The sequence below is a fragment of the Ornithorhynchus anatinus genome, chromosome 10 (genome assembly GCF_004115215.2).
Source record: "Ornithorhynchus anatinus isolate Pmale09 chromosome 10, mOrnAna1.pri.v4, whole genome shotgun sequence".
NCBI lineage: Eukaryota > Metazoa > Chordata > Mammalia > Monotremata > Ornithorhynchidae > Ornithorhynchus > Ornithorhynchus anatinus.
In genome coordinates this window covers 36,999,863-37,071,951 of record NC_041737.1, presented here as the reverse complement: position 1 = coordinate 37,071,951, position 72,089 = coordinate 36,999,863, and the positions used below count along the sequence as shown (strand labels likewise).

The following is a 72,089-nucleotide window of genomic DNA, read 5'->3' as shown; positions in this document are numbered from 1 at the left end:
CTGCTCAATAATTACTACTGGTTGATTGCAACAGATCACTTCAATTCTATTTCCTCAGAAGAGCAACTAGTTTGGGCAATACTAATTCATTTCAAAGTTTTTGTCTAAAATATCTCCCATTTCACTATCACCTGAGGTTAGCAGCTATGCTTATCTAAAACTTTCCATTAAACCATTAATAATAATAATAATAATAATAATGATGGGTTTTGTTAAGCGCTTACTATGTGCCAAGCACTGTTCTAAGCACTGGAGTAACCAGGTTGTCCTACGTGGTGCTCACAGTCAATCTCCATTTTAAAGTTGAGGTAACTGAGGCACAGAGAAGTTAAATGGCTTGCTTAAGGTCACCCAGCAGACAAGTGGAGGAGCTGGGATTAGAACCCACGTCCTCTGACTCCCAAGCCCATGCTCTTGTCACTAAGCCATGCTACTTCAATCGGTGTTATTTCTTGAGCACTTACTATGTGCAAAGCATTGTACTAAGGACTGGGGAGGGTACAGTATAATAGAGTTAAACACAGGGAACTTACGTCTTCAACTCCCCCACTAACATAATGTGTCTAAATCTAAGATCTAGGATGAATCTGAGATATAGAAGGACTATCTCAATCTGCCACTTGTCTGCTATGGAAACTTGGGCAAGTTGCATAACTTCTCTGTGCCTCAGTTACCTGAAACTGTAAAATAGGGATTAAGGTGAGCCCTGTGGGGACAGGGACTGTGTCCAACCTTATTATGTTGTATCTACCCCAGTGCTTAGTACAGTACCCTGCACAAACTAAGCATTTAACAAATACCATGAATAATAATAGTAATAATAATATTTAAGTGATTACTAAGTGCTAAACACTGAATGAAGGGCTTAGATACAAGATAATCAAGTCAGGCATAGTCCCTATTCTATATGGAGCTCAGAGTCTAAGTAGAAGGGAGAACTGGTATTGAATCTTGATTTTACACATGAGGAAACTGAGGTAAAGAGAAAATAAATGACTTGATCAACATCACATAGCATCATTTTAGTAACAGGCTGTTGTATTCAACCACATGATTCACTTCTATAATTTTCCCTGGTGCTGCTTTTTTCATTTAATTTTTTTTGTTTATTTGTGGCAGTGAAGCAGTGAAAGTAATTAAAAGAAGGTTGGGGGAAGGAGAAAGGACAGAAGGGAAGGAGAAAGGACAGACAGGAAGCTGAAGAGGAGCCTGGAGCACGTGGAATCTGTAGGAAAATGGGGAAAATTTTTTTAGAGGCTTGGAAGAGAAAAAGAAGGGAAAGTTTTAAAGACTATTTGGAGAGGCAAAGCTGACATGAGCAGGAAAGGATGGGTTTTGGGAGAAGATGAGTTTAGCTAGTCATCAGCTGGTGATACCAGAATGGGATGAGACAATTTTACATTTTACAGTTTTACATTAGGGAGAATTAAATGTTGCTGCATTGTCCATGCCCATATCCATCCCCATCCACATTTCCAGTACAGTGGTCTATGCAGTCAGGAGGCAACCAGTACAGTAGTCTGCTAACAGTAGACTCCAAAAACAATGTTCTGCACAAAAATGGTATCCAGTATATCCCACACAGGTTCCAAGGAGAGTGTTCTGCACACAGAAGGGGGCCAATCTACACAAAACAGTTATCCAATAGAGTTCCTTGCAGCCTGTAGGTGCTCAGTAAATGCTGTTGCTGCTGCTGCTGTTGAATATTCTGCTACTCCTTGCTTCTCCACGGCAAAGGCAAATTCTTGTAGCTTTCATTTGACCCTCCTACCATTCATCAGTGAGTTTGCCCAAGTCTCAGAAAAGTCAGATTTACCTCGCTATGGTCATCCAGAAGTGGTTTTGTAACTTCTTCTCTTGGACTTCCTCTTCTCTCCTTTTATTTTCTAGTAGTGTTCATGTATTTTCTTTAAAAATGAAAAATCTGGCAGAAAGAGAAGCCATGTGACCTAGTCAAAAGAGCATCGGCCTGAGTGTCAGAAGACCTGGGTCCTAATCCTTACTCTTCCACTTGCCATGCTGTGTGAACTTGGGTGAGTCACCTAACTTCTCTGAGCCTCAGTTTTCTCCCTTGTAAAATAGGGATTAAATCCAACTGCCTCTTACATAGACAGTGAGCACCATAACAGGTTAGGGACTAGAAGCAGCGTGGCTCAATGGAAAGAGCCCAGACTTGGGAGTCGGAGGTCATGGGTTCGAATCCCGGCTCTGCCACTTGTCAGCTGTGTGATTGTGGGCAAGTCACTTAACTTCTCTGGGCTTCAGTTACCTCATCTGTAAAATGGGGCTTAACTGTGAGCCTTACGTGGGACAACCTGATTATCCTGTATCTACCCCAGCGCTTAGAACAGTGCTCTGCACATAGTAAGCGCTTAACAAATACCAACATTATTATTATTAATAGGCTTGGGAGTCAGAAAACAGGGGTTCTGATCCTGGCTCCATCACTAGTCTGCTGTGTGACTATGGGCAAGTCACTTCACTTCTCCATGCCTCAGTTACCTCTTCTGTAAAACGGGGATTAGGAGTGTTAGACCCATGTGGTAAAACTTAATAATAATAATAATGTTGGTATTTGTTAAGCGCTTACTATGTGCCGAGCACTGTTCTAAGCGCTGGGGTAGACATAGGGGAATCAGGTTGTCCCACGTGGGGCTCACAGTCTTAATCCCCATTTTACAGATGAGGGAACTGAGGCACAGAGAAGTTAAGTGACTTGCCCACAGTCACACAGCCGACAAGTGGCAGAGCTGGGATTCGAACTCATGAGCCCTGACCTTGTCACCTTGATCACCTTGTATCTACCCCAGCACGTAGAACAGTGCTTGGCATATTGTGAGCGCTTAACAAATACCATCATTATTGTTATTATCTGACCGAATTATCTTGTACCAACCTCGAGTCTAGAACAGTGTTTGGAACTTTGTAAATCCTTATAACAGACACCACAAGTATAATTATCACAGAAAGGGACAGTGGTACTGTTTGGAACAGGAAAAGATTTGGGCACCAAAATTCAAACCTGAAAGCCACATCCTGCCTCTGGCCTGGAACATTCTTCCTCTTCATATCCAACACAAAATTTCACACCTACCTTCAAAGCTTTACTGAAGCCACATCTCCTCCAAGAGGCCTTTTCCGACAAAACCCTCATTTCCTCTTCTCCCGCTCCCTTGCACTGGGATTTGCTCACTCTGTTTATCCCTCCTTCAGCAACATAGCACTTATGTACATATCCATAATTTACACATTTACTTTGATGTCTGTCTCCCCCTGTAGACTGAAGCTTGTTGTGAGCAGGGAACATGTCTATCTCTGTTATCCTGCTAGATTTTATTCTCCCAAGTGTTTAGTACAGTGCTCTGCACACAGTAAGTGCTCAATAAATGTGATTGATTGATTTATCCTCCTGGTTGTGGTTCAGCTTGTGGAAATAACATGTAGTTGACAAGAATTCCTCCTACACTGGGATGGGAAGAACCCCCCAAGCACAGGTCGCCACTTAGCCCCACTGTACCCCAGAGTTCTATACAAAATGCTAGTTTACTTCTGAAGATGATGGATACAGTTTTTTTCTGGTTTCCCACAACTCTGTAAATGGGGCAGGTTAGTTGAGAATCAGCTTGACACAGATCCTCCGCCTGCTGGTCATGACCCTCAGACTGCTGAATTATTCCATAATAAGATCAGTTACCTGCAGAACTTAATACTTGAGAAGCAGCGTGGCTCAGTGGAAAGAGCACGGGCTTTGGAGTCAGGGCTCATGAGTTCGAATCCCAGCTCTGCCACTTGTCGGCTGTGTGACTGTGGGCAAGTCACTTAACTTCTCTGTGCCTCAGTTCCCTCATCTGTAAAATGGAGATTAAGACTGTGAGCCCCACGTGGGACAACCTGATTCCCCTATGTCTACCCCAGCGCTTAGAACAGTGCTCGGCACATAGTAAGCGCTTAACAAATACCAACATAATACTGTTCAGGTCACATACCTGGTGCTGCTCCTGGGAGAATAGTCACTTTCAGACTCCATCTATCAGCCTCTCCTCCATCTGTGCTTGGTGCATAGACTCAGTTGCCCGATGGATTTATTGCCTGATTAATGATGGAGAGGTGACAAGGCTTAATTTCAATTTTCAATAATATCACCAACTTGATGTCCTCACTACCTCCTCCCTTAAATTTACCCTGATTACTCTGATTGTTCGAAATCCAAAATTTCATTTGGATTTGCCCAATAATTACCAGCCACTGCGCACTTTCTATTTCTTATTCATCACTCATTCATTCATTGATTCAACTGTATTTATCGAGATCTTACTGTATGCGAAGCACTGTACTAAGAGCTTGGGGGAGTACAATATAACAATAAACAGACACATTCTCTGCCCATGTGAAATTTGGGGCCATATTATTGCACCTCTGTTGTACCAACTCGCCTAAGTGCTTAGTACAGTGCTCTGTGGACAGTAAGCACTCAATGCATACCATTGATTGATTGATTGACTCAATCTCCATTAACAAAGCTCTGACCTATACAAATTCCGGCCAGACTTTCAAGCATGGCATAAGCATTTGTGGGTCATAAATTCTCTCCCGTATGTGATTAGGATTCTTGCTGGGTAACTTATTTTATCGCATTTCAGAACTGTCCTTTGCATTCAGATTGGTATTCTGCTATTTCACTTTATCTTTTTTTTTCCTTTTACTGGGTGGGACCTACTGAGCTCTCCATTATTACATTCCTTTCCTGATCTATCTCTGTTCAACCATTTCGGCTATTCTCCTGTTCATTCTGATTATTTTATTCTAACATTCAAGACCACAATGAAAGAGTGCCAGAAGCTTGAATTTCAACCACAACAGGGTGACTCCTGGTCCCCAATTCCAAAAAGGGATAATTATGCCCTGTCTCTGGCTTCAGAACTGTTACGATCAAGGTAATACTGAAGAAAGGAATCACTTGATCTGAAATGGCCAAAGAAATCACTGTTTCTGTCACTGTAGCATTCCAAACATTCCTCTTTCCAGATGGGTGGAGGAATCATCAAGGACGCCTGTGAAGATTCTGCATTCCAGTTCAATCTCACGTTAAAAAGTTGCAAACTTTCCCTCAGCTTATTGCATAGCGACAACATTTGAGCTACTGGGAAGCAGCCCAGTGTAGTTGAAAGAGCACGGGCCTAGGAGTCAGAAGGTCACGGGTGTTCTAATCAGACGAAGTAACCGAGGTATAGTGAAGTGATTTGCCCAAGGCCACACAGCAGAAAAGTGACAGAGTGGGATTAGAACCCATGAACTTCTGATTTAAGAAAAGTTCTGGGACACACCCAAAAGAATAGCCCTAAGTGCCCTGTTGAGAAGCAATTGTATGCTGTCTGGATTTAAGCACAGAAAGGAAGACCTGAAAAACATTTTTATGAAAGCAAGAAGTATAATTCGCCATTGTTTGCCTTCACCTTTTCTGAGGATCAGCTCTATTCAGACCAAACCATCTAGAGGGAAGTTGTGTGCCAAACTTTTTTTACAGACCTGCTTCTCAATTCATGTGAAAGATGACAGTTAGGAGGGTAAACAAGTTCCAGTCCGTGATGGAAAGCCAGGTTCTGCTGCGGACCAGCTTTCTGGAGAGCTGGTGACTATATATTTCAAAGAGCTATAAAGAGAGATTCAGGGTGTTGGTGATTGGACTTCCCAGTAAAGATGCTATTTTCTCTAAAGATCTGTCAATTCACCACGATCTGTCACAGATATACTTTTGCTTGTAAGATATTATCACCGAGCATTTTTACTTATGCAGAGTTGTGGCTTAAAACAATTCTGTAGCGATTCTCCATTATTTCCAACTTAGATTTTTATGTCCCCAAGACTACAGATGTCCATCTAGAATTCTGTAAAAGATTTTGAAGTATTGTAGAAGGGGACAGCCTGATTTTGCAATTGCTCTTAATCAATGGCTCATTAGTCAATCAATCAATGGTATTTATTGAGCACTTACTGTGTTCAGAGCACTGGACTAAGCTCTTAGGAAAGTATAATATAACAAATGTGTTAAATGTGTTTCGTGCCTACAACAAGCTCATCTATCACCTACCTCTTGTTCAGATCTACCTCTCCCTCCATTTCAGAATTACTCCATCATCCATGAAGTTATTTTTCTATAGCATTTGGGCTAGTACTCACAATCAGCTTTAACAAGCAGCCGAGGTGTCCTGCTTAAGTATGGGTGGAAAAAGCAAGAATATGGTTGCGTATTTAGAAAGCCAATTGCCGCTGTCCCTGAAGAAAGGGGTGCTCTCCAGCCCCCTTTGGGGATACCCCTCTTTTTTTCACATGTTGTGCCCAGGGTGAAAAATTCAGGGTCAGGAGGATGAGGGATGATTCAGTGTGTGGTTTCCTCGGTTTCCAAAAACTGTCTTAAGGTGTGGCCTACATCTAGTGCTGTCTAGCTCAGGTCCGGAAAGCAGAGATACCCGTGGTAAACTGAGGCTGGCAGTAAACAAAGAGGAACATGTCCCATCAGGGGGCAGACACACTTTTCAAGAACAGATGTTGCATCTTTTCTCCACCCTCTCTGACGGGACGTTTTGTGTTGCCTAAAATCTCCATGGAGAAAACCCTCCTGGCTCTCCGGCTGTATGCTCCAGGATTTCCCCTTTCCATCTTCACGCTGCCCCACTTGGATGAAGCAGTCGTTGAAGGAAAGGTTATGTCTCACACTGTTCCTTCAACCCTGACCCAGACTCCTGTAGAAAGTAAAGTGGGCCTCAATGTATTGATAAATAGATGCTAAATTCAGCTTGTTGGAAGGAGAGGAGAGGATGGCTTTGATGATGACAATGTAAGATAAAGGTGGTTTCTCGGCAAAGCCGTATTTCTTCGGGCTGCAGGGAAGACACTGGTTTGTGCAGAGCTCAGTACCGACATTGTGCTGGGAATCTCCCTGGATCACCTGGAACTCCTCTCTTTCACCCAAGTTGGAGGCTCTGACCCTGTCTACATATGCAGCTTCAGCCATCATTGTAGCCAAAGGGGTTCTGCAAATGCTGGCCACTTGGGGGGCTTATCATGGATTGTGCAGATACTTGATCCACAGATTCAAAAAACCGGCAGAATTCAATGTTGAAACCCTCACTGACTTGCTCAAACTAGTGCAGATTCCTTTTTATACCCTAGCTAAGTCAACCAGCTCAACAATAAAGACCAAACGGCCTGTATTTACAAGAATCAAGGCAGGAATCATAGCTGAAAGAAAAAAAAATAAGTGAGAATTACCAGTCACTAAGTACGAAGATAAATAGACCATGACTGTTAGCCTTTCACTTTGTTACAGTCTTGGAAAACACTCCTCAGAGGGCCCCACTGAAATCTAATGATTAATGAAAAAATGATTGTGGTTAGATAACACTGTGAAAGAATTAAACCCTTCACTGATATGCAGAACAAATTGAAATCATCATCTTGGTCTCTGGGTTCTACACCTACTCAAACATGTTGCATTTAGTACAATAAATGTTTGCTTTAGGCACCAAAAGAAAGCAAGGATGAAATGAATTATCTCATTGAATCACCTAAACATGGGGTGTCGGATATACACCAGAGACTGTCTAGTTCATCCTGTTGTCTACTTCTTACTGGTGTTGCTGGATTGATTCTTAAAGTATGAACCCCAGCTGCAATTGCACAACTGCACTCAATGTCAGATAACATTGAAAACTTAGAAGACACTGCTGATCGTGAAGTTTAATCTTTGGGTACATGTATGGCTGAAAAGGCTGATGCAGGACCCATGGTTCTGAACACAGTGGATATAAACAGAGTCTCCTTTTAATGCTGATGTATTTGCTGTTGGTAGTAACTGTCAACAATTTCACTTATGCCTCCTTGTTTTATGGTCCTTTTAAAGTTTTTGCTCAATAAACACAGCAGAGTGGTCCAGTGGCAAAAGCATGGGCCTGAGAGTCAGAGAACCTGGGTTCTAATCCTGGCTGACAACTTGCAGACTATGTGACCTTGGGCAAACCACTTAAATTTCCTGTGCCTCAGTTTTCTTGACTGCAGAATGGGGATTAAGATTGTGATCCCCATGTGGGACATGGATTATTTCCAACCTGATTAACTTGCATATACCCTGGAGTTAAGTACAGTGCATGGCATTAGCACTTAGCAAATACCATAAAAAAGAGCTTCTTTTTTGATAGGCACCTGTTAGGTTAGTCTGCCTCCACACTTAATCTGATAGTCTTCCCAAGGGATATTTCTCCTTTTCAGTTTAATTTTCTTCTTCCTCTTCTATTGTTGCATCATTGAGAAGTATGCTGCGTCAGTAACACAATGACTTGAGCTCCTCCGGGAATCTTCAGGGTTCCAAAAGATGAGGAAAAGCTTGGGAGATGTTTAAGCAGTGTGATCCCTCTATGTTTGTAGATCTCAGTAGGCATATATAATAATACTTTGACCTTTTTTTGTGCTTCTAATTGTAGTGGGGATCCCTTCAACCTTTGGGGCAAGTTTGATGTCTCCACAAGCTAAGTTTCTGTGCTTTGCTGGGCCTTTGCTTCAGTGGTAGAAATCATGTTTAGTGTAGAACGGTAGAATTCTCAGGATTCTCTCCTTGGTTGGGATGGCCTAGGGGAGAGACCATGGGCCTGGGAGTCAGAAGAACCTGAGTTCTAAAGTTCTAATACCAGGTCCACCATTTATCTGCTGTGTGACCATGAGCAACTTATTTAACTTCTCTGTGCCTCCGTTATCTCATCTGTAAAATGAGGATTAAGACTGTGAGCCCCATGTGGAACATGGACTGTGTCCAAGATGATTAGCTTGTATCTACACCAGTGCTTAATACAGTGCCTGGCACATAGTAAGCACTTAAGAAACACCATTAAAAAAAAAAGATGAGGCACTCTTTAGAGATGTTGTAACATGGTGAATGGGGTCACATGGCATCTTTAATGATAGAGAAGCAACATAACCTTGTAGAAAAGAGCCCAGGCCTGGGAATCAGAGGACCTGGGTTCTTATCCCTGCTCTGCCACTTGCCTGCTGTGTGACCTTGGGCAAGTCACTTCTCTGAACCTCAAATTCCCCATCTGTAAAATGGAGATTAAATCCTACTCCCCGCTACTTAGACTGTGAGTCCCATGTGGGACAGGAGCTGCATCTGACCTGATTATCTTGCATCTACCCCAACGCTTAGTGTAGTGCTTGGCACATTCTATTTATTGAGAGCTTACTCTGTGTAGAAAACTACAAACATTTGTACATAACTGCTGTCGGAGGAGTAGATGGGGTGAATATTTAAATTTTTAAGGAATTGCTTCTGCTTTGGTGTCCCATAATCTTAATCCCCATTTTAACGATGAGGTAAACCCTCATAATCAGTAAACTGAGTTTAGGAGTGCTGAATATGCTCCTAAACTCGGTTTACTGATTATGAGGGTTTACCTCATTGTTAAAATGGGGATTAAGATTGTTAGCACCATGTGAGATATGGACTGTGACTTCCTCAAATTAACACAGCAGAAAAGTCGTGGAGTCAGGATTAGAACCCAGGTCCTTCTGACCCCTAGGCCCATTTTCTATCCACTAGGCCTTGCTGTTTACCAGGACAGCTGCCTTGGTAGACACTGTGGCCTTCACTGGTCATTTTAGCCAGTAGCTTTTGCTGATCTTGTCCACTTCCCAAGACCATGGGAGACTTGGACACCGGAATCCCTCACCACTGATAGCCTAGCAGTCTTCTTCTGGTTGTTTCACAGGAAATCCTGCTACTGCTGCTGCTGCTAATGGTGGTGGTGATGATGAGGATGGTTATGAATCAATCAGTGGTATTTATTAAGCACTACAATGTTCAGAGCACTGTAGTAAGTGGCTAATGATGATGATGATAATGATAATAATAATAATGATGAGCCTTCCCTCTCAATCAGTTGTATTTATTGAGTACTTAATGTGTGCAGAGCACTGTGCTGATATCTTGGGAGACTACAATATAAAAGAGTTGGTAGGCACATACCCTGCCCATAGCAAATTTACAGATTACAGAAGGAGTCTCACTAATATCAGGCATAAGCTCAGGGGCTCAGGAATAGGGGAATAAGAGATGCAAATCCAAGTGGGAGGGTGATGCAGAAGGAAGTGGGAGAAGAGGAAATAAGAGTTTAAGTCAGGGAATACCTCTTGGAGGAGATGTCCTTTTAATAAAACATGAAGGTGGGGAGATTAATCATCTGTTTTATATGAAGAGGGAGTGTGTTTCAGGTCAGAGACAGGACTAGGGAGACAAGTCCGTGGCAAGATAGACGAGATCAAGTTACAGTGAGTAGGTAAGCAGCAGAGGAGTGAAGTGTGTGGACTGGGTTGTAGGAGGGGAAAAGGAGATCGAGTGCTTTAAAATCGATGATGAAGAGTTTCTGTTTGATGTGGAGGTGGAGGGCAACCACCGGAGGTTCTTGAGGAGTGGGGAAACACACTCTGAATTTTTTTGTAGAAAAATGATCCAGGCAGCAGAGTGAAGTATGGACTGGAGTGGGTAGAGGGTGGAGGCAGGAAGGACAGCAAGGAGGCTGATGCAGTAATCAAGGCAAGATAGGATAAGCAGTTTGGATGGAGAGGAAAGGGTGGATTTTAGAGATGTTGTGAAAGTTGAACCTGTATGATTTAGTGACAGATTGAATATGTGAGTTGAATGAGAGAGATGAGTCAAGGAGAATGCCAAAGTCATGGTCTAATAATGGCCCTCCCTGAAGGTGAGGAACGTGTTAGGGTTCTTGAATTTCCCGTTAGCCAACTATGGTCTCTAAAAGGAGATGGAAGAAATGAGATTACATTATCACCCTATTGGGGCATGCGAAACAATTGGCTCTTTGGATTTTGCCCTCCCATCTAATATTGCCATTGTATTGTACTCTCCCAAGTACTTAATACAGTGCTTGATTGATTGATTGCTGTCCTCTCCGTAAATGCCCAGCTCCTTCTTGGGGGTCCTGGTGCTTCCTGGAACTTCTCAATCCTGCTGAATAAACTGCTCCATTCTGAACTCTTAGGTGTCCTCACCAGGAGTGGGTTGAGAAACATCATCACCCTGCTTTCATGAAAGAAATAGAGCCTTTACTTGCGGTCCCAAAATAGCTCTGTCCTTTGTGGCTGGCACTTGTCTACCAGGAAACAAATGCTGAGTAAAGGTTAGCCAGGCAAGACAGGCATGGGAATCAGCTACATTCAGAAGGAATCACTAAAGCTATTAGGGCCTAAAAAGGCTAGACATTGCTCTGACTTTAAATGGAATGAATACCCTATTTTAATAAGGTTCTGACTTCTTTTTCCTAAAGGTGACAACAAACAATTTTCTCTGAGCAGCAGAAAGAAATGTGAGAAGTATGGCCTAGAGGAAAAGCCACAAATCTGAGTCAGTGGATCTAAATTCAAATCCCAGCTCTGTTGATTGCCTCCTGGGTGATTTAACGCCTTTGAGCCTCAGTTTTACTCAAATGGTAAATGGGGATGCAATACCTGTTCTTTCACCTATTTTGACTGTGAGAAAGGGAGTGTGTCTGACCTGATTATGAATCAATCAATTTTCTGAGTGCTTACTGTTCAGAGAGCACTGTACTAAACACTTGTAAAAGTTCAATATCTCAGAGTTGGTAGACATGTTCCCTGCCCACAAGGAGAGAGGTTAGATGGGGAGAATCACATTACAATAAAGCACGAATATGTACATAAGTGCTATGGTTGTCGTTGGAGGGGTAAGTAAAGGGTGCAAATTCAAGTGCAAGTGTGATGCAGAAGGGAGGGGGAGAAAAGGAAATGAGGGCCTAGTTGGGAAAGGCTTCTTGAAGGATAAGTGATTTTAATAAGGCTTTAAAGATGGGAAAAGTGATAGTCTTTTGGATATTAAGAGGGAGGGTGTAGCAGGCCAGAGGCAGAAGGTTGACAAGAAGTTGGTGGTGAGATAGATGGGATTGAGGTTCTGTGAGAAGGTTAACATTAGAGGAGCCAAGTGTGCCAGTTGGGTTGTAGTAGTAAATCAGCAAGGTGAGATAGGAGTGGCCAGAGTGATTGAAAAGTGCTTTAAAGCCTATGACAAGGAGGTTGGTTTGATTCAGAGGTGAAAGGGCCACCACTAGAGAAATCATGGACTGAACGGCTTTGTAGAAAAATGATCCGGATAGCAGAGTGAAGTATAGACTTAAGGTGGGGAGAGACAGGAGTCAAAGGAGTCAGCAAGGAGCCTAATGCAGTAATTAAGGTGGAATAGGATAATGGCTTGGATTAATGTGAGAGCAGTTTGGACGGAGAGGAAAAGGCAGATTTCAGTGTTGTAAAGTTTGTACCATCAGGATTTGAATATATGGGTTGAATGAGAGAGATGTGTCAGGATAACTACAAGGTATGGGCTTGCGAGACAGGAAAGATGGTGGTGCTGTCTACAATGATGGGTAAGTCAGGTGAAGGATAGGGTTAAGGTGGGAAGATAAGGAGTTCTGTTTTGATATGTTACGTTTTAGGGACATCCATGTAGAAATGTCCTGAAGGCAGGAGGAAATGTGAGAGTGCAGAGAAGGAGATCAGGGCTGGAGATGTAGATTTGAGAATCATCCACATAGTTGAAGACATGGGAGCAAGTAAGTTTTCCAAGGGAGCAGATGTAGAGGGAGAACAGAAGGGGACTCAGAACTAAGCCTTGAGGGACTCCCACAGCTAGGGGGTGGGGGGCAGAGGAGAAGCCTGTGAAGAGTCTTTATATTCACCCCACCTTCGCCCCCCAGCACCTATGAATATATTCATAATTCATTTTAATGCATCTCCCCTTCTTAACTCTAAGCTCCTTATGGGCAAGGAATGCGTCTTCCAACTCCATTGTCCACCCCAAGTTCTTGAATAATCAATGAATAAATACAATTGATTGATTGGGGTACTTATAGCATATGCAAATGCAGCAGAGTGGTGGGGTGGGACTGACATCAGTTCAACTGATGACACGGTAGGCATGCTGGGCCCTTTCCTCTGAACCTCCCTGGCAATACTGCCCAAAGCTTTGGGGAGAGAGGGAGGAGAGCTGGTGGATCATGCAGTCTGAAGAATCACAGAAAACAGGAGAGTTTGAGCAGAGGAAATTTGCCTTCCCATCCCAAAGTCTTGGGCATACTGGACTTCCCATCCCCATGCTCTGTGGCTCAGAAAATCAGGTGATGTAGTGGGGGAAAACAGGCAAGAAGCAGGAAGTAACTTAATCCACTTCATCCACATGGGACTCACAGAATAGTTAAGGTGGAAAACAGATACTGATTCATTCATTCATTCAATAGTATTTATTGAGCACTTACTATGAGCACTCTACTAAGTGCTTGGAATGTACAAATCGGCAACAGATACAGTCCCTGCCCTTTGACGGGCTTACAGTCTAAGCGGTTTAATAGTCTAATTCCTATTTCACAGCTGAGGAAACTGAGGTCCAGAGAAGTTAAATGACTTGTCCAAGATCACACAACAGGCATGTGATGGAGCTGGGATTAGAACCAAAGTCCTTTGATTCCCAGGCCCTTGCTCTTTCCACTAGACCACGCTCAGAAAACTCTAACCTACTGTGTTCAGAATAATTACATTGGGTTTATTAGGGAAGCAGCATGGCCTAGTGGATAGAGGACGGGCGTAGGAGATAGAATAATCTGGCTTCTGAATATGGCTCTGACACTTGCCTACTGTGAGACCTTGGGCCAGTCACTTTATTTCTTTATGCCTTAGTTACCTCATTTGTAAAATGGGGATGAAGACTGTAAGCCCCATGTGGGATATGCACCGTGACCAACCTGATTAGCTTGTATCTACCCCAGTGTTTAGTACGATGCCTGTGCTAAACAAATACAATTAAAAAAAAAACCACCCAAAAAACAAAAAACACAGATCCATCTGGTAAGAGCAAAATGAAGGGAATGAAAAAGATGAATAAGTGAAGGAATGAGTAGTGAATTTTAACTGACAAATACCACCCCATCCATACATCCTGCAAGAGCCCAGCTGAGTTTCTGAAGCACCTGCAGTGAAATAAAGCACATCTCTGGCAAAATCAATTAATCAATCAATGGTATTTACTAGAAGCTTACTGTGTGCCTGTTAGACTACAATACAACAGAGTTGTTAGATGTGGTCTCTGCCCTCAAAAAGTTTACAGTCTTCAGGGGAGGCAGGTAAGGATAGATCAGGGTTAGGGGAAAGAGTAGCAAAAGCCCCAAATAAGTGAAAACTAGAATTCCTGTTGTATCCTGTTTTTCAGTACTGATCTCTGCCGCCTGCCTCACTCCCAATCTAGCCTGCTTCAGGGTCCCAGGCACAGGGCAAACATGGAACAATGATCCTACCCCTACTCCCACACCTTCTTTGCATTGAGACTTTTCTGATCTTCCCAGGATTCCAGCCTAGAGCTGTGCTCTACACGAGGAGAAAACAGGGCCCCTATAATTACTTCTATTTTATCATAAAGAAACAAAGACACTGAAAGATTAAGCCATTCGTGCAAAGTTATACCTGAAGTAAGCATTATTGGTGGCAGAAGCAGAAACCTTTAATCAAGAATAGGTTAGAATGTCACTATTGGACATCAGAAACAGATCGTGTGAAATGGCAGATCCTCAGGAGAGAATAATTAAAGAAGCTGATGCTTCCGTTGTCTCTAAGGCTATCCCTCCCTGTTCCGTTATACTGCCGACTAGATAAGCAGTGAGCAGCAAGTTTCAAGCTGATCTTTTGTACCCTGAGACAATCCAGGTGGAGGCTTCCTGAGGAGCTGGTGGAAACAGCTCTCGTGCCTGGCCTCCTAACTCCACCGCCCTGAGCAGAGGGGGCCCAGTGGCCTTTCAGCTCAGCATAAACCAATGACTCAATCAGGTATTTTGAGAAATGCCATTTTGCCTGCCCTGCCCGAGCCCAGATAAATACAGGCCAAGCTGAGAAGAACGGTCAGTGACACGGAGAAGAACGGTCTGTCACACGGGCACAGAGTCTGCTTTTGAGAGACTGGGTGTCAGGCTGGGCAAATGCTTTGTATTTCCCTTCTATCTTTATTCAACCTCGTGTGGAGATTCTGAACATGCTATTTATAAAGACACAGGATCAGACCCTCTTTTCCTCCTTTTTTATAGGGTCCTTCTTGTCTTAGAGTTATGAGGTGTCAAGGTAATGCTTTTTTACTGTCGTTTTACTAATGGACTTGCAGAATTCACCAACCGTGGTCTCTCAGGTGATCCAAATAATCTTACTAATCCAAATCCCTTGTCCTCTAGATTCTAATAATATTTAATGAGTCTCTACTGTACTCAGAGTACTGAACAGAGCACCTTCTTTGTGCAGAAATCTGTATCAGTACTGGAAGCATATGATTAAAATTGAAAAAAGACATGATCTCTGCCCTCAAAGTGGGCAGATGAGGAATTGGGCAGATATAACTTCAGCCAGATTAATCATTACTTCTAAATAGGAAAGGACATCTTCAACTTCTAAATTTCAATCAATCAGTGGTGTACAATGAGTGATTATTGTGGGCAGAGCACTGTACTAAGTAGTTGGGTGAGCAATTTTATTTATTGAGTGCCTACTATGTGTGGAGCACTGTACTAAGCACTTGGAAGAGTACAATATTACAATAAACAGACATTCCCTGTCCAAATGGATTACCTAGACAGGATACCTGCCCTCAAGGAACTTGCAATCTGGCAGAGGAATTCGCAGTCTACAGGAGGATCTGCAATCTTACAAACTTTCCGGCAGAGTTCTACCTATGGCAGGAAACACCTCATAGTTTGACTCTATTTGTAAGAAATCATTGTCTTTCTTTGTTTCTCACTTTAAGTGGGACTATGGGAAAATAGCCACCCCAAGTAAGGCTGCCAGCAAGGGATTAGCTTTAGGGTTAGAGTAGAAGGACTGGTGGAGCATTAAAAGCAGAGTTGACAGAATTTGGGCAAATAGTTTCATATGAACCTCATTTTCACCTCATTCCTTATTGTTTAAATGACTTTAAAGCATTTTATTTCCCTGGCCCTCCAGACTGTAAGCTCGCTGTGGGCAAGGAACATGTCTATCAACTTTGTTGTATACTCCCAAATGTTTAGTACAGTGCTCTGCACACAGTAAGTGCTCAATAAATACCACTGATTGATCAGTTGCTCCCAACATACACTCCCATCGGTGGTCAAATTTTGTTCTCCTTCCCTGTGAGGGAAGGAGGGAGAGAGGCCTCGGAAAAGTTATCTCCACTTTACCAGCAGGGAGACTGAGACCAGAACTTAGGAAGTGATCTTGTCGGGATCTCAGAGCTGGGGCCAGTCAGGGACAAGAACCCAGATCTTCCCACAGGACCTGAGTTCCTCATGTCTACAGGAAAAATGGGTTCGAAAGTCCAGAATCTCCTCAACTCCAGAAGCCCAGGAATGAGGATTGACACTGAAAGCCTTCCTTCCCCCACCAGCCCCTTCACCCACTGCCACCTGAGAGTACCTGTTACCGCACAACCATGGAGACCCCTTAAAGGAGTGTTTCAAAACCTCCCCAACTCCAAGATGTGATTTGGGGACAGATCAGCATGGCTTAGTGGAAAGATCCCAGGCCTGGGAGTCAGAGGACCTATTCTGTCTCTGCCACTTGTCTGCTGTGTGACCTTTGTCAAGTCACTTAACTTATCTGTGCCTCAGTTTTCTAATTTTTAATATGGGGATTAAATCCTATTCACTCCTACTTGACTTGTGAACCCCAGGGATACTGTCGGACCTCATTATCTTGCATTAATCCAGAGCTCAGTACAGAGCTTAGTAGAGAAACAGCATAGTGTAGTCAATAGACCAGGGGCCTGGGAGTCAGAAGGTCACGGATTCTAATACCGGCTCCTCCACTGGTCTTCTGTGTGATCTTGGGCAAGTCACTTCACATCTCTGTGCCTCAGTTATCTCATATGTAAAATGGAGATTGAGACTGAGGCCCACATAGGGGAGGGGCTGTGTCCAGCTCGATTCATTTGTATCCACCCCAGTGCTTAGTACAGTGCCTGGCACTTAGAAAGTGCTTAACAAATACCATAATTATTATTATCATTATGATTGGCAAATGGAAGCAGTGTGACCTAGAGGAAAGAGTATTGGTATGGGAGTCAAAGGACTTGAGTTCCAATCCCAGCTCCACCATTTGTCTGCTATGTGATCTGAAAAAAATGTATTAAGATTGTATTAATACATGTCCCCACTTAGGCCATGGATTGTGTCCAACCTGATTAGCTTGTATCTATCTCAGCATGTAATATCGTGCCTGGTACCTAGTAAATGCTTAACAAATACCATAAAAAATCCCAATGACAGAGTAAGTTCTTAGCAAATACTATTATGATGATTGATATTATTATTAGTTGTAGTGGTAATAGTATTGTTCTCCCTCTGTCTTAGACAATGAGCCCCATGTAGGACAGAATCTGTGTCTGACTTGATTGTCTTCAACCCCAGTATTTAGTAGAGTAATGGCACATAGTAAGTACTTAATAAATAACACAGCTACTATTATTATTGCCATTATTAGTAGTAGTTTAGATAATTGACTAGCCTCAGCAACACTGTTGGGCTCTAAGCTCCTGGAAACCACTTTACTCAGAACCCAGTTGCATTTTCCCTGGAATTCTATGTCATCAACAAACACTGATCCTGCTTCTCACCTTGGGTATCCCTTCAGTACTCTCTGAGCTGTCAGGGCATCACAGTGTTGCCCAGCAAAGCCGCAACACATCAGTCTGACCATACTCAAATAGCCAACCTAGATTCTTATTGCCACTCCAAGGCTGCTTTGACCTTCTGCCCTCAGCTTTCAGGGGACCCGACCCCTTTCTTTCCCCTCCACCCCCCACCAGCTCCTCTTGGAGAACTTCCTGTTACGCACAGTTAGGGAGTGGAAGCCTAGTGAGGACCAAAAGCTGCTCCTCAGAACAGGATAGTGAGGAGATACGAAGAATGGAGGCTTCATTCCTGCCATCTGCCACTATCTAAACATCACGTATGCTACCCAGCAATGCAGTGTGTCGTGATGATGTCTTGTAACTGCCATTTTGTGCAAGTCCCCAGATACAATCAGAATTGGCCTGCAGCTAGAATGTTTCTCTTGGGGACCCTCACTCTCCCAATTGCTCCAGAGTCATTGTGATCCTCTCCCATATCTTGTTAAACCTGGATGCCGCAGCTGAGCCACGGCACTCACCGACAAGAGTTTCAGGAGAGGGAGGTTTGGGGTTGAAAAGAACTCTACTGGATAGAGAAGCAGATAGGACTGTATTTGTACTAAATTGGGGGTAGGCCTGGTATAAATACAAATGAATGTCCAGCCTAGCTCCAATTGGTCCAGCCTAGAGGCCAAGGGGTGCAGCTGAACAGGTGAACTCTGATCTGTCCAGCCTCCTTTGCTCCAGTGACTCTCAGAACCTGTGCAGAAGGATATCGGAAACCCAGATTGACTGGGGACAGCTGCAGTTATAATAGCTAATCTGGAGAGAGGCTAAAATTAGTCCTCCTGCCTCTTGTAAATCAAGGCTGCAGTGGACACCAGTCTGGGTTGTGCTCAGAACTCACTTCCCTAAGAGGAAGAAGCTGTCCAGACTGGTCTAGCCACTCTGTTCCAGTGGATGGGACCTGGCTGGATCCAGCCTCCTTGTCTGGTTTCTAGACTCTACCTGATCCAGAAGATCAGACTCTGATTGGTTCAGCCTTCTCTGTTCCATCAGACAGGACTTCAGGCCCAATCTCCTTCCTTCAATCAATCAACCGATCATATTTAATAATAATATAATAATGGCATTTGTCAAGTGCTTACTATGTGCCCGGCACTGAACTAAGTGCTGGGGTGAATACAAGCAAATCTGGTTGGCCACTGTTCCTGTCCCATATAGGGCTCACAGTCTCAATCTCTATTTTACAGATGAGGTCACTGAGGCACAGAGAAGTGAAGTGACTTGCCCAAGGTCACACAGCAGACAAGTGGCAAAGTGAAGATTAGAACCCATGACCTTCTGACTATACCATGTGAATGTTTATTTTGTGCAGAACCCTGTACTAAACCTAATGCGAACCGTAACCCACTGGATTGCAAGTTCCTTGAGGACAGGGATTGTTCTAAGTGCTTATTACAGTGCTCTGCACAAAGTAAGCGCTCAATAAATACGATTGAATGAATGAATTAATATTGTACTTCCTACATTGCTTCCCAGTATGCACTCCATAAGCCTCATTGATTGACTGATTGAATTTTGTCCTTGGGTGCCTCTTTACCTGTCCAGCTTCCACTGCTCCAGACCTGCGGGAGCCTTAATCTGGGGCCGAGGGGCAGCATTAGTTCCTATAAAAAAAAGGTAGTAAGAGAATAAAAAAAAGCAGCATGGTTGAGATTGAGAGTTTGGTACAAAGGGGGCTTCAAGCATCCCGCTGGTCTAGCGTCTTGTAGACACCTAGGGTTTTCAAACCTCCTGCTTCTTCTTTGTTTTCCCCCACTACATCATCTGATTTTCTGGGCCACAGAGCATGGGGGTGGGAAGTCCAGTATGCCCAAGACTTTGGGATGGGAAGGCAAATTTCCTCTGCTCAAATTCTCCTGTTTTCTGGGGTTCTTCAGACTGCATGATCCACCAGCCCTGCTCCCTCTCTCCCCAAAGCTTTGGGCAGCATTGCCAGGGAGGTTCAGAGGAAAGGGCCCAGCATTCCTACCATGTCATCAGTTAAACTGTCGTCAGTCCCATCCCTAACATATCCCAGGATGTCTTGTGTTCCTCACAGATAGATAGAAAAGCAGCATGGCTTAGTGGATAGAGCACCAGCCTAGAAGTCAGAAGGATCTGAGTTCTAATCCCGGCTTCACCACGTGTCTGCTCTGTGACCTTGGGCAAGTCACTTCACTTCTCTGTGCCATAGTTACCTCATCTGTAAAATGGGGATTAAAAGTGTGAGCTTCTTGGGGAACAGGGACTGTGTTCAACCTGATTAGCTTATATCTATCCTAGTGCTTTGAATAGTGCCTGGCACATAGTAAGCGCTTAACAGGTACCAACAGTATTATTATGAGGCCTGGGGCTAGACATTGCACGTGCAAGGGCCAGGAAGCCATGGGGTGACGTGTTCTCAGAGGAAGAGAAGGAGGTTTCCGACTCTCAGAGCTGTCTGATTTGTGATTGTTTCCTCCAGTGCTAGAAAGACTCCAACTATTGATGACTTTGACCCAGAATCCCTACTCTGAACATTCATCTGCACTCCTTTATCAGGTGCCCACATTTGCATTTTGATAACAGCACAGTGGCATGGCATGCTCCTGGGACAGTAGAGCTACTTTCTTTTCCACTTGTAGAGAAGTAAACTGAATGCTTGTGTGGCCTATGTATGAATTTAATTGATCTATTCAGTGCCTCTTCACCCATAGTGCAGATAATTGAGAGGGTACTCTAAGAATTATATATTACAAAATTATGGAAGAGTTTTTGTTTTTGTTTAATTTTGGGGGTCTAATCTACAAATTCTTATTTTTTGTGTGCATGTTTCTGTAGTTATATTACAGTGAATTTGTTTTGAAAGATGAGTTTCATCATCATCATCAATAGTATTTATTAAGTACCTAAGGGGTGCATTGTCCCAAGCACTGGGGGAACATAAAAGAGAGGTATAAGATGTAAACCCTGACTGTGAGGAGTTTACAATCTGATGGAGAGCTAGTTGAAGTAAATTGATGTATAACCCAACTTTTAGCAGAGAGAAAATAAATAATAATAATAAAAACAATTATGGTATTTGTGAAACACTAACTGTAGACCAGGCACCATACTAATTGCTGGGGTAGATGCAAGGTAATCAGGTTGGACATAATTCCTGTCCCATATGGTGCTCACAGTCTCAATTCCCATTTTACAGAAGAGGTAACTGAGATGCAGAGAAGTGAAGTGACCTGCCCAAGGTCACCCAGCAGACAAGAGGCGGAGTTGGGAATAGAACCTATGACCTTCTGACTCCCAGGCCTGTGCTCTTCCACTACACCATGCTGCTTCCTTATACCCAGTTAGATAAATCAGTGAACTACAAATGAAAAAAAGAGATGTGCATGCAAGAGGGCTAAGTGGGCTAATACTAATATTAGGATTTGTCAACTGCCCACTTTATACCAAGCCATATACTAAGCACAGATACAAGAGAAGTAGGTCAACACAGTCCCTGTCCCACACAGGGCTCAAAATCGAAGGAGGGAGAACAGGTATTGAATCCCCACTTTACAAATGAGGAAACTCAGGCACAGGGAAGTTGAGTGACTTGGCCTAAGTCACACTGCAGGCCAGTGGCAAACTGGCATTAGAAGGAAGGTCTCCTATCTCCCAGGCCTATGGCCTTTCCACTAGGCTACACTGCTTCTAGGCATGACCAGCAAGATAACGAGATTAATCTAGGAAGAGTTGTGTGTTGTCAGAGAGTTTGGAGGAGTGAAACTATGTGGTTTTACACCAATAAGTAGGAAGAGTGTTATACAAGGGAAGAAAAACTAATTTAGCCAGATGTTTCTTAAAAAGTCCCCATTGCGGAAAGGACCTGGTTTTGCTAGATGCAGAGTTGATCACATATTAGGAAAGCAGCATGGTCTAGGGGAAACATCAAAAGACTGGGAGTCAGAGGACCCAGGTTCTAATCCTGGCTCCCCAACATGCCTTTTGTGTGACCTTGGCAAGTCACTTAGCTTCTCTTTGCCTCAGTTTCATTAACCCTGAAAAGGGGATTCAATACCTGTTCTCCCTCCTATTTAGCCTGTAAACCCCACATGGTACAGTAATAATAATAATAATGATGGTATTCGTTAAGTGCTTCCTATGTGCCGAACATTGTTCTAAGCGCTGGGGTAGATACAGAGTAATCAGGTTGTCCCCTGTGGGGCTCACTTTATTAACCCCCATTTTACAGATGAGGTAACTGAGGCACAGAGAAGTTAAGTTATTAAGTGGCTTGCCCAAGGCCACACAGCTGATAAGCAGCGGAGCTGGGATTCGAACATATGACCTTTCATTCATTCATTCATTCAATAGTATTTATTGAGCGCTTACTATGTGCAGAGCACTGTACTAAGCGCTTGGGATGAACAAGTCGGCAACAGATAGAGACAGTCCGACCTCTGACTCCCAAGCAAGTGATCTTGCCACTAAGCTACGCTGCTTCTCAGTACTATGTCTGACAATTAACTTGTATCTACCCCAGTGTTCAGAACAGTGCTTGATGCATAGCAAGTGCTTAACAAGAAGGAGGAGAGGGAGAAGGAGGAGAAGGAGAAGAAGAAGAAGAATGAGAAGAAGCAGTGTGGCTTAGTGACAAGAGAATGGGCTTGGGAGTCAGAGGACATGGGTTCGAATCCCAGATCTGCCGCTTATCAGCTGTGTGGCCTTGGGCAAGCCACTTAACTTCTCTGTGCCTCAGTTACCTCATCTGTAAAATGGGGATTAAAAATGTGAGCCCCACACGGGACACCCTGATTACTCTCTATCTATCCCAGTGCTTAGAACAATGCTCGGCACATAGGAAGCACTTAATGAATGCCATCATTATTATTATTATTAGAAGAAGAAGAAATAATTTACCTGTGTGTTGTTCATGAGTCACTGAGATTGGGGGCTGGGCACTAAGGATGCTAGGACTGGGGTTTGGACAAACTTACCATGCCACTAGTGTTAGTATTGCAGGGGGCACTATACAATGGGGACAGTCGTTGCTCCACAGATTCCCCCCATCAGGAGTTAGAAGTTTTGATCTGCTTGGTTGGAAGGTGGGTGTATGACGAACTCCCAGAGTACTCCTGACCAAGATCCTAGGGCAGTCGGGGTCCATGGGAACCAGAAGAGCAGCCAATCTGCTGTCCTGGTCCCCGGAGAGGTCCCTGTCCTGATGGCAGGAGGGGCGATAGGGGCCGAAATCTAGCTGTCCCCACCCAGGGGTACGCCAGATACCTCCAGAAGCTGCAGTTCTGCTCTCAGACATCCAGGCCACTCTTCCAGACCCTTCTGCTTCAGGGACCTCAATCCTACCCAGGTGAGCTTCTGAAGAGATATAACCCGGCTCTGAGCAGATCTGGTTCTCCTCAAGCTGCAGAACCATTCCGGGATTCGCCCTGCAGGCAGATGTGGAAATCGAGTGCCAACGGTGTGGATGTTTATCCCGCACTGCACCTTTGTCCCACAGTGAAGGCAGCCTGATGAGACTACCACCATCTTCAGAATTCATAAGCACATCGAAAACCTCTGTAGGGCGTTACAAGTACCAAAGAAAGTGAATGTTCCACTGGAAAGTTACACTGAAAGGAGCAGCATTAATGCTATCAGATTTAAGGGCTCTGGAAAGCAGGCCAACATAGTTTACACGCCACTGCTCCTATTAATAGCCCTGACTCCCTTAGCAATGTCAACTGTAACATTAATCCTTGCTTTAAACCTCACTATCTCAAATATCAGCTGCTCCTAGCTGCAAGCCTGGCCCGGCTCTCCCTCTCGGAGGATAGAAGAGAGCCTAATGGAGTCTCCGGAAGAACCCACGCAGATTAGGAAGCCGAACTTGCTAGAAGTTCCCATTTTATCCGATTCCCTTTCGGAAGATGAGGACGTTAAAGCCAACTTCAAGCCTCGTTTCTCCCCGCAGCCCCGGAGGAGGGGATCGGATTCTTCAGAAGACCTGTACATGGAAGCTCCACCTTCTGTGGCAAGGAAGGTTTCATTTGCTGATGCCATGGGGCTCGATCTGGTGTCTGTCAAGGAGTTTGACTGCTGGGATGTTCCAATTCCAGCCCCAAATTTTGAACTAAGGAATGAGATTTTATGCCGGGATGAATATATTCTGTGTCCACTGTTTGAGTTACCATCTTCCAGAGAAGATCTAATGCGGCAGGTTCAGATCCAGAAGGCAGTCCTCGAGTCAACCGTGTTCCTGCCTGGGATTACATGTATGAAGGGTACCATTCGTGTACTGAATGTTTCTTTCGAAAAATTAGTATACGTTCGCATGTCCTTGGACGCCTGGCACACCTATTACGATATTCTAGCAGAATACGTCCCTGATTCTTGTGATGGCGAAACTGACCAGTTCTTCTTTAAGATTTCATTAGTCCCTCCTTATCAAAAAGAAGGTGCCACAGTTGAGTTCTGCATACGCTACGAAACCTCGGTGGGTACATTTTGGGGAAATAACAATGGAGGAAATTATACCCTGGTATGTCGGAAGAAGGAGCAGGAGCCCGAGAAACCACCGGAGACTCTTCCCAACAAACAAATCAAAGGCTGCTTGAAGACGAAATCCAGGTGAGGGGCATGTTACGTTTAGCTGCCTTGAGGCAGTTGTGAAGGTTTCTGTGTCTGATTTCTTTACTAGTTCCTCGGGCCTTCTCCCAGAGAAATGATGGCCAGTATATGAGCACTGTGTTTAGAAAACTCTTTGTACAACTTACTCCCAGATCAGTTCTATTAACATAACAGTCATTACTCATTATAGCTGGTGTTTCCCTAAAATGGAAATTCAGTTAGGTGGGGGTGTGGATGGGGGTGGAGAGGGTAACTTATATGTGCTCATTTTTCAGTGGTTTTCCATGCTTGGAAGGGGATCCTCAATCCCTGCCCAACTCCAGGAACACCAGGGAGAATTCTACATCACAGTGGGGTGGTGACGTCACCAACGGAGTGAACCCCAATTTCTCATCATGCTGGAGGATGGTTTATGATCTGAGTGGGGAACTGCAAGCAAACTTGCTGGTGGGCACAGCCACCCTAGAGCCAGGTGACTTGTGAGGGTTGGGAATGCCCTCGGCTCCAGCCAACTCTATAACCCTCATTACATTCCAGAGTGGTGCCACCAACCTGCTTACTGAGCTCTGTGGGTGGAGACTGACCACAGGGAGCTGTGAAGGCCATCAGGTTGCAAGAGAAGCAGCGTGGCTTAGTAGAAAGAGCCAAGGCTTGGGAGTCAGAGGTCGTGGGTTCTAATCTCAGCTCTGCCACTTGACAGCTGCGTGACCTTGGGCAAGTCACTTAATTTCTCTGTGCCTCAGTGACCTCATCTGTCAAATGGGGAGGAAGACTGTGAGCCCTACGTGGGACCTGATTACCTTTTGTTTACCCCAGTACTTAGAACAGTGCTTGGCACACAGTAAGCGCTTAACAAATACCAATGTTATTATTATTAACTAGAGATTTTGCCATAGTTGCTGAGCTATGACATTCAGTAGTTTTCTGGCAATACTCTGGTGGATTCTTGCCCAAATCTCAACCAATTAAAAGCAGAAATGGCGGTTCAAGAGTGGTCGAGATGAGAGTTCAGGGCTCAATAAGGAGAAGCAGCGTGGCTCAGTGGAAAGAGCACGGGGTTTGGAGTCAGGGCTCATGAGTTCGAATCCCAGCTCTGCCACTTGTCAGCTGTGTGACTGTGGGCAAGTCACTTCACTTCTCTGGGCCTCAGTTCCCTCGTCTGTAAAATGGGGATGAAGACTGTGAGCCCCACGTGGGACAACCTGATTCCCCTGTGTCTCCCCCAGCGCTTAGAACAGTGCTCGGCACATAGTAAGCGCTTAACAAATACCAACATTATTATTAGGTCTCCTGTCGAGAGGCTGGTTGAGGTGAGGCCTAGTGGAGATTGGAATATCTGTTTTCAGTCACTCCCAAAGCCTGTCACGGGAGCCTGTTCAAGATAAACAGAGAAACCACAAGGGAAATAAGTCAAAGACCAAGCCTTCCCTGGGGCTAATCAAGTGTCCATTTGGAAAAAGATACATCCCAAATCCATGTTTCTTCAAACCTGGAAACATTTTTAGTCTCATTTTCAACACAGTGTAGGGTGCCATGCTGGGACCTGTTCCAACTCGTGCTGACCTGTGAAATACTCCTGATTTTTTTCTGCAGGGAGCACAAGCCCTCACTCGTGGCTTCCGGTTGATCTGGAAGCTCGCCTGACTGCTGACTGCTCTCCAGGATACCCTATGAGAGCCAAAGGTCATCTTGGCCAGGAAACTCGTGCAAGGGTTTAAATTAAACTGAGACTTAAATAAAATGGACAGGGAAAAGTGTTCTTCTCAGAGAAATCACTCAGTGACTCTTGATGATGATGATGATGATGATGATGGGCAATGATGATGATACAAATGAGGATGATCACAGAAAGGATGATGATGGGATAATGGTGAGAATTTTGCATTGCTATTACCTAAGGATTTGCTATTTGAAGATCACAAGGCCAACCACTAATGGGAGTTGGCCGGGAAAGAGGGGATCTGATTAAGGGCAGCATAGTAAGGCACAGAGTAGGGTGCATGTCTCTGAAGACACAGAGAAGACACAGACATGGAAGCTTGAAATGCTATCAGGGAGATAAAAGGAACAACAGTGTTCTACCAGGCAGTGAGATAGGGTGGAGGAGATATGCCTGTACAACAGTTTTCTTTGTCTGCATAGGGTTATTTCAGCAGGACCCGGAAGGTGTGTTTTGTCCCAGGCAGATTGGGATCAAAAAATGTACATTGTAACTGGAGAGATTATCTCCCAAGTTCACTTACCTCATGCAGATTTGATGAACACATCGAGGAATTGCAGAATAAAACTGTGATTGCGGTCAAGTAAGTGAGCATAGTGAAAATTAATCCCACTATAGAATCTTTTTCACCAGAAAAACCAGGAGGCAATTTTAAAATGGAAATTTTGTAAACAGAAACAGGAAAATTAGCTATACAGATTTAAGTGGTATTTTTTTCTTTAACATCCGACTACTACTATTGCAACTACTATTACTACAAATTATAATAATAATAATGATAATAACTAAAGTTTACTACCTGAATATCTGCTTAATCCTTCAAATAAGCAAGGACAGGGATTCCTACATGGTTCCAAAGTTTCTGCAAGTTGTGGGATCTCTCAGCATTTTTGTTCTTTTAACTCTTAACTCTTTGAAGTCATTAGAAAAATCTAAGGACCTTATCTTCTCTATCTAGGGAACCTACAATTGTACATAATATTAATAATGATAGTATTTGTTTAGCTCTTACTATGTGCCAAGCACTGCTCTAAGTGCTGGACTAGATTCAAGGTAATCAGGGTGTCCTACGAGGTACTCATAGTCTTAATCCCCATTTTACAGATGGGGTAACTGAGGCACAGAAAAGTTAAGTGACTTGCGCAAAGTCACACAGCTGATAAGAGAAGCAGCGTGGTGCAGTGGAAAGAGCACGGGCTTTGGAGTCAGGGCTTGTGAGTTCGAATCCCAGCTCTGCCACTTGTCAGCTGTGTGACTGTGGGCAAGTCACTTAACTTCTCTGTGCCTCAGTTCCCTCATCTGTAAAAAGGGGATTAAGACTGTGAGCCCCACGTGGGACAACCTGATTCCCCTGTGTCTACCCCAGTGCTTAGAACAGTGCTCGGCACATAGTAAGCACTTAACAAATACCAACATTATTATTATTATTATTATTATTATGATAAGTGGCAGAGCCGGTATTAGAACCTATGTCCTCTGACTCCCAAGCCCATGCTCTTTCCACTAAGCCACACTGTTTCTCATGCTGCAGGCATCCTGGCTTATATACATTCCAATGTACTATATATAGATGGTATATTCATATATGGAGATATGGAATTTATAAAACCCATGACTGTGACTCATCGCTCATTGCCTTGACCTAACCAGGGCTCAGGGGCCACCAGGGGCTTCACTGTGGTCCTTTCTAAGTCCCTGTCAGAGATCCTCCCTGTCCCAACCCCCTCTTTCCTTCCTGGCTTAATAATAATAATAATGTTGGTATTTGTTAAGCGCTTACTATGTGCCGAGCACTGTTCTAAGCGCTGGGGTAGACACAGGGGAATCAGGTTGTCCCACGTGGGACTCACATTCTTAATCCCCATTTTACAGATGAGGTAACTGAGGCACTGAGAAGTCAAGTGACTTGCCTAAAGTCACACAGCTGACATGTGGTCGAGCAGGGATTCGAACCCATGACCTCTGACTTCAAAGCCCATGCTCTTTCCACTGAGCCATGCTGCTTCCCTGCCCTTCCTTCCCTGCCCTGATTCTCCCAGTCCTGGTTTTCAGCTGTATAATTTGCCCTGGAGAAAGTCTTCCTGGAGCTCCAGGGAGACAATGAGTGTGTGATCTGGTAGTCCGGGACACATGATCCCACTCAACAACTCCTTGTGGGCAAGGAGAGAGTCTACCAGCTACTGTTCACTCCCAAGTGCTTAGTACATTAGTAGGTGAACCGGACATTTAGATTTTCAGCTAGTGGACAGAGCAAGCCCAGTTTTGTTGGAAGTATCTATCACACCTAAGAACTTCTAAACGTCCTCGCCAGGTAATGGATTGGTAATCGATTGAACGGTGACAGGGGAATAAGAAGTTACAGGAGCAGAGCAGATTCTCTGTGGGAGTGTCAGTGCCCTCCCTAAGGAAGTGATGGCTTGCTAAAAAGGTTAATCTGAAGAGTAGAGGGGGCTTTTTGGGCAACCCTCGCAGGTACATTCTGCTAGAAGGGAAGGCGAGAGAGGAAATCACTTTTGCAGACAAGAATGCTCTTGACATCAAGAGCGAAAACCTGTTTCGGGCCTAGCGCCGTAAGGCTGAAACCTTTCCCCAGGGGAATGTTTTCCCTGTAAAGGAGCAGAAGGCTCAGGCCACAGTGGATCTCTGTGGAAAATCTGTCTTTGAACTCACTGAGGATACTATTCAAGTCCCTAACGGTCTTTGGGGAAAACCTGAGGAGGGCTGAACCACAAAATGGACTGAGAGCCTGTCAAGTCCCCTAATGAGTTATAGAAATGGAAAAAGGCTTCTGCCTCCAGCCCAAAGAACACATTTTCTGCACTTCTCCAATGTGCAAGTGAGCGGCATCATTTAAACCACATTTGGAAAATAGCATTTGCCTCTAGAGGAGGCTTTCTGGTCTAAGTTTCAGCCAACATGAATTTTTACATCTGATTTATACACTTCTCAGGAGCGAGTGTATAAAGGAAATCCTGTTTGAGCTCTAGAAGGGCAAAGGCCATGATAGACTATTTCTACATCCTTTCCAAAATAATGCTCCTATGCAATCATTCTTCAAATATCCCTCACCTCTACACAGGAGAGACTGGTCAAATTTATAAATTTATATTACAGTTGCTTTTCACTGCAAAGAACTTAGAAAAATAATAGGCATTTACTTCATGTATTGTGTCCCCCAAATTATGCAGCCCTAAAATAGAGATCAAATCTGATCAGTTCCATCAATACCATACTATTTTTCTTAATATAATTTTAAATTTTAAGAGAGAAAAAGAATCTCACTCTAAAACTGCTATTGTCTCTCTCCTGCATTTAACTATCACTTTTCCTCAAAGTAACTCAATTTTGAAGTCTTTTCTCTAAAATATAAATACAGGAGATGAACACATGTGATTTTGACCTCTCACCCATGCAGACAGGCTAACAAGCCTGTATTACAGAGCAACAGTTGAAAGGAAAATTAGAATGTGCTGCCAGAAGACAGTGACATCTTAAGTTCTGTACTGTTAACTACAAGTTAATTTGCTGTTTGGTTCTCTCAGAATGTATCTCAGGAAGGTGTCAATCTCTCCACAGCGAAGCACCTTCCATTGAGGGAAGCCCGGTTTTTGTTTTGCCTACCACCAATCCCCACACGAAACCTGCCTCTCTTGTCCCCTCCCATAGTGACCTCTATCCCTGCTTTAAGCCTCAATTTCTATTTTCTTTTTTGATCCCCATCTCAATCTGTAAATCTGAATTTCGGGCAGGATCAACTAAGGCTTTTGATATCTGCTAAGGTGTCTGCTTTAGAATGAGGAGTGAAATGAAGTGAGAACAGGATATCGACTCCTGTGCTCTAGTCACCTGACTGGGAGAGTGTCAAAGCTATTTAACAGCAGTGAAAGACATAGGTGTCTCTGCTGTCATTCAATACCGTTTTTGAAGTACCTTCAAAATAGTTCAGCTGAGAACACATTACTGTCGAGGTGCCAAAGGTTTCTGTTTTGATCTCATGTTTCTGAACAAGCATGGTTACATTTTAGCTGTCCCTAAAGGCCATCTCCTTCAGGAGATTAAACCCTCCACCTTCCCAATCACGTCACTCCCTTAATATTCCCAGCATTTTATGATTCAATCCATCAATCAATGGTATTTATTGTTTACTGTGTGCCAAGCACTGTACTAAATGCTTGGGAGAGCACAGTACCACAGAATTATTAGTATTATCATTATTGTCATTATTACCATGGTACTTGTTAAGCACTTTCTTTGTGTCAAGCACTGTTCTAAGTGTTGGGGTAGATGCAAGTTAATCAGGTTGGGCACAGTTGCTGTCCCAGTTCAGACTCACAGTCTAAATTTGTAGGGATAGTCATGTTTTCTTCCCACAAGGAGCTTACAGTCTAGAGGAGGAGCTTCATTTGTTATAAATGTATAAATGTATATTAACTATTGGACTTTGGTCATTTTGTTTTTGTCTGTCTTCCACATTAGGCTATAAATTCCTTGAGGGTAGAGGTCACATCTCTTATTTCTCTAGATCTATCAAACACCTGCTATAGTGTACAGCCAACTTGAAAATCAGGAGGAGGAGGAGGAGAATGGTGTTTGGGCTGGGTAGAGTGGTGGTGATGTGAAAACTTGGCATGGCACTCTGCCATCAAAGTAAGTCAAACCAGCTCTATTTCTAACTCAAGGATTCGGGGACGAACTTGATACCATTATCACAAATGTAGCACCCTCAACTCCATAGTGCTTATGTCCATATCTGTGGTGTAGTGGATAGAACACACGCCTGGGAGCCAGAAGGACCTGGGTTCTAATCCCAGCTCTGCCACTTGTATGCTGTGTGACTTTGTGCAAGTCACTTCACTTCCCTGTGCTTCAGTTCCCTCATCCGTAAAATGGGGATTAAGACTGCGAGCCCTACATGGGACAAGGACTGTGTCCAACCTAATGACCTTGGGTCTACCTCGGTGCTAAGAACAGTGCTTGGCACATAGTATGCACTTTACTGATACCATCATCATCATCATCATCATGTCTTTCTCCTCCTCTAGACTGTAAGCTCTTTGTTGGCAGGGACATATCTACCAATTCTGTTATCCTGTGCTCTCCCAAGTGCTTACACATTGCAATAAATACCCTTGATTGATTGATAAATTGAGTCAGGTAGCATGGAGCCACAACTAGCTCACCAATGCCCAGAGCCCCAATGCAATCATGTGATCCTACTTCCATGGACTTGTGAGAAGTTGTCAGAAGTTCCATGAGAACTTGTGGATCTCAAGGTCAGCTAGTTTTGTTAAATTTTAACATATGGGGAAGGTGGTTGAAATCTTAAAGCTAAACAGTGGTTCTGGATTATCTGTACATATTCAATAATCCATGTCCTCCCTGATTCTTGTATAGTGGGTAAATGAGAGTTTGCAGTCTCACCCAGTTCCTTACATATATTCTGGGGATGAAACTATTAAAATAAATCAAAACAAGGCTCCTGTTGCCTATATTCCAGTTATTCATTTATTTTGAGGCAGGAATGATGCATTTGGATACTGTAAACTCTTCGTGGACAGGGAACTTGTCTACCAATTTTGTTGCATTGTTCACTTCCAAGCATTTAGTACAGGACTCAGCACACAGTAAGGACCCATTAAATACCACTGAATGATTGACTGGTTGATTCTTCAGCAGATTTAAGCTTTCTTTGTTCATCAATGAACAAAAGTTCAGGACATAATTCTTGAAGTTTAACCACTCTAGATATTTAAACTGCCACTCTAATAACATCTCCCTGTTTAACGGCCCTAGAGTGTTATTGTCTATTATATATAATAACTAGTTTTGAAGCCTTAATCATGCCATCCTGCTGTTAAAGGATTTTATGACAAATAGAAATAAGTTGTTAAATTGGACTCACAATCCCTATTGTTTAGTGACAGAGACCAATTGTATATTCAACACACCTGTCAGAGAAAACGTTAATGATACTCTCTTTGTCCCCCCTGCCGCTCCCACCAGGAAATTCCAGAAAAGGTCTTTGTGCACAATACATCGTTGTTGCTCAGGTTAAAGTAAATATCAATGGACTTTTCAACATGAACATGATATATCACTGTCATAAGTTCGTCTATGGATCTGATTTTTTTCTTACTCTTTAGAATTTTGGAGAACATAAGTGAACTGAGTGTGAGAATGAAATGTGTGGGGCAGCATGCTACATGAACCAGGGATCCAGATAGGCATGCAGGACAGTTTTCATTAGCATGTTTAACGCCAATGTCTTTCTGCTTGTTGGGTGTGTGAATGGAGTCATGATCCAGGCAGAACCCTTTGACCCTGAAGATGAGCAAAGTTGATTTCACCCACTGCCTGAGTATTGTTTTTGACATTGCTTAGAGACTAATCCTCCTTAATGTCAATTGCTGATTTCTAGCCCAGAACTACAGGCAAAAAATGGGAAAACAACATGTGATTTTATCAGTTTCATCTGGAAAAGGATTGTTCTTTATAAATCATCATGACCTCAATAGAGACCAAAATTGCAAAGTTGTTCATTCAATCGTATTTGTTGAGTGCTTACTGTGTGCAGAGCACTGTAATGGGCACTTGGAGAGTACAATACAACAATAAACAGGCATATTCCCTGCCCACAATAAGTTTATAGTCTAGAGGATAATTGTGGTATTTAAGTGCTTACTATATGCCAGGCACTGTACTAAGCGCTGGGGTGGATACAAGCAAATAGAAGTGGAATGAATCAATCCTTCGATTCCCTCTAGGTGGTAAACTTGTCATCTAGACTCTAAGCTTGTCTTCCAGATGGTAAGGTTGTTGTGGGCAGGGAACGTTTCTACAAACTGTTATTTCACATTCCCCATTGCTTATTACAGTGCTCTACACACAATAAATGCTCAACAAATTTGACTGGTTGAAATGTGCCCAGTTTGTGAGTCAAACTCTGAAAGAGGGAAAAAAGACTATTGTCCCACTGTAAACCACTTTTGCATTCTCAGACTGAATAAGGATGCAATAGGGTGGTGTTCAATTTGGCACTTACTGATTTCCAGTTTCCATAGCTTCATATGACTGCATTTTAAGAGTTCATCTAATCTAATCTCCTGCCTCCTGCTTGATACACTGAATCACCCAAGCAGATGGAGTACATTCCTCTTGTTCACTATTTCCAGGGAAGCTATTTCCCTTAGCGGTTAGATCCACTTCCTAACCAATAGTACTGGTAGTAATTTCAAATTGGGGGCACTTTGCTGCATAATCATAAATAAGGATCAAAGCTAAATAACCTGCATTTAAAACTATCAATCGAGGGCTTCCTATTTGAAGAACTGTACTAAGCACTTGGGAAAGTACAATACAGCAGAGTTGGTAAACATGTTCCCAGCCCACAAGGAGTTTACAGACTAGAGAGGTGCTTAGAGTCTAGAGAGAAGATATGGAATTAGGAACGCCATTCAGGAGCCAAGGGAGACTTCTTTGCGGGCCCCAAGGACCACTGCTGGACCTATCCCCAAACAAGATAGTTACTAAAATTGGGATTTAATTAGTAACAAATGGGAAAAAAATCACAACTGAAAATACTAAAGAAAATACTGTAGTTTAGGGCCAAGCTGAGGTCTTGACAAACAAGAACTTTATAGAAGTATTAGCAGAAGAATTAGCAGAAATCACTCTATTGTACGCTCCCTAGTACTTATATTATTGATTTGAATAAAGACGTGTGGTCGGGCCATGCAACCTACATTTAACCTTCACTTGGGGAAAAGACACAGAAGCAGGGTTTAGTCTAAAATAACCCTACCTTAAGATAATAAGCAGATTATCCACTCTAGCTTCCTTTTTAGTTCAAGGATAGTTTTGATGGAAATACGTTTACTGCGTGAAGTTCTCTTCTGGATGGGTATCAGAGGAGCAGAGTAATAGCACTTCAGAGACCAGAGGACGCTCCAGTGTCTGGCTTTCTTTGGCTCGGTACTCAGGAGGACTCTTCCTCATCCCTGGGGGGGTGGGGAGGGAGGATTTCCCATTATTGGCAGGCTTCCCCCAGAATGTTCCAAACGATTCTGGTGGGAAATATTCTCTTCCCCCGAGGCCCATGACCTTGCTACCAAATGAATGGAAGAACACCTAAATATCACCTAAATTTCTTCCCTTTCCTTGCCGGAAATGGAAATGAGATATGTTTTATTATCCTTATATCTCTATCTATATGCCTTTCTATTTGCCCTTGCATTTGGATTTGTACCTCTTATTCTCACCCCTCCTTCAGCCCCTTGAGTCAGTAATTTAATTATAGTAATGTCTGTCTCCCCCTCTAGACGGTAAGTTCTTTTAAAAAATGTATTTTTTTTTTGGTATTTGTTAAGCGCTTACTATGTGCAGGCACTGTTCTAACCGCTGGGGGAGATACAGGGTAATCAGGTTGTCCCACGTGGGGCTCACAGTCTTTGTCCCCATTTTACAGGTGAGGCAACTGAGGCACAGAGAAGTGAAGTGACTTGCCCACAGTCACCCAGCTGACAAGTGGCAGAGCCTGGATTAGAACCCATGACCTTTATTTAAGTGCTTACTATGTGCCAGGCACTGTACTAAGCACTGGGGTAGATATAATCAGGTTAGACACAGTCCATGTCCCACATGAGGCTCACAGTCTTAATTCCCACTTTACAGATGAGGTAGCTGAGGCACAAAGAAGTTGCTTTCTTTGCTGCAAAGAAGTTGCAGCAAGTGACTTGCTGCAGATTATATAGCAGATAAGTGGCAGAGCCGGTATTAGAACCCAGGTCCTCTGACTCCCTGGTCTGTGCTCTTACCACCAGATCATGCTTTTTCTTGTGGTAGGCAGGAAACGTGTCTACCAACTCTGCTATATTGTATTCTCCCAAGTGCTTATTACAGTGCTCTGCACACATTAAGCTCTCAGTAAATACGACTGATGTTTGAAAATCTACACGGTCCTGAAAATCATTCCATTTCCCCAACTATCTTGCTCCAAAACCTAGGCAGGCCTGGATTTATGTTTACCCCCAGAAGTCTAATGCTTCAGAATGGAAAAAATCAATATGTAGCAAATCATATTATAAAATCACAAACTAATATTTGATCAATCTTTAACAGTCTTTTTGAATGAATTCTAATAAAATATGACATAAAATAACTCCTTTACTGTCAAACCCATTGATAGATTTATTCACTCACTCCATTTCATGGAAAATCATACAGTGCCTTGTCTCTCGCTCATCTACCATCTATTATGGAATCAACAGCAGCAGCATGAAGAGTAGAGATTAAAAGGCAGGGGGGGAGGGGCCTGAAAGGGCACAAGGTCACACAAATTGAAAAAGACTGGGCGTGGGGGAGGGAGGGAGGGAGATGAATTTCAAGAGCATGAAGTTCAGAGGAGGTGGAGGGGTCACTGAAGATGCAGGCTTAGGTTGCTCACATTGGCTAAGCTTGCATGGCAAGTGAAGTTGTGGAGTTATTTCTGTCCGTGATTAAGAGCAAAGTTTTTCATATTAAAGAAGAGGATTTCCTGATTACAATAACAATTTGTGGTATTTATGAAATGCTTACTATGTGTCAAACACTGTACTAAGCATTGGGTTTGATACAAAATAGGTTGGAGACAGTCCCTCTCCCATTTGGGGATCACAGTCAAAGTAAGAAAGAATCCCTATTTTGCAGATGAGAAAACTGAAGCACAGAGAAGTTAAGTGACTTGCCCAAGGACATACAGCAGGAAATAGGAGGATCAGGATTAGAACCCAGGTCCTCTGACTCCAAGGCTCTTGCTCTTTCCACTAGGCCATGCTGTTTCCCAATCCTTTAATTTTTATTTTAAGATGATGCTTTTTTTTTGGAAAGAGGATGCTATGATTTGGTCAAAAACCTGTATTATGTTTAGAAGCAAAATATAGATTTTATATTCTTACCTTTCAATATTTCATTGCTTTGCTATAGATTATCAAATGGTGAATAGGTCTCAAACGTGGGTGTGACCAAGGCCAAATTCAGTGGGAGGGTTCATTCATTCATTTAATTGTATTTATTGAGTGCTTACTTGATGCAGAACACTGTACTAAGTGCTTAGGAATTATAATTCAGCAATAGAAACAATCCCTGCCCAAACCGGGCATTCTTTCCTAGGACTATCAGGTTGCCCTCCTGTCATTGGTTCTGAGAGTGTGTTACTTGGTTTGTTTGCACACTACCAGCATATCCAGCTTGTGGTCCACGACTTCTAGATCTTTATCATTCAATCTGAACCATAATAGGAATCCCAAAGAAATGAGAATTCTCTGGAATAGAAGGATAGTTCTGGATCACAGAGACATGACGTTGGGGTGGATTGCCCTCCCTAAAACAAAGAGAATGACCTAAGCATAAACAAGTTTTGCTTATCTCTTTCACAACCCTGGCATCCAACTCAGACAAAGGCAGAACAGGGCATGCTGGAAGCAAGATGTGTAAGGCATGATAATGATGATGAAACTCTCTGAGGACCCCATTGTCCTAATCACCTTCCAACCCAACCTCCAACAATTTGTTGGTACAATAAAAGTTATCTAGACAGAAATTCCTAAGGTTAATCTTTCCCCTTCTTACCACTCTGCTATTTCCCCTCTTCTGCCTTCTTCCCATCTATTTCCCAGGAAGAGGCTTCCTGCCCTCTCTCTAATTCCACCTGCACCTCTGCCTCTGATCCCATCCCCTTTCAACTCCTAAAAGAACCTGCTCCCACTCTCCGCCCCTCCCTCACCACTCTCTTCAGCCTGTCACTCTTAAATGGATGCTTCTCTTCAGTCTTCAAACACATACCCTATCTTGAAAAAGCCTTTGCTGGCTCCCACATCTCCCTCCAACTGTCATCTTATCTCCATGCTCCTGTTTCTGTCTAAATTCCTTAATGGGTTGGACACATCCCCCTCTTTCTCTTCTGCCCCAGTGAAGCTCTTCTTAATTCACTCTGACTAGATTTTGGGTCCCTTCTCTCCACTGAGAGGGCACTTTCTAAGGTCACTGACCATCTCATCATAGCCATGTCCAGTGGGTTCCACTCTGCCCTAATCCTCCTTGACTTCTTGTCTGCATTTGCCACCAAGGACAATTCCTTCCTGAAACACTTTACCTATCTCCTCTCTCTTTCCCATTCCCCATTTTCTTTACCTATTCTCCTCTCTCTCTTTCGCCATTCTCTTTACCTATTCGACACTTTCTTCCAATACCTTCCTTTTGACACCACTCCCATCCCACCTAAAGTGATTGAGAGGGAGCCTGGTCACCTCAGCCTTGATGAACAACATTTTAATCCCCATTTTTCCTAGGGGCTGAGAAAGAAAATCCACTTCCATATTCCTTTTCCCAATACGGCTCACACATGCTTCCCAATGTTCCGTTAAAAAAATTTAACCTGTGTGCAATCTCTGCTCCTAGAATGCACCATCATGCAACTTCCTAAAGGCTAAAAAGAGCTGCAGCTTGTCAGAATAAATGTGAGTATCACCTGGTCAAGGAGGTGAACTGGTGTTAAAGGGGTTTCCTGACACAAGGCTCATCTACCTAAATGAAGGAAGGAAGGAAACTTTTCTGTATACCATTTCGAGGTGTGTAAACTCTCACTTCTCTTGAAACCTGGTTCCTACCAGTAATAATGCACAGAATAATGTCTTGGAACTCTCTGACCCTGTCTCTAGAGTCTATTCCCCCCCCCCCAAAATGAACTCTTAAGTTAAATTTTGGAAGTCATTTTATTGCCATGGTTCATTTTTTATTCCTCTGTGAGAGTGGATCTAGTGAAGAATTTATGGTGAACCCTTAATGGCCTGCTCTGTCTCTCGGCTAATTGGAGTTCTTTTTAAAGTGAATTTTAAAATCAGGTACCAGACTTCCTTTGGTTTTATACGCAATAGGAACAAGCTTTGCCCAAGGTCTCATGGTAAATCCAGGATAAAGCTGGGGTTACAATACTTGGCTTCTGATTCCTCAAAGCAGGGCTTGCCAAGCAAAAATAGCTTTTGGGTCAGGTGATAGGACCCTGTGGTTGGATTTATTTATTTATTTGATATTTGTTAAATGCTTACTATGAGCCAGGCACTCTTCTGGGGTAGTGCTGGGGTAGTTGCAAGATAATCAGGTTGGACACAGTCCCTGTCCCACATAGGGCTCCCAGTCTTAATCCACATTTTACAGATGAGATAACTGAGGAAGAGAGTATTGAAGTCACATGGCCAAAGTCACACAGCAGGCAAGTGGCTGATCCAGGATTAGGACCCAGGTCCTTCTGACTCCCAAACCCGTGCTCTATCCACTAGGCAATGCTGCTTCTCAGTATGGTTGGAAATGAGTTGGGTCCATAGAGGGAAGTATGGGGACAGAGCAGTCACTGTTACCCCTTTAGGGTTCATGGCATCAAGGCTGATGTGTAGGGCACCATTCTAGATTCCCTAATCACTCCTCAGCCTTCTGAAGGAGTCGGGGACACATTCAATCCATCACTAAATCCTGTCGATCCCACCTTCACAACATCCATCCAAACTGCTACCATGTTAAAAAATCACTTATCCTATCCCAGCTGCATTGCTGCATCAGCCTTCTAGTTGACCTATTAGCCTCCATGCTGACCACCCAGTTTCCTGCCTCTCCCCACTCCAGTTCATACTTCATTCTGCTGCCCAGATCATTGTTCTACAAAAACAGGATATGTCACCCCACTCCTCAAAAAACTCCAGTGGTTGCCCATCTACCTCCACATCTAAAAAAACTCCTCTCCATTGGATTTAGATCACTCAATCACCTTTCCCCCTTCTACTTCAACTCACTACTCTCCTACTACAACCAGCCCTCACACTTTGCTCCTCTAATGCTAACCTTCTCACTGTGCCTTCATCTAGCCTATCTCTCCACTGAACCCTCACCCACATCTTGTCTCTGGACTGGAATGCCCTCCCTCCTCAAATCCAACAGACAATTACTCTCCCCACCTTCAAAACCTTATTGAAGGCACAGCTCCTCCAAGAGGTCTTCCCTGACTCAGTCCTCCTTTCCTCTTCTCCCACTCCCTTTGGTGTCACCCTGACTTGCTCCCTTTGTTCTTCCCTGCTCTCAGCCCCACAGCACTTATGTATATATGTGTAATTTATTTATTTATATTAATATCTGTTTCCCACCCCCCCCCAGACTGTAAGCTCATTATGGGTAGGAAATGTATATGTTTATTGTTGTATTGTACTTCCCCAAGTGCTTAGTATTGTGCTCTGCACACAGTAAGCACTTAATAAATACAATCAAATGAATTGAATGAATGTATGGTAGGGAATGTCAGCAGGCTAGATTTAGGTCCTGGTAGGTCTGGGGCAGAAGAAGCCATTGTTTGCTCTCCCCATCAAAGATCCTCCTCCCTATTCCTACCAGCCCAGCCTTCAGGCAAAAGCTCTTGTCCCTGACCCAGCCAGCAGAAGTCTGGTTGGGGGCTTGAGGGTGGACAAGGAAGTGCTTTCATGACAACGTGGGCTTCCCTTGTGGTTATGAGTGTTCCCAATAATGATGGAAGTTTCCTGCTGTGGGGTAGGGGGGTTGGGGTCTGCAAGCCTCTTCTGTTTAATGGTTAATGTGGCCTTTGTTTGGGGGAATGGCATGGGTTTCCAAACCAGTAGTTTCACTGAAATTTCTTGAATCGCTGCCAAGGCCAAACTCAAAAAACATTTTACTTAACAATGCTTTGAAAAGATGAATGCTGGTACCTAAGTCATGTTGAGGGTGGCGATTTGTCCAGTTCTGTACTAGACAGTCCAGTTTTCAACAGGTCTGTCCTCTGTCTGGAATTTAAATGGCATTAAATATCTTTTTATTTTAAATACTCAACAGCCCTCTCTCACCTCCTGCTGTTGAACCCCACCCCTGGGATATTGCCCCCACCATGAGGAGGTGAGGGGGCATAATGGGTCTGGAAGAAGGTCTTCTTCTACAGATTAAGGCAAAACAGTCTGCAGCATGGACTAGTTGAAAGAGCACTGGCCCAAGAATCAGGGGATGGACATTCTCATCTCAGCTCTGCCACATGTCTGCTGTGTGACCTTGGGCAAGTGACTAAACTTCTCTGTGCCTCAGTTAGCTCATTTGTAAATTGGGGATTAAGACTGTGAGTCCCATGTGGGACAAGGACTGTGTTACCTCAATACCTTGTATCTACCCCAGTGCTTAGAACAGTGGTTGGCATATAGTAAGCACTTACAGATACTGTAATTATTGTTATTATTATTTTGGAATTAGAATTAGAACTCAGGTCCTCTGACTCCCAGGCCCGTGTTCTTTCCAGAGGCTATTCTGATCCTCTACAACCACTCTATCTATCACAGTTGACTCCCAATACCTCAATGTTAAAATCATGACCTCTAGCAAACACTGTACGATAGCTGGAGAAAACCCAGGAACCATCAGATCTAGTGAGTTTCATAGGCTCAAGATTAGCTTGGAATATGAAGTTCATGGGACATAGAAAACCTCTCCAGAATCGTGTGATCTTTCATTAAAGTAGCCTCTATACGTGTTAGAGGAACAATATTCTCCTCTCTCTCCCTAAGTTGACTAAAACTCCATCCCATGAACTATCACCTGGGAAGAATGAGGAAAGCTCTGGTATCCATGGATCAACAAATCAATCAATTGTATTTATTAAGGATTTACTGTGAGCAGTGCAGTGTTCTAAGCCCTTGGAAGAGTACAGTATAACAAAATTGGTAACACATGTTTCCTGCCCACAAGGAGCTTACAGTCTAGGGGTGGAGAAAAACATTAAAATAAATTTTGATATGTAATAATAATGGTATTTGTTAATGACGGCATTTGTTAAGCGCTTACTAAGTGCAAAGCACTGTTCTAAGCACCTAGGTAGATACAAGGTAATCAGGGTGTCCCATGTAGGGCTCATAGACTTCATCCCCATTTTAAATAACTGAGGCCCAGAGAAGTTAAGTGACTTGCCCAAAGTCACACAGCTGACAAATGGCAGAAGCGGAATTAGAACCCGTGACCTCTGACTCTCAAGCCTGGGATCTTTCCACTAAGCCTTGCTAGTACTGTGTGGCTGAGGGTACAAATCTAAGTGCAAGGGTAGCACAGAAGGGTGACAGAGAAGGGGAACTTAAAACTTAGTTGGGGAAGGCCTCCTGGAAGAGATATGATTTTATAAAGACTTTGGAGGTGGAGAGAGTTGTGATCTCTCATATACAAAGGAGGAGGGAGTTCCAGGCCAAAGACAGGATGTGGACGAGGGGTCAGAAGTGAGAAAGATGTGACTAAGGTACAGTGAGCAGGTGGCATTAGAAGGCCATTCATTCATTCAATTATATTTATTGAGCACCTACTGTTTGCAGAGCACTGTACTAAGAGCTTGGGAGAATTGGATATGACAACAAAGACATTTCCCACCTACAATGAGCTTATAGTCTAGAGGGAGACATAGACATTAATGTAAATAAATAGAGATGTAGATGTACATGGCTGAGACTGCAATCTGCTTACCAGCCTGAAAACCAGCCCTGAGAGTCCCTTGTTTCAAAGGGATGATGAAGATAGTGATGATGAAGGTATTTGTTAAGGACTTAGTATGTGCCAGGCACTGTACTAAGCGTTGGGATGTGGAGCACTCCTTCCTCTGCCTACATCCTCACTCCTGCCTCCATCTGATAGATCACCACTCTAACCATTTCAAAGCCCTATTAAAATCAAACATCCTACAAGAGGTCCTCCCTGCCTAAACCTTAATATCTCCCATCTATTTGCCCTCCCTCCTGCATCACCTAGATACTTGGGTCTATGTTTTACACTTTGATACTCACCCTACCCTTAGCCCCACAGCACTTATTACGTACCCTTATATTCTGCCTTTTCCCTCATCTGTAGTTTATTTTAATGTCTGGCTCCCCCTCTAGACCGTTAGCTCCTTGTGGGCAGGGAACATGTCTTCCAGTTCTCTTGTACTGTACTCTCCCAAAAACTAAGTACAGTGTTCTGCACACAGAAAGTGCGCAGTAAATACCACTGATTGATCTACTGATTGAAGGGATGACTCCCGTGTTAACAAAGTCCTCCTTGTGCTGACTTGGAAGTGTCTGCTCACTGGCACACATATGCCTGTGTGAGATTCATTTGTGTCTGGAGGAAAGAGGTTTGGACTTGATTTCAGGCACTTACCGTACTGCATAAATTATCTGACTCAAATCAGGTCCTCAAAATACTCATAAAAAACAAATACGGAGATAAAATTGACAAATTCTGGAAAAGGCGGTGAGCAGGAATGCATTCTTGCAAGAACCTGCAATAACACAACCAATTGAGGAAGAACAGGACAAGAATGGTCCAGGCATTTCATATGAAATATTCTCTTACACATGATAAACTCGAAACACATTAAACTATCAGCGTTCTCCACAAACCTGCATTTAAACCATTAAACTGCACACTCTGCCTTTTCAATAACTGTCACCTCATCGCTATTATTTTCACCTCAAGACTCTAATTGTTTCTTTTATGGGCGCTAACCTCCCAGTGTCCTTGGCAATCATTTTATGGCTCATGCATTTACAGTAATTGTTTGGGCAATTTGCCATGTAGTAGAACAACGGGAAAACAATTTGCCAGCATGGGTTTAAGTCTTCACAAATACCAATAGTTTTTGTAATAAACAGTAGAGTTGTGTAACCTAAAAATAAGCATCAATTCTTATGGCAAACAGAGGGCAGAGAGGATCATCTTTGAGAAAAATAAAATAAATCTGAAAGTCTTAAAGATATGACACAGTCAATCCCCTGCCAAAATGATTATTCATTGTTTGAACATGCACGTGGAAGTGAGAAAGTGAAAGTAAGAAGAGGGGAGGCAGTGAGACTGGAAGCGTTCATTTTTAAAGATGATGCGATGTTGTCAACCTAAGCAGAATGAAAGGCTCCATCGGATTCCCTCCCCATTATGATAAGGGTGTGACATACCTCCCAGATAAGTCCTGTCCAACCCATTATACGAATCCCTGCCTAAGGGTGCAATGGGGGACTTGGAGACTGGTATCATAATTTGCTTCCTATCCACTAGGAAACTCTTCCAATTTTTTTAAAGGCATTTGTTAAAATGGTATTTCAATGGTATTTGTTAATTGCTCACTATGTGTCAGACACTGAACTAAGTGCTGGAGTAGATTCAAGATAATCAGGTTGGATACAGTCCATGTCCCACATGGGGTTTACAGTATAAATTTCCATTTTACAGATGAGAAAACTGAGGCACAGAGACATTAAGTGACTCACCCAAGGTCATACAGCAGACACATGTCTGAGCCGGTATTAGAACTCTTAATCACTAAGCCACACTGCTACTCATTCTCCAGTTTCTTCTTCAATTCAGCAAGCTTCATACGTCATCAAGTGTTTTCAAGGGAGTCTTTCAGGAATTCCTGGTTTCTCATGACTGTGCTGTAGAGGCACATGCATAAGAAGACATACAAATTTTCCAAGTAACTTCACATTCAGCATAGTGATACTGACTAGCAATTTAGTAGAAATGAAAAAAAAAACTGGAGATAATACTCATAATTTTTTAAAAATCGTACTTCTGAAGTGTTTCCTAAGCACCAGGCACTGTTCTAAGAAGTGGGGTAGATACAGGGTAATCAGGTTGGACACAGTCCCTGTCCCCCATGGGGTTCACCATCTTAATCCCCATTTTACAGATGAGGTAATTTAGGGAAAGAGAAGTGAAGTGACTTGCTCAAGCTCACACAGCAGAGAAGCGGCAGAGCCAGGACTAGGGCACAAGTCCTTCTGACTCCCAGACCCATGCTGTACCCACTAGTCTAAGCTGCTTCTCACTGTGTTTGTTAAGCCCTTACATTGTGCCAACGATAAAAAGTAATCAGATTGGACACATTGCCTGTCCCACAATGGGATAATGGTCTAAGGGAGAGGAAAACAGATATTTAATTCTCATTTTACAAATGAAGAAACAGGCACAGAAAAGTAAAGCAACTTCCCCAAAGTCACTCAGCAGGCAAAAGGAGGGACCAGGATTAGAACAGAGATCCCCTGACTCACACTCATGCTTACATGAGTAGGTCATGCCACTTATCCATGGACCAACCTATTCCCAAAAAAATCCAATACACTCTCAAAGATTTTTGTTGGCAATGCAGAAATGAATGTTGTCACTAAATTCTCCTACCAAGGCAGTAATGGTGGTCTCCTAGCAGTATTGACTAACGAGTCTTGGTTCTGGCATTTTGGGATGGAGAGTCTCCTCCACAAAGGAATTGATTATAAAGACAGTGATCTGTCACTATCTCCTAACTCAGATTTTCTCTTCCATGCCAGTCTTATTCCCAATGGGACATGGACATCCAATTAGCAGGTAGGCAGTCAAGGGTCCAGCAAGTTGCAAAGGGCCTATAAAGGGTTTTCATGTGCAGAACCTATTTAAGACTGCAGAGAATGCAACATTGTGCCATTGTTGTGCCACAGCACCATAACCTTGCTGGTTGAGTGTCTTGGAACCACTGTTGACTTCACTACCCCTGATAGCTGTTTTTCAGGATTCCCACCCATCCTGTCCACCTCATGGTACAGTGTGAATTATTCTTTGATCAGAAACTCCAGCAGGAAAAACTTCTGATTCCTGGAGCAGAGATCTGGATCGAGAACAGTGCTTTGTGGCAGGACAGTCAAGAAAAATGCACCCATTGTCAAGGAAGTAGGAAACAGAATTAAAAGGGCCAGCATCACTTCTGAGATATGGACTGATAGCTGATAAAAGAATAATAGTAAAATACTTGTGGTATTTCTTTAGTGCTTACTTGTGCCTATCACTTTACCAAGCACTGGGATAAAGACAGCCAGGTCAAGATGATAATTGGTGATAATAGATGTTAAGTTTCTCACCAATTTAAAAGTATATGAAGCTGTAGTGGCATCCTACATGACTCTAAAATCTAGACGCACATCTAGAAAGGTACATCCAATCTCATGAGCCAATTCACAAGTCACCTAAGAGCCATGCTTCACTTCAAATGGCCGAAAGTGTTTGCCAGCAATGATTACCAAAATTCCAAATTTGAAGCGAACCCCCCTGCAACTCATCTAAACTGGACAAGGTGTGAAAGGAGGATGCATTCCAGTAGGAAACCTAAGTATTCATTCATTCAATGTATGGTGAGCTGAAAGGGAAGTGAACAAGCAGAGAGGACAGAACCCACAATTTAATCTCGACTCTATTTATTGCCATTGTTCTTGTCTGTCCGTCTCCCCCGATTAGACTGTAAGCCCGTCAAACGGCAGGGACTGTCTCTATCTGTTGCCGACTTGTTCATCCCAAGCGCTTAGTACAGTGCTCTGCACATAGTAGGCGCTCAATAAATACTATTGAATGAATGAATGAATGAATGACCCAGTTATTTATTGAGGGCTTACCTCAGAACAATCGATCAATTTATTGAGCATTCACTATACGCACTGTATTAAGTGCTTGGGATAGTTACAATATAATAGAGTTAGTCAACACATTCCCTTAAATTCTAGAAGATCCATGAGACCACTGGGAGAGAACTATGACAGACTGACCCATCTGGCATGTGACGGTGAGGAGAGTGCTTATTCTCCTCGAGCAGAGGATTCAGAAAGATCCAGAGGCCTAGAGACAGGTTAGAATCAATCGCAGACACTGCAATTGTCAAATGTATTGGCACAACAAGGAACTACCTCTACCTATGTTTTGGGTAGGATTTCACTGTCAGTTACAGCTTCTCTGAAAATGAAAAACACACAGACTCACACTCTATCTCTCTCTCTCTGATGAGTCTGTATGGAGCTGAGGCTGACAAAACCTACCAATCAGTCAACTGATCATGTATTTATTGAGCATTTACTGTGTACAGAGCACTAAACTAAGCTCTAGGGAGGGTACAATACAACAGAGTTGGTAGACAGATTCTCTACCCACAAGAAGCTTACAGCCTAGAGGTGGGGACAGACATGAAGTCATGAAGTCCTCACGTGGAACAGTATTTTTCTTGGCTTCATCTTTTACAGCAGCAATGTCAAGTGCAGTGCCTGCCACATGTTTCAAAGAAAAGTCTGCATCTCCCAGTATTCTGGAGCTTTGACTCTAGGTTTTTTAAGTGAAGTGATATATCTGGAGTCCACAGTCATTGATGTTGAAGGCAGTCCAAATCTGAGGTTTTAGAAACAATGCCAATTTCTTTTTGGCTCCAGGCAGTGTGTCAGTGTGGCCAAGTGGATAAAGCATGGGCCTGGGAGTCAGAAGGACCTGAGTTCTAATCCTGGCTCTGCCACTTGTCAGTTGGGTGACCATGGGTAAGTCACAACTTCAATGTGCCTCAGTTCCCTCATCTATGACATGGGGATTAAGACTGTGAGCCCTGTGTGGGATAGAGACTGTGTTCAACCAGATTATCTTGTAGTTACCCCAGTGCTTAGAACAATTCTTGACTCATGGTAAGTGCTTAACAAATAACACAATTATCCTTATTATTATTATCCCGGATAGAAATATATTCATTTTCACCAGTAAATTCCTGCTTCCTACTGAGCACATGCTTACATGGGGAAAGGCCAGACTGTCTGAAGGAAAGAGAAAAGACCTCAGAAGCACTGCTGCTTTCTCTTCCACTGGTTTGCTGCAGAAAATTTCCATTGAAATCTCAAATAATATGCCTGCCTCCCAGCTGTCTCTGTGTCCAAGAAACACTAGCAAAGACGAGTCACATTTTTGCAGAGGAGTTTGCAAGGATGAACTCTCTACTAATTTTTTTCTGCCTGTTGTATTTTCCCACCTGGAAGAGGTGTATAACACTGAGACATATCTGCATAATAATAATAATAATAATGGTACCTGTTAGGCACTTACTATGTGGCAAGCACAGTTCTCAGCACTGGGGTAGATACAAGTTCATCAGGTTTAACAAAGTCCCTATTCCACATGGGGCTCACACTTTTATCCGCATTATACAGATGAGGTAACTGAGGCACAGAGAAGTTAAGTGATTTGCCCAAGGTCACACAGCAGACATGTGGTAGAGCCAGGATTAGAACCTATGTCTTTCTGACTCCCAGGCCTGTGCTCCACCCACTAAGCCATGCTGTTCTTCATTAACTGTGGTATCTGTGGTATTTGAATGTGAAACAGGAGCAGCTAGGGACTTGGAAATCTCTATATTTCTACTGTCCTCGGACTTAGAGTTGTTGTGTGGCTTAGTGGAAAGAGCACAGGCCTGGGAGTCAGAAAGACATAGGTTCTAATCCCGGCTCAGCCACTTGTCAGCTGTGTGACTTTGGGCAAGTCACTTAACTTCTCTGTGCCTCAGTTACCTCATCTGTAAAATGGGGATTAAGACTGTGAGTCCCACGTGGGACAACCTGATAACCTTGTATCTATCCCAGCCCATAGAATAGTGCTTGGCATATAATAAGCGCTTAACAAATACCATCATTATTATTAATTGTTGATAAGGTCTGAGTCACCCATGTTAAAGTGGCCGAAAAGACTGATACTCGAACACCACTTCCTCTACACAGCTTGCAGGAAAGGATAGATCCTTGCTGTGCTAATGAGTTTATCCTGAACAGGCCTGAGTCTCTTTTCAAGTTGCCTCTTGGAAACTTGATCTGCACAAAGCCCTTGTCCCAGGAGATCAACCCTTTTCTGATCCACTGTCACTGTGGCTGTGGTGATTCTGATTGTTGATTCTGAACAGCCTTACCCGACCAGCAAGGAGTCTGAAACTCTGTCTCTTTAGTTGCAGCAACTTTTTTGGCCTTTTGCTCTTCTTCTATCATTACCCTTGTCTTGGCTGTTGTTTCTCACCTTTCTTGTGTATGTTTCTATTACTAATCCCCTCTTCTCTCTTTACTGTTAGATTGTCACGTCCTTAGTGGCCAGGGGCTGATTTTAAGTTGCATCTATGTGATCCTTTGCAGCACCTGGTAAAGTGTTTTGCACACCATAGTTGCTTAATAAATGCTATTGAATGACAATGAATTGATGCCTGTGGTTCATCTATCCTCCTCCTCCTCATCATCATCAGTGGTATTCATTGAGCTCTCACTGTGTCCTGAACTGAGTGCTTGACAGGGTACAATGCAACAGAATTGGTAGGAAGATTCCCTTCCTATAACAAGCTTACAGTCTAGAGGAAATACTTTATACTTGAAAAAGAGGCCACTGATAGTAATATTCAACTGAGTTCATGGCCAGTGTGCCACACAAAGTCCTTTCCAAGTTGAACACCTGAAAACATTGCCCCTTGCAATGCACTCATGTTCAGTGTTTTCAGTTTCTGGCACTGTTTGCACATTTGCCTCTTTTTTTCTAAATTCTTACAAGTTTTCGGGTCAAAAAAAGCCACACTTTCCCAATAGCAATATACTATGCTCATCTATCACATCGGCAAAGGACTCCCAGTTTTCAGCTGGAAAGTAGCGTTGTCCATACCCCTAAAATGTGTCCTTTATACACCCTGCTTATTGTTCCTCAGTGTCAGCTTGACATTCAGCAGCCATTTGAGTACCTGCTGTTGTTCATTTTCCTCACTTGTCCCACCCATCATAGCCACGTGAAGGTGAGCATAGGAGACTGACTTTGTTCCAGAAATGCATTATTTGAGATCCTGCCTTGCCATTTGATGCTGGGAACTGCTCATAGATGATGCCTTGGAACTGCTCAAAGAGCAGGCTGTGGCATCTGTTTGGGATCCAGGTTTTACAGCCGTAGAGAAGGTTGGACAACTCTATAGCTCTGTTGACTTTTAATTCAGCCTGGAGCCCAATACCATGCTCCCTTCTCTTTTTGACTGTCTCCCAAATGAAGTGTAAGCCTTATTGAATTAGTTTTCTACTGGCTGGTCTACTTTTACATAGGGTTGCCTAAATAGCAGAATTCTATCTTCTCTCCTTGACCAGCTGTCACAAACTTTGTGCCTTCTCTGTCTAAACAATTTAAAATATCTCTTTCTTCTCTTTCATGTGTCTCCCTTCCCTATCCTTTTTTTCTTCCTTTTTCTTTTCTTCTCACCTCACAGGGAAATGATTGCTTCTTGTTACTACCACCACACACACACATACACACACACATACACTTCCGTATCTTCCTTTGTTCCTCTTCTGTTTTCTGGCCTTGGTCCAGTGGTAGGAGATATGAATGGGGAAAGGGTGAATCACTTAGGACCCTCCCTTAAAATGACAGACAGGGATCAGATTTGGTGGAGAGATGGGAGACTGGCAAAGAGCAGAACTGGAGGAGGCAGATAGAGGGCAGAATTCCAAAATTAAGCTGTGTGAGAAAAAACCTCAACCCTGATGTGCTACTATTTCATATATATATTGAAAAATCACAAAGCTAAACATTAATGAGTCCTTAACCAAGCTCTGACATGATAGACTGATATGTCCCAGGATGAGTCGTTATGGCCTATCGTGTCAATGATCTGCATATTAACTAGGCTCGTTCATACTCCTCAACAGGTAGTGTCTGGCATACTCCCATTGAGTTCATTTGCATTTGCTTTTTAAATGTGCTCTCTCCACCTTCACCTTTGTAGTAGAATTGAAAAGAAAAGACAAAATGGTGCATTAAGGTAATTTCAGTACTGGATGCAACTTCACAGAAGCATGAAAATCAGAGTTAATACTTTGACTTGATGATGGTTCCTAGAAAATTTTGCAGTGGGGTTTCTAGTGGAGCCAATCTAGTCATTTTGTAACACATTTGGATTTTGTTTAAGCCACCCCAATGTATTTCAGTACAGCACCAACAGAATCCCAGTGCTTCTCACTTACCTGATATGTCCATTTGCTATATGACTGTCACTAGAGATGAGCAATTACACAAAGACTTTTAAAAAACCTGGAGGTTTCAGAACTGAAAATCCCACTGTAATATACTTCAGTATTTTAGTTCTATGAAAAGTATTGTAAAACTGAAAAAAGTTGCAATTATGAAAAGTTAATGTATAAAATGATACAAAGAGCCCAAGTGCTGCTAGTTTTCTGGTCTCTGTCCTGATAGAAGGTCGCTCAACACAGAGATCATTAATACACTATCGTCTTCGCGTAGTCTCCTTCTGTCCAACACCCAGGGTTACCACTGTGCATATGATCAGTAGAATCCTCAGGGCAGGAATTATGGCTTGGACAAGTGCCTGTGTTTTCCTTATGGTATTTGTTAAATGCCTACTATGTGCCAGATACTGTACTAAGTGCTGGGATAAATACAAACTTATCCGGATGCACTTGGTCCCTGTCCCACATAGGCCTCACAGTCTTAATCCCCATTTTACAGATGAGGTGACCGAGCCCCAGAGAAGTTAAGTGACAACCAAGTTCACACAGCAGACAAATGGCAGAGCCGGGATTAGAACCTAAGTCCTTCTGACTCCCAGACCTGTGCTCTATCCACTAGGCAACACTATTTTTCTGCCACTGATGTGAAAAGGTATAGTTTCAGCCTATCACCTGGGGTATAAGAGTATGGTATGGGATAGATAACCCTTTTTTAAAAACAGTCAATCAATCCATGTTATTTATGGAAGATCTACTATGTGCAGAGCTCTGCATGAAGTGGTTATTTCCGGCTGGGGAACAACATGAGCAAGAGGGACTTGAGAGGGGTCAAGAGGGCAAGCAGGGAAACAGTAGTTCATTCATTCATTCATTTATATTTATTAAGTGCTTAATGTTCATTCAATAGTATTTATTGAGCGCTTACTATGTGCAGAGCACTGTACTAAGCGCTTGGAATGTACAAATCGGTAACAGATAGAGACAGTCCCTGCCCTATGACGGGCTTACAGTCTAATCATGGGCTTACAGTCTAATGTGTGCAGAGCACTGTCCTAAGCACTTGGGAAAATACAATACAACAATAAACAGTGACATTCCCTGCCCACATTGAGCTTGCAGTCTAGAGGGGTAGAGACAGACATCAATACAAATAAATAAAATTACAGATATGTACATAAGTGCTGCGATGGTGTGGGGTCGGGGCTGGGGGGAGAGCAAAGGGAGCAACTCAGGGTGATGCAGAAGGGATTGGGAGTTGACGAATTCGGGCTTAGTCCGGGGCCTTTAAGAGGCGATGTGCCTTCAATAAGGCTTTGAAGGAGGGGAGAGTAATTGTCTGGTGGATTTGAAGAGGGAGAGCATTCCAGGCCAGAAGCAGTTCATGGCCCAGGGATCGGTGGCGAAACAGGTGAGATCGGGGCACAGTGAGAAGGTTAGTGCTAGAGAAGCGAAATAAGTGGGCTGGACTGTAGAAGGAGAGAAGCGAGGTAAGGTAGAAGGGTGCAAGGTGATGGAGGGCTTTATTGAAGAGAGCTGACAGTAAAATGGAGAAGGCTGCTGGGAAAGCTTAAACAGTTTTTAACTTGATTTAGAGGGTGATGGATAGCTGCTGATTGCTTTGAGGAGAGGCAATGTATGCTGAGAAATGCTTCAGAAAGATGATCTGTGCAGCAGCACATGATTTAGACTGATATTCATTCATTCAATCGTATTAAGTGCTTACTGTGTGCAGAACACTGTACTAAGTTCTTGGGAAAGTACAATACAACAGTAAACAGTAACAATCCCTACCCACAGTGAGCTCACAGTCTAGAGGAGAGTGGGAGGCAGGTAGACCGGAGGGGAGGCCGATATAGTCATCTCATTGTGCTATCGACCCATCAGTAGTGCTAAATAAGGCCTCCTGTATGCAGACCCCTATACTAAGAAGTTGAAAGCATCCAATATAGTTAGAAGACATGATCCTTCCCTTTGAGGAAGGAACTTACAGTCTATGGGGGATGACAAGCAAAATACAGGTAGGGAAAGAGAAAGGAGAAACAGATATGTAGTTATAGTGCTTTACTAGAAAGGCACATAGGTTGACGTGTACAAAAATGATACAGGTGGTTCTAAAGCTTAACAGTTGGGCAGAAGTGCTGAAGAGGTAGATGGGGTGATATGACGTGGGAAGAAGAAAAATTAAGAAGCCCTCCCAGAATTGATGAAGTTTCAGAAGGGTTTTGAAGATGAAGTTGCTGGGATCTGGCAGATTTGAATAGGGACAGAATTCCCAGGCAGAAGAAATGGTAGAACCAAGGGTCAGAGATGTGAGATATGAGAATGAGACACAGTGAACAGGTTAGCTTTGGTATTTGTTAAGTGCTTACTATGTGCAGAGCACTGTTCTAAGCGCTAGGGTAGACACAGGGGAATCAGGTTGTCCCACGTGGGGCTCACAGTCTTAATCCCCATTTTACAAATGAGGTAACTGAGACACAGAGAAGTTAAGTGACTTGCCCACAGTCACATAGCTGACAAGTGGCAGAGCTGGGATTCGAACCCATGACCTCTGACTCCAAAGCCCATTCTCTTTCCACTGAGCCACGCTGCTTCTACATTGGAAGAATGAAGGGTGTGAGCTGGAGTGCAGTAGGAGAAGAGAGTAGATATGTAAGAGGGCGAGAACTGTTGGAGTGCTTTAAAGCCAGTGGTCAAGAGTTTTTGCTTAATGCGAAGAGTACTGGGAAACCAAACCATTGGAGGTTTCTTAGGAATACAGAGATGTGAGCAGATTGATTTTTTAGAAAAATGATCCAAGCAATAGAGAAAAGTATAGAGTGAAATGGGAGAGGGAAGACACCAGAAGTACAGTGAGGTGATTGGGAGATTGGTTAAACTGGGAATTTTTTTGCTGGTATTTGTTAAGAGCTTATTATATGTCAGGTACTGTACTAAGGGCTGGGGTAGATAATGCACATCAAGTTGGACACAGACTGTGAGACAGTCTAGGTCCCACGTGGACCTAGTCCACAGTCTTACATTTTACAGATTAAGTTTTATAGGCTCAAGGTCTCACAGCAGGCATATGGTGGACCAGTGTTACAACCCAGGTCCTTCTGACTCCCAGGCCTGTGCTTGACCAACTAGGTCATGCTACTTATTCATGTGAAGGGTGTCTGAATCAAGATAGTGGCCATTTGAATTGAGAGGAAGGGACAGATCATAGAGATATTGTGGAGAAAATTAAAAAAGATTTAGCAACTGATTGAATGTGAGAACTCAAAGAGAGCAAACAGAACGCAATGACATTAAGTTCATAGGCATCTGTGCCAAGAGGATGATGGTGTTATTGAGAGAGGTGACAGAGTTAGGAGGAAGAATGATTTTAGGAGTGAAAATGAGAATCTCAGTTTTCACCTATGCTGGGCAGCAGCGGCATGGGAGAGAGTCTAGGGTGGAGACTCGAGTTTACTGCATGGAAGGTGACAGTGGTAAACAATTTCTGTAAAATTATGAAGAAAACTCTATGGATACACTACCAGAACGATTGCAGATGGAGAGCGGGGCGTTCTGGGAGAAATGTGTCCATGGTGTCGCTATGGGTCGGAAATGACTCGACGGCACAGGACAAAATAAGACAAGAGAAGTTGGGGTCTGGAGAGGTTAGGTTTGAGGTTCATCTGAGTGGTAGTGGAAGCTAAAGCCATATGATCTGATGACGTTCCTGAGAGAATTAGTTTAGAGTGAGTGAAGTAGTGGACTGAGAAGGAACAGTCACTGAGGTAAGATATCAATCAGTCAATGGTATTGAGCAGAGCACAGTACTAAGAACTTGGGAGACTGTAGAATATGAGAAGCTGAGTAATTTGTCAGTAATACCCAAGTATGAATGTGTTTCCAGGAGGAGAGAATAATCCATAGTAGTGAAGACAGCACAGAGGTCAAAAATCATATAAGGAAGTCACCGGTGATCTAGGGGAATACTACCTCAGCCAAGAGAAGGGGGTTAAAAAATGGAAATTTCTTGAAAGAGAGTCAAAGCAGTGGGTGAGATTGAACAAGAATGTGAGGACAGAGTTGGGGGCCACAGTTGGAGGGGGCTGTGGGATCCAGTGAAGGGAGATTTTATAAATGCATTTGTTTGTTGCTGTCTTATGCTGCCGAGTCATTTCTGACCCATAGCAATGCCATGGACACATCTCTCCCAGTATGCCCCACCTCCATCTGCAATTGTTCTGGCAGTGTATTCATAGAGTTTTCTTGGTAAAAATACAGAAGCAGTTTACCATTGCCTCCTTCCACACAGTAAACTTGAGTCTCCACCCTCAACTCTCTCCCACACCGCTGCTGCCTAGCACAGGTGAGTTTTAACTTGTAGCAGATTGCCTTCCACTTGCTAGCCACTGCTCAAGCTAGGAATGGAATGGATGCTTCTGCTTGACTCTCCCTCCCTTAGTTGAGACTGGTAGAGTACTGGAAACTCTCCAGGTGCAACCCTAAGAGGTTAAAATGCATTCGTAGACAAATGCATTTGTAGAAGAAGGAGCCATCTGAGAGAGACATGGTGAAGTTAACGGTAAGAGACTAGGGGAGAGTAGAAGCAACTGTTTGTCATGTTGAAAAGGAATGAAGTAGGAAGCCCAGTGTGAAAGGCGTAAGACACTGATAGAATGAGAATATTTATCAAAACTCCTTGTGGGCAGGGGACTTGCCTACCAACTCTTTTGAATTTCATTCTCTCAACTGCTTACATCTGTACTCTGCATACAGTAAGTGCTCAGGAAATCTGTATGTGACCCCATCTTGTATGTGACCCAGTGCTTAGTACAGTGCCTGGAACACAGCAAGTGTTTAACAAATGCCATTTCAAAAAAAAATAAAAAAAGACCGCCACATCTAAACCTACAGAAGGGTCTTTCTTAATGGATATGTTCATGAATTTTTTCTGGCCATGTACTGTGTGCAGGCTTGTGAGCTTCATGTCTGGGTGATGTCTGGGTCTTTGTGTTGAGCACTAAATATACATGTGTTTCCTGGTCTTTTATTACCAACCCAACAAGTAAATACAGAGGGAAATTGTTTCAAATCTGATGCCCCACTCAAAACTGTTTTCAGATCATGAGATTCTAGAAGGCATGGATGACATCTCTATGGGTTTGGTAAACATCAATTGGTGATGATGATGATGATGATACAGCTTTAAATTGGGAATCCCACTTTAGCAGAATTATCACTATAATTAAGCAAGAGTTGTTGCCACTAACTATCATTAGACTCTAATTGTTTCACTGGGAAAAGTCCCAATTAAGTAATTTCCCAATTAGCCATGTCCCAATTATGTTTATAGGATGCTCCACTTACGAAATATAAGAAAAATAATTGGGTAAATTAGTCTAACTAATCGCTGCCCAATAGTCAGGGATGTTATTTTTAATGCTTTTTCCTCATTGACTATTTGACTCCCCTGACCCGCTGATTGACACATTTCTTTTCCTGACTCCTTCATAGGTCTTAACTTCCTTTGTCTTGCCGTCCTTTCCAAAGACAAATTTCTCCCCTCAAGTTCACACCCATCCCTGGCCCCAAATGCCATTTCAAAAAGCATGTGACCCTGCTAAGTGTCGAGCCCTAGTCAGGAGAAGAGCTTTAGAGTCTGTACCCTCATAAGGGCAGCTCTCTATCCTTGTAACTCCCATTCACACCTGGCTTTCAAGGTGAGGTCAAGGAGTCCTGAATGTGTGGGACTGACAGAAGCCTCTGCTCCCTCTGAGGAACTTGGGAATTTCACTGTATCATTAACAGAATTGAACAATGCCCAGTAGGGAACTGTTTGCCCTTGGAAACATTTTTGGCCCAACCTTAAGGAGCCACTTGTAAATTTCACAACCGAGATGAATCACACAGGTCAGGAGTACCCTCCTTATCTGAAATTGGTTACTTATAGTTCTGATTTCTTTCTTTCTCAAGCAGGTCACTCAATTTTAGTGGGACAAACAGATGAGATCCTTCCCAAGATCTAGGCAAGTTGATGGTGCCATATTTCTTAAAATGTCTAACATTCAGCTTTCTAATTGTTTATTGTGATGGGAGGGGTATAGCCAGGTATTCCAGGTGTGTTCTATTTGGGTGGAGCTAGGCGCTCCCCAGATTAGTTTTAAAGAAACACAAACACAATATTGAGAACTGCTTAGAAATTATAATTATGATTGCCAAATGGGGATTTCATTTGAAAAACTTTGACTTTTGTGCCTTTAAATTTAAATTATAATGGTTTACAATTTGAACATTTAGGTATTATTTTGAAGCTCTGCATTTGGGCCTGTTTTAACTTTTTTCCTGTTGTTCAGACTTGCCAAAGGTGAAAGATGTATTAACTTCTTTCTTCATCATCATCATCTTCGTTAGTATCACAGCAGCACCATTCTCATCAAAATCATCAACTTTAATGACATCCCTAGAATTATCACCACCATTGTGACATCATCACCATCATTGGTATCAACACCGTCATCACCATCACCATCATTATCTTCATGGCCTGGAGAATCATCAGTTTTGGCTGGTATCTCACATAGAATGGGCATTTTGTTAGGTTCTGCTGGGAATAATGAAGGAAGAAGAAGGCATAATCCCTGAACTAGTTGATCTTCTAATGATTTGGCAGAAACTTCTGGAAAGAAATGTATCACTTGATGACTCTTGTATGTAGACAAATGAGGTGTTAATTATAACGCCTGGTGTGGAGTATTGTGTAAGTACCTTGAGGACAGGGGCATGTTTTCTACTTTAATGGGGTACCTTCAAGCAACTAATACAGAGTCTCCAGTACTCAGTATTGAGAACTACATGTAGGGGACACTCAGTACAAAAGTACACACTAGATCTCATCATCTCTAACCACTGCACAATCTCTACCCTCACCAGCTCTGAAATCTCTCTACCTCACCACAACCTCCTCACTTGCCTGGGAAGCAGCAAGGCTCAGTGGAAAGAGAACGGACTTGGGAGTTAGAGGTCATGGGTTCTAATCCCGGCTCCACCGCTTGGCAGCTGTGTGACTTTGGGAAAGTCACTTAACTTCTCTGTGCCTCAGTTACCTTATCTGTAAAATGGGGATTAAGACTGTAAGCCCCACTTGGGACAACCTGATCACCTTGTATGCCCCCTAGCACTTAGAACAGTGCTTTGCACATAGTAAGTGCTTCATAAATGTCATCATTATTATTATTATTGTCTCCTCTCCCTTACGACTCCTCCCCGTAAATCTGTACCATTCCCCCCGGAGACCTCTGATCCCTGGAACCCCATCCAACTTTCTCAACTCATCATGCCCCACTTAGCCTCGATGCCCAAACTACCCTCCCTTGATGACCAAACTGGCTTTCTCAATACCACCCTCTCCACTGAACTCAACTCACTTGCTCCCCTATCCTTTCATCGATTGCATCGTGTACCATTAACCCATAGCCCTGGATCCACCTCCATTGCTCTTGTGCTTCAGCTGTAGAAAGTTGCCAGCAGAAATCTAAATATCAGGGCAATCTTGACCATTTCAAGTTTATCTTTGCCTGCTTTAACACTGTCCTCTCCTCTGCCTGGCAAAACTATTTCTCTACCCTTATTGACACCCATGCCCATAGCCTTTGCCAGTTGTTCCAGGCAGGCATTTAACTCCCTTCTCAGGCCCACTCTCCCCTCTCCCCCTCCCCTTGCCCCAAATGACCTGGCCACATACTTTATTAAGAAAATTGACACCATCAGGTGTGAGCTACCTAAAATCACCCCTGCCCCTCCTCAGTCCCTGCCCTTTCCAGCCCCCTCTTCAACTCTCCCATCCTTGCCAGCGGTATTTCTAGAGGAGATCTCCTGTCTCCTCTCAAAAGCCACCCCCTCCACATGTGCACCGACCCCATTCCTTTGCACCTAATCAAAATTCTCGACCCATCCTTTCTTTCCTCCCTAACAGCCATCTTCAACTGTTCGCTCTCCAATGGCGTCTTCTCCACTGGCTTCAAATTTACCTGTGTCTTTCCCATCCTAAAAAAAAAAACACAGTTCCTTCCAGTTATTGCCCCATCTCCCTCCTATCATTCCTCTCCATATTCCTTGAGCAAGTGGTCTACAACCACTGTCTCCAATTTCTCTCCTCCAGTTCTCTCCTTGACCCCCTCCAATCTTCCATCCCCTTCACTCCACAGAAATCGCCCTCTCAGAGGTCACCAGTGATCTTCTTCTTGACAAATCCAATGGTCTCTACTCCATCCTAATCATCCTTGACCTCTCATCTGCCTTCTGCACTGTGAACCTTCTCCTGGAAACTTTATCCAACCTTGGCTTCACTGACTCTGTCCTCTCCCGGTTTTCCTCATCTCTCTGGCCATTCATTTTCAGTCTCCTGCATGGGCTCCTCCTCTGACTTCAACCCTGTAACTGTGGGAGTTCCTTAAGATTCAGTTCTGGATCCCCTTCCATTCTCTATCTACACCCACTTCCTTGGAGAACTCATTCACTCCCCTGGCTTCAACTACCACCTCTATGTGGATGCTACCCAAATCTACATCTCCAGCCTTGATTTCTCTCCCTGTCTCCAGTCTCGCATGTTCTCCTGCCTTCAAGACATATTCAGTTGGATGTCCTCCTGTCATTTCAAGCTTAGCATGTCCGAACCAGGGCTCCTTATGTTTCCATCCAAACCCTCTCCTCCCCTGATTTTCCCATCACTGTAGAAGGTACCACAATCCTTCCTGTCTCCCAATCTCATAACCTTGGCATTATACCTGACTCCTCTCTGTTATTCAAGGCACACATTTAATCTGTCACTGGATCCTGTTGAAAACACCTTCACAACATCACTAAAACTTCCCGTTCCTCTCCATCCAAATTGCTACCATTTTAATACAATCAATCACTCATTCTATCCCTCCTGAATTACTGCATCAGCTTCTTCCTGACCTCCCAGCCTCCTCTCTCACCCCACTCCAGTCCATACTTCACTCTGTTGCCCAGATCATTTTTCTATAAAAACATTCAGGACATGTCATATCCCCACTCAGAAAACTCCAGTGGTTGTCCATCCACCTCCATATCAAAAACTCTTCACCAATGACTTTAAATCACTCATTCACCTTGCCCCCTCCTACCTCACCTAATTTTCTCCTTCTACACCCAGCCCACATACTTCGCTACTCAAGTGCTATCCTCACTGTGCCTCGATCTCACTTTCTGACCCCTACCCCATGATCTGCCTCTGCTCTGGACTGCCCTCCATCCTCAAATCTGACAGACAATTACTCTCCCCACCCTCAAAACCTTATTGCAGGCTCACCTCCTCCAAGAGGCCTTCCTAGATTGTCCCACTTTTCCTCATCTCCCACTTCCTTCTGTGTCTCCCTGACTTGCTCCCTTTGCTCTTCCCCCTTCTAGCAGTTATGTACCTAACTGTAATTTTATTTGTGTTAATGTCTGTCTCCCCCCGCCTCTAGACTAGGAGCTCTTTGTGGACAGGGAATGTCCCTGTTTATTGCCGTAGTATAGGTTCCCAAACGTTTAGTAGAGTGTTCTGCACACAGTAAGAGCTCATTAAATCTGATTGAATGAATGAATGAATGTATCCAGGAGGAATCAAAGGATGCTCATTGTCACCTATCTTAGACCAGAGCCAGTTGCTGTCCCCAACCCCTAAGGGGAGAGGGGCAGGTCTGTAGTCCAGTGGAGGTGATGGTGGTGGGAGGTCTATGAGAGAGAAGAAAAGCAAATCCCCCAGGAAATGTGGGGAGACCCCTCTGAACACTTAACTGCCCACTGCTGACTTGGGTACCCTCCCCAACCTGGACCAGAGCCCAGGTCTATCACCAGCCCCATGGGGGTGTGGAGGGGGAGAGGAACAAGTCCAGATTTTGGTGTGGGTGGGGAGGCTATGGAGGAGAGGAGAAGAAAATCCCCCCCAGAAAGTATGGGATGGCCTCTCTGGACCCCCCAAAAGTGCTCTCTAGACCTGGCTGTAAAGGGAGTCACACCCAGCTCTCTCACTCCCATCCCACCCTCACCTCCATCAGCAGTGCTGAAACTTTGTCTTAGTACACTTAAGACAATAGTCACTCTTGTAAGCCGACTGGAAGACCACCAATCTTCGAGCAATTTGCCAAATAGGAGAATCGCTGCCTCTAATCATCAGATTGTCTTTGTGGCCTCACTCTGCACCAAGCAGGCTCTCAGTGTAGTGTACTATTACATAGGAAGTGCCCAGTATAGCACTCTGAAGCAGCACTCAATACATGATAACCTTCCAGAAGACTATGCTGCACACAGTAGAAAGTGAATATAGTGCTCTACACACTGGGCACTCCATAAATGCTGATGATTGACTGACATCTGCTGGGATAAAGTTGCTGTATCAAGAGACTTGTGCCAAATAAAAATCCATTTTTCTTCCTCAACTTTCCCAGAGTCAACTCCTTGCTAGCCCTCAGAATTCAGATGGCTGGAGAGCGAGGGAAGAGTAGGTGAGCCCTGATTTTCCATCTCAGGTTTGGAGAAATAAGAACAGAGATGGGGTTGGGAAATCTCTGACATAGCCGCTCTTTCCTTCAGTGCCGGGAGCAGCCCCCAGGCGCGAGCACTAAGCACTGGATACAATGTCTCATATCAACACTAACTGGCTCTGAGATCCTTCAGATCACTGCAAGTTTGGGCGCTCAACCCTGGCCGGTTGGATGAGAGCATGGCTTTCAGCAGCAGGCTGACCCTGTCTCTGTGACTCCATGTAGGTAATGCTAATTTCCTACTGAACTTTTCTTCTTTACAGACTCATCTTGGCTATGCTAAATGCATCCCGATAGATGTCATGACCAGAAATTGGCTTCCTTCACTCCGTGCTCCTTCCCCTTTTCTGAGATAGGCTTAGGGGAGCAGTGGCTGAATTAGTTTCCAAAGGAGAGACTTCAGGATCCAGCATTCTCAGGGTTCATTTGCCCAGGGAAATCCTTCTTTCATGATGGGATGTGTTCAAAGTCACTTGTTAAAGGCCCTAGAAGAGCTAATGTATTAGCACTTCAATTGTACCATTAAAATAGCAAAGTTTGGGGATCAGCTAAACTGAGCCCAGTGGCTTAATGGGGAAAAGCACAGGCCTGAGAATCTGAGGATCTGAGTTCTAATCCTAGCTTCACAGACTTGTCTGCTGTGCTACCTTAGGCAAGTTAGTTAATTTTTGAGGGCTTCAATTTCCTCACCTGCTAAGTGGAGATTCAATTCTTGTTCTCTCTCTCCATTAGACTGTGAGTCCTGTGTGGGACAGAAACGTTTTGCAACCGGATTATCTTGTATTTACCCAGTGCTTGGCACATAATAAGTGTTTAGCGAATACCATAAATATAGTCTATACCATAGATATAGCCTAAGCTAGTTATGGGCAGAGAACATGTCGGCTAATTCTGTTGTGTTATGCTCTTCCAAGGCTTGGTACAGCACTCTGCACATAGTAAGTGCTCAATAAATACTATTGATTGATTGATTGGTAGATTTGGTTCATTTTCATAGAAGCAGCACGGTGTAGTAGATAGAGCACGGGCCTGGTAATTGGAAAGTCATAGGTTCTAATTCCGCCTCCTCCACTTGTCTGCTGTGTGACCTTGGGCAAGTCATCTAATTCTCTGGGCCTCAGTTTCCTCATCTGTAAAAAATGGGGATTAACAGTGTGAGTACAATTTAGGACAGAGACTGTATCCAATCTGATTAATTTATATTGACCCCAGCACTTTAAACAATGCTTGGCACATAGTAAGTGCTTAACAAGTACCATAATTATTATTATATGTTGAACACTTTCTAGTCAGCTTTGAGAGGGGATTATGAACTTTTTCCATCAATGCTTGTTAATCAACTCTGCTAAAGAACATGGGGTGGGGTTGGGGAGGAAACAGAAAGAAAATTTTAAAATTCCACTGAGCTGCTGGAGACCTGGAGTCTCTCATTGGGTGAGGTAGGGAAGCACGGAGAGAGAGGGTCCCCGATAGGGGCAGATTCGGGACAAAAGTTGTTATCACCTTCCCTCTCCTTGGCAGCTTTGTCAGGCCTGGACTTGAACCCTCACCCCTTCAATTTTTTATCCCTGCCCCATGCCAATCTGGATATGTGCTTATTAAGGTAATCACAGAGTTGGGAGAGGAGGGCCCAGGCCAGGACTCAGCAGAGGTAAGAGCTTAGTACAGTGTTCTGCACATAGTAAGTGCTCAATAAATATGATTGAATGAATACCCCATTGGAGCCTGCGGGGGAAGAGGAAAAGCGGGTATCAGTTCTATTCAGGAGCAACTCTTCGGGGCTTGGGCTGTTTCCCCACCCATTCATTCATTCAATAGTATTTATTGAGCGCTTACTATGTGCAGAGCACTGTACTAAGCGCTTGGAATGAACAAGTCGGCAACAGACAGAGACAGTCCCTGCCATTTGATGGGCTTACAGTCTAACTGGGGGAGGCAAGCAGACAAGAACACTGGCAAAAAATAGAGTCAAGGGGAAGAACATCTCGTAAAAACAATGGCAACTAAAAAGAATCAAGGTGATGTACATTTCATTAACAAAATAAATAGGGTAATGAAAATATATACAGTTGAGCAGACGAGTACAGTGCTGAGGGGATGGGAAGGGAGAGGGGGAGGAGCAGAGGGAAATGGGGGGAAAAGAGGGTTTAGCTGTAGAGAGGTGAAGGGGGGGCGGTAGAGGGAGTAGAGGGAGAAGGGGAGCTCAGTCTGGGAAGGCCTCTTGGAGGAGGTGAGTTTTAAGTAGGGTTTTGAAGAGGGGAAGAGAATTAGTTTGGCGGAGGTGAGGAGGGAGGGCATTCCAGGACCGCAGGAGGACTTGGCCTGGAGGTCGACGGCAGGATAGGAGAGACCGAGGGACGGTGAGGAGGTGGGCGGCAGAGGAGCGGAGCGTGCAGGGTGGGCAGTAGAGAGAGAGAAGGGAGGAGAGGTAGGAAGAGGCAAGGTGATGGAGAGCCTTGAAGCCTAGAGTGAGGAGTTTTTGTTTGGAGCGGAGGTTGATAGGCATCCACTGGAGGTGTTTAAGAAGGGGAGTGACATGCCCAGATCGTTTCTGCAGGAAGATGAGCCGGGCAGCGGAGTGAAGAATAGACTGGAGCGGGGCGAGAGAGGAGGAAGGGAGATCAGAGAGAAGGCTGACACAGTAGTCTAGCCGGGATATAACAAGAGCCTGTAGCGGTAAGGTAGCCGTTTGGGTGGAGAGGAAAGATTGGATCTTGGCGATATTGTAAAGGTGGAACCGGCAGGTCTCGGTAACGGATAGGATGTGTGGGGTGAACAAGAGACACGAGTCAAAGATGACACCGAGATTGTGGGCCTGAGAGACGGGAAGGATGGTCGTGCCATCCACGGTGATAGGGAAGTCTGGGAGTGGACCGGGCTTGGGAAGGAAGATGAGGAGCTCAGTCTTGTTCATGTTGAGTTTTAGGTGGCGGGCCAACATCCAGGTGGAGACATCTTGGAGGCAGGAGGAGATGCGAGCCTGAAGGGAGGGGGAGAGGACAGGGGCAGAGATGTAGATCTGTGTGTCATCTGCGTAGAGATGGTAGTCAAAGCCGTGAGAGTGAATGAGTTCACCAAGGGAGTGAGTGTGAATGGAGAACTGAAGAGGGCCAAGAACTGACCCTTGAGGAACTCCAACAGTTAAAGGATGGGAGGGGGAGGAGGCGCCTGCGAAGGAGACCGAGAATGACCGGCCAGAGATAAGAGGAGAACCAGGAGAAGACGGCGTCCGTGAAGCCAAGCCCCTACCCTATCCCTCACCCCCCACCTCCACCCCAACCAACCTGAAGCAGAACAACAGCAAGAGAATGCCGGAGTGGGGCAGAATGAGAGGCAGAAAAGGGAACAGTTCGGAAGTGCCCCTACTGGATCCCCATTCTGCTCATCCCACTAGACTTCTTGATGGTGCCAGTGGAGGGGACAGAGACTTAGACACAGGAGAGGCAGTAACATGACTGACACCTTACAGGGAGGGTAGGCACAGCTATTAATGGGGCATTAACAGAGAGTCAGACAGAAAAAAAAGGAATGAATTTGGCATTGAAAATTAACCTGAGAAGCAGCATTGACCAGTTAGGTCATGGGTCTGAGAATGAGAAGACCTGGGTTCTAATCTTAGCTCTGCCATTTGTTTTATGGGTGAACTTGAGCAAGTAGCTTCACTTCTCTGTGCCTCAGTTTCCTCATCTATAATATGAGGATGAAATCACTGTTCTTCCTTCTTCCTAGCCTATGAGCCCCAAATGGGACAAGAACCATGTCTGATCTGCTTGCAGCGTCTCTGTCCCACAAGGGGCTCACCTTCTAAGGGAGAGGGAGAACGGGGCAATATATCTTCATTTTACAAATGAAGAAAATGTGGCATGGAGAAATTAAGTGACTTGTCCAAGGTCAGACAGAGGGCAAAGGGCAGAGCTGGGATTAGAACCCAGATCTCCTAGGTTTCAATCCTATGGTCAATTTGCTTCCTCATGGTGATATTGAACTGAGGTCCAGAGATTTGGAGAATCCATGAAAGGTCCATGAGACTTCTTGCCCTGGGCCAATCATCCTGAATTCCATTCAGGAAAATTGTCTGATGGCAAAAAATGCTCAGAAGAATGAAAAATTCAGGAAATTCAGCAAATTAAAAATATTCAGTCTGGAGATGAGCAGAAGGGAGGGAAGAGATCAGGTGTCTTTCAGGGAGGTGCAGATTGCAGTAGGGGGTGGGATGCATCTAAAATAACTTTTTTTTTTTAGGAAGAAAAATCCACCCTGTTTTTGAAAGGGTTGAGGCCTCAACTGTAACAGTAGCTGGGAGCAATTTGTTATCTGTTGTCTGGATTTAGCTGCCACCTTCATCTCTGAGTTTTATCTTTTCTTTCCCTGGCAAGAGATAGTTATATCACTTCAGCTGAATGAAATGTGAGTAATGAATTAGAAGAGACCAATTTTTGGGTCGTGAACCATCTTTCACTTTATGGAATTTCATTAATAAAATCAACAATAGGTATGGATCGTAAGCTCCTTGAGGGTAGGTATCATGTTTGCTTTCTCTTGTACTCTCACGAGTACGTAGCACAGTGCTCTGCACAGTCAGCCCTCAGTAAATACTATTGACTGATTGATTGACATTTTCCCTTGTGAGGACTAAATCCATGATGAATGATCTTCTGCCCATGCAGCCAGAGTGGAGTGCTGGATTCAGATCTTACTCTGTTAACATGAAGGAACAGGATCCTTGGGAAACAGCATGGCTTAGTGGACAAAGCATAGGCCTGGGAGCCAGAGAATCTAGGTTCTGATCTCATGTCTGCCACTTTCCAGCTGTGTGACCTTAGGCAAATCACTTAACTTCTCTGTGCCTCAGTTCCCTCAGAAGCAAAAATCAGATTCAATACCTGTTCTTTTAAAATCAAGATTCAGCAGAGCGCCATTTAAAATGTTTAATTTAATTAAACAGCTTTATATGTAAATATTTTAAATGCATCAAATGGGCGACAGTTGTTTTGATACATTCTTTTTGAAAGATGTCACCACTATCTAAAAATATTTTATAGCAAGAGTTCTAGAAGAGTACACAAAGCTTCTTGTTCATTTTGCAGCAAGGAAGAGACGTCGGAAACATCCGAGGAGCTAAACTGTGATAATTCAAGGATGGCAGGTACCACGCTTCTCCTTTATAAAAATCCCCCTTTAGCCCTTAGTGATATATAGCCAATGGTGGAAAACAGATATGTGACTTTTAAACAGGTGAAATTCTGTTCCTTTCAGATCCAAATCAACCCGATATCATTTATTCTCACGAGGACAATAAAGACAATGGGGACAGTAGCCAGAATGTAAAAGACATAAGCGGCAACCAAAATGACAAAGGATTGGAGCAGCTGGTAAGTGCTTAGGTTCTCCTAGATCTGCAGGACAGATCTCTTATGTATTCACACTGGTGATGTGTCCGCCTCCCCACAGAATTGATTAATGGCATATACCAACAGGAAACCATGCTCTGGACTTCCACTGAAGCTCTATTATGAGAGCAGCATAGTGTAGTGGAAAGATCATATGCCTGAGATTCAGAGGACCTGGGTTCTAATCCTGGCTCCGCCAGTTGTCTGCTGTTGACCTTGGGCAAGTTACTTAACTTCTCTGTGCCTCGATTACACCATCTGTAAAATAGGGATTAAAACTGTGAGCCTTATGTGGGACAGGGACTGTGTCCAACCTGATTAGCTTGCGTCTACCCCTGCACGTAGTAAGTGCTTAACAAATATTACTCAGAAATAAGGGCATGCTGATCTTAGGCTGGTGTATTTCCTTTGAGCAATCCCATTCCTTATTTCTTTTCCAGCTGGGTTAAGGAATGATTTGTAGGAGTTGGAAGAGAGGTTACTTCTTCCTAGTCACTAGGGCTAAGTATACTCTATGTGGCTTCTCTAAGCTTCCTAGCATTTCCTTCTGTAATGCTCACCGCCGGAGGTTTTCGGAGGTCTACATTCCCGATTAATGTCAAATTCTCCAGCAGGAACTAAACGCTCTTTTCCCTAATTTTCAAATTGGAAAAAAAAAATCTATAGCATGCAATTTTGTATAAATTTGCTGTCATAAATTTCACACTCAGTGAACAGTCAATCTATCTGGGATTTTGGAGGGTTTGGCTGGCGTTTTTCATCCCAAAGGAAGAAAGGGCAGTAAATGAATCACATAATGCAATTTATCCTTCTGTTCTTCCCCTACTCCATCCTGTGCTACTATCATTGGGTTACGTAGATTCGTGATCATCCGGGGTGACAGTGACTTTTGCCTCTGCATGTGTCAGTGTACAAAATGCAACCAAACAAAGCACACCTCCCTCATTCCACCCCCAGTTCTAGCTCCTGTCTCCTCCCTCCCTTTTGGGGGTTATAGGGAGGCTGGATCATGTAACTGGGCCATTTACACAACTCCAACTTTTAAGAAGTACAGAGTTGTCACACACCGTGCAAATTTTCACCAGCTAAAAGTGAACATCGCCATTTTTCTTCTCTAAACCACAGCTTGTAATGAAAGGGCCATAGAAAATCACACACACCCCAGAGCACCTCATTACAAAGAGCAAGGCTTACATAGAAAAGTTTGTTTAGAAGTCACTGAGATTGCACATCCAATAAATGATCGGGGAGCTGTAATTTAGATGCTAATTTGCACCATCCCGATGTTAATGCATAAAACAATGAAGCTCTATAATAGATGGAAATGCAACCAAATCTGTGAAACCCACAGGCCTGGGCTCACAAGACAGCTGTGCAGTTGACAAGTAACATGAGCCTTATGTGAGAAGAAGGGAAAATCGTAAGATTTGCATATAATTATTGAGATCATGCAAATGTCAGTTATGAGGAGGGGAAAAAAAAACACAGGCATCTCACTGTTAAATCCTGACAGTTGGCATCACTGAAGAGCTCAAATACATTTGAGTACCAGTTGGCAGAAGGTCATTAAAACAGAATTTGCAGAGACATTAAACTCCCTCACTTTTCTTTGAGTGACGTTTTGCTATTAATAGTTTGCAGAGGCTTTGCAGAAAACATATTAATAAGAGAAACTCTAACAAGGGCACCTAGAGCGAGTGTAAATGTAGCAAGGGGCACCTAGGAAGCTACTCTCTAATTGATGAGTGTGGCACCATGCATGTGTATCTCCCCTGTGAGGAGAGAGGGCGATGACAAGGAGGAGAAGTGGAATAATGCAATGTGATATTTAGAGGCTGGGAAAGAGGGTGATTAGTTTGGGACCATTTCCCAAATCATACTACACAGGTATCCATTATCCATCCACAGAGTCCTTAATTGAAACCAAATTCCTCAATGGCTCTGGATCTTGGGAGAATGGAATTCCTCCCTGGCACCCCATGTTCTTTTGACTACCATTTTCTATCTTCTCATTTGTTCTTTTCAAGCTAAACGAGCCCTCGGGCCAAACTCCAAGCCCTCCTTCCAGAGATGAAAGGAGCACATCTGCAGCAGAACCACCCGCTTTTCTGGATGCCACGGGAAGATCCAGGAATGGCCACTCACCCACTGGAGCCAGTCCACACTTGCTGATGCAACCTGCCTCTCCTATCCCATCTGCAGAAAACCTGCTTGGTGGAGAATCGTGTCACCCTGGAAACAACTCGGCCAGTGGAGAGTTTAGCCCTTCCCGGTCAACAGAGGGTGCAATATCAGATCCAATCAACAATGGAAAACAACTTTTGGAGGGCCGTCTTCCTTCCCTCAGAAGGGTTGCTGGAGCCCGGAAGAGAGTCAGGGTTAGTTTTCCAGGAAGGCCAGGAGGTAAGACAGAGAGGGCCACAGATGGTGAGACCCTTGAGCAGTTAGCCGTCGGCCAGAACGATGTCGACAGTCAACAGGAAGCCCGGGAAATTGCATGTGAAATGATACCTTTGGGATCCGACAAAGCACGGCAGTCAAGGCCACATGAGGTGGAAGTCCTGGATGACAATGCTAATCCAGCTTCCGGGCAGGCTGGGGCCCAGGCTTCATCCCTCCCCTCTGGTTCACTGTTGGTGGGCAGCTTCGACTGTGAAAAGAGAGGAGAAAGAAGTCCCACTCTGGAATATCATGGAATGGATTTCCATGAGAAGTTGACAATATGCATGGGTTCTTTAGTGGAGCCTTCTCAAAGGCTAGAAAAAGAGGTTGTAAAAGTCACTCAGGAAAAAGAGGTTGGCAACTCTAAGGACCAGGAGAAGCAGGACAACCAGATGGATGTTAGTGAATGGAAGAGCAGAAGTGTGCTGCCAATGACTCCTGAGGAGCCAGGTGCCACGCAATCTCATGAGAAGCAGGCAGGGATAGAGGGGGCCTGTGATAAACTCCATCCCGTCCGTCAGGGGGAAGGAATTTCCAGTCCTGCTAATGCTCTGGGCCCACCTGGAGAGTTTCACTCTCCTGAGATTGTTTTAGACAACCAGGAAGGGGGGCCGAATCCCCAAGAGAGGGGTCCATTCTTCTGCAAAGAGTTTGCTCCCAAGGAAAACCCTAGCCTCATCCCCTTCCCAACGAATGAAAGTAGTTCACGGACAGACACTCCCCCACTCCCCGCTCAAAGGGAGACATCAGACGGGGCTATTCTCGGTGATCAGATGAAGGTCGTGGGTGGAAATCAAAGTGGGAACGCTTTGGAAAGTCAAGGAAAAGCGCAAGAGGGTGTTGTAAATGCTGCAGAATGGATCAGAGACCAAGCAGGGGGTGAAGGCGGGTGGGGAAGAGGAGTTAACACAAAGAGTTGGAACACCGCTCCAACAGAAGAACTGTTTACCTGCCAAGAAACAGCAAGATGTGAACTGTCTTCTGTAGCTGATCATAGTATTACCAGGAAACCAGAAGCCGCAGCAGCTTATATAATTAAGACAGCATCAGAAAGCACTCTAGAAATCTTGCCTGCCGGAGAAAGAGCAATAATTGCTCAACTACCTCGAGAGACTCCTCTAAGTGACAAGCCCACAGAGGAAAAGGAAACAGCATTTGATCCACATGAAGGAGGAAATGATGGTGCACATTATCCTCTTTGTCAACGGGAGATAGTGGGTGGGAGGAATGACGCCGGTTCGGAAAAGGAGTCACGTTTCGGCATTTATAATGCACACCGAGGAGAAGGAACCTTGTGCAACACTGAACAGAAACCTGACAGAGCGGGACGAGACACTGGGAATGTTTCACCCTTGGGAAAGAGCTTCGAGGCCACTGGCTATGGTAGAGAAGCCACTGGGGAGGAGGAAGCACATTTGAGAAAGTTCACCAAATCCCAGAGCCACCGGCACGGAAATGTGGACCTCAACCAGCCCCAGAGGTCCACAGAGAAGGATGCTCTTTCTTGGGTCTTTCCACATTCAGACTTCAACTCTGAAATCGAGGACGAGAGCCTCATTTCCAATCAGTGTGGCCCAGGTCCCTCCTCGTTCCCTTCCAGAGATTTTCCCAAGGTTGCTGCCAAGCATCCAGTCACAGGGGGAGTGTCTGGAACCGGGTCCCCCGAGTCAGGACACGATCCTCGTCGAGCCAGAGAGCTCCCAGCAGTCAACAAACACGCTGGTCCCGAGGTGGCTGCTGATGGTGAGAGCCCCAGGCTAGGGACTCTGCCCACCTGGAAGGAGAGAGCGAGTTCCAGTGAACTGGGGCTCTGTCAAGCGGAGTGCAGTCTTGGGAAGACCTTAGGGCCATTGATCCTCATCAGTGAAGCATCGGAAGATGCAAGAGAGACGGCCTCTGAAACGGAAGGGTTAAGAGCCTACCAGCCTGACGGCGACCAGTGGAAGGACCATCCCAGTCCAGATTCTGCCTCTCTCCCTGACCAGAGGCACCAAGATTTCTCTGGGGATTCTTCCTTTCTAAAGCACATCAGCACTAAAATACTCTATTTTCTACTGTTCTTGATTTTCCTTCTAACCACCTACTATTATGACTTAATGGTTGGATTTGCGTTTTACCTGTTTTCGCTGTCCTGCCTCTACTGGGAAGGAGGGAGACGCAAAGAATCTGTCAAAAAAAAGTAGCTGCACAGATCTTTTATTATCCCTTCCCTTAAATTCTAAGATATTTAGCCCCAAACATTTCAATCATTAGAAGGGAATGGTCATTGCTCATTGTTCAAAGAACCAGTGCAGATTTTCTCTTGAAGGATCGTTTAAAAAGGGATGTGGCTGAAGTTTGCTCCTTCGTATAAGTAATTATCCTATATAAGACCATTATGTTTGGATCATTAAATACCTATATGAATATGAGATCTGAAGCACGTCAAGCTCAAATTAGGTACAGCTGTTGCTCCTTAGCAGGCTATGAAGAAGCAATGCTTCATGTCTCTTCACCATGAAAAGTGCCGTTTCCTTGCATTCATTTTTGTCGCAATAAAAGCTGCCTTCTTGGAGAGATTTTTTTTTTTTGCTCCCCAAGGTTTTATATAGTAGATCCAGCCCAGAGAATGGAAATGTGATTTACCCCATCTCCTACTAATGACCCTCCATTGTGAGATTCACCAGGGTAATTTATAAATCCTCATAGGAGGGAAAATCTTTTGGTAGATTCCATTCTTTCCATTTTGGTTTCATTGCTTTAGGGCAATGTTCCCCATTGGAAACAGGCAAAAGTCGGGTTTGGAATGTAAGGTTTGACTATCTGGGGAGAACCCGAGTGAGACAGAATGACTTCTGTCCCCCGACCCCAAAGCTGACAAAGACAGGAGTGGTGATAAAGAGTTTGTTAGGGCTCGTTAAGGGAGTGGGAGGTGGATCTCCAAATGACATTTGTATCTTTTTGTAAATGAAGCCAATGTAATATGAATGTTGTACGTTGCCCCATGGAGAATTATTTTGGGTAGCAATTCCCAAGTGGGTTTTCCACCAGCATTGCTTTCACCAGCATTTGCACCTATAAAATAAAGACAAAGGATTTCTTGAGGAAATCATCTGTTTTTGGTGTGTTCAGGAAAGCTTCAGATCTGTTTCTCCTCTTCCTTGCTCCCAGTTTATGCGCAGACCTGTGAGTTTATTCAGCACCTTTGAGTGGACCCCAGTGACATATACGGGCCGGAAAGCAGATTGATAAAGATATTGGAGGAGGGCTTAGTCAGCAAAGACTTTGGAGCCCATACCAGATTGACCTAGAGGCAGCTGCCAGGGCAGGGTTGGGGTAGAAACTCCATGGAAATGACCCCAACAGTGGAGGGGGAAGGAGGAAGGTGCAGTGCCCGGGGTGGAGGTGTGGGGGGGCAGACAAAGGATCCTGTGCTCTGATTCGAGCAGAATAAGAATCGCATTGTCTTGCAGAGGATCCCATGTGCCAAAGAAATGCTGGTCAGATTCATCTCAATTTACTGCTGGGCAGGTACACGGTAAACCAGATGGCAGATGGAAAATAGTTGTGAAATTCATGGGCCCTTTAGGGGCTTGCACAAGGTCTTTCCCCGGAGGTGAGGACTTGATACTAGTTCTTGTAAAGGACCATGGTTGAGCTCTGCAGGACTTTGAAAGGGTGAGAAGCAGCATGGCTCAGTGGAAAGAGCCCGGGCTTTGGAGTCAGAGGTCATGGGTTCGAATCCCGGCTCTGCCACCTGTCAGCTGTGTGACTGTGGGCAAGTCACTTAACGTCTCTGTGCCTCAGTTCCCTCATCTGTAAAATGGGGATTAAGACTGTGAGCCCCATGTGGGTCAACCTGATTCCCCTGTGTCTACCCCA

General features: G+C 43.9%; 1 protein-coding gene, 1 long non-coding RNA gene and 1 other non-coding gene across 3 annotated transcripts; 2 read left to right on the top strand and 1 right to left on the bottom strand.

Moving 5' to 3' along the window:
- Nucleotides 1-23,465: 23,465 nt before the first annotated feature.
- On the top strand, nucleotides 23,466-71,316 carry PPP1R3A (protein phosphatase 1 regulatory subunit 3A). Its single transcript, XM_001510880.4, has 4 exons — nucleotides 23,466-24,319; nucleotides 65,484-65,542; nucleotides 65,653-65,768; nucleotides 67,814-71,316. Exons 1-4 carry the CDS (start codon nucleotides 23,538-23,540, stop codon nucleotides 70,409-70,411), a joined length of 3,555 nt encoding a protein of 1,184 aa, XP_001510930.2. The 5' UTR covers nucleotides 23,466-23,537; the 3' UTR covers nucleotides 70,412-71,316.
- Nucleotides 24,652-26,073, top strand: LOC120638655. Its single transcript, XR_005660492.1, has 2 exons — nucleotides 24,652-24,791; nucleotides 25,913-26,073. It is a non-coding gene; the product is annotated as an uncharacterized LOC120638655 (long non-coding RNA).
- LOC114814921 lies at nucleotides 54,226-54,361 on the bottom strand. Its single transcript, XR_003762716.1, has one exon. It is a non-coding gene; the product is annotated as a small nucleolar RNA SNORA7 (small nucleolar RNA).
- Nucleotides 71,317-72,089: the final 773 nt, after the last annotated feature.

Bases quoted from the DNA above. Each gene is read 5' to 3' on its own strand.
- PPP1R3A (XM_001510880.4), top strand. From the start codon at position 23,538: ATGGAGTCTCCGGAAGAACCCACGCAGATTAGGAAGCCGAACTTGCTA. The intron at 65,543-65,652 runs GTACCACGCTTC...TGTTCCTTTCAG, and splicing joins TGATAATTCAAGGATGGCAG to ATCCAAATCAACCCGATATC. The intron at 65,769-67,813 runs GTAAGTGCTTAG...GTTCTTTTCAAG, and splicing joins ACAAAGGATTGGAGCAGCTG to CTAAACGAGCCCTCGGGCCA.